A 71,236-nucleotide genomic window follows, 5' to 3' on the forward strand; every position below is an offset into this window, starting at 1 on the left:
CGCATTATCAATTTTATTTTGGGAGACCGGAAGGGGAAGGACGTTCTGGCCTTCATGGACGATACATCCGTCGGGACGGCAACCGAGGACGAGCACCTCGCATCGCTCGTCTCAATCTTGGACATACTACTAGCCGCTGGAGTGAGGTTAAAGCTGTCCAAATGTGCATTCGGTGTAAGGAGTACGGAGATAGTTGGCCACGTGGTGGACGCGAATGGGTTACGACCATCGGACAGGCATGTGGAAGCCATCAGAGCATTGACAGAACCGGCATCAGGGGACGAGTTGATGCGATTTTTGGGTCTGGTGAATTATTTTGCGGCGTTTGTGGACCACTTCGCGGAATCGGCGGCGCCATTGTATGACGCACTGAAAGGGACGGGGTTCTCCAAAAAACGCAAACACGGTCAGAGGCTTGTGATTCATGACTGGGAGCAGCGTTGGGGTAAGGATCAGCACGACGCTTGGCTGGAGCTGAAAACCGCGCTGAGCAACCCGGACATATTAGCCGCACCGGTTCGAGGGGCGGCGAAGAAGGTGATGACTGATGCTAGTGCTTACGGGCTGGGTGGCGTGTTACTACAGCAAGAAAAGGATGGCAACTGGAGACCGGTGTCATTCACCAGCCGGTTGTTGCGCAAGTCGGAACGCAACTACGCCCCTACAGAGCGCGAATGTCTGGCTATTGTACACGCATTGACAAAGTGGCGGCACTATCTACACGGAGAGCAGTTCGTAACCGTCACTGATCACCTCTCTCTCAAGTGGCTGCTAAGCCTAAAAGACCCAAGGGAAAAATTGGCAAGGTGGGTGGTGGCTATTCAAGATTTCGACTTCGTGATTGAACATCGAGCTGGACCGGAGCTAGTCGTGCCCGATACGCTGAGTCGAGACGCAGTGCCAAAACCGCTTTGTCAACGATGTTACGTGCCAATTGACAGCGGCCGTCTACAAGCGATCAGTGATGCCGCAGAGGAAGAGCGAGTGGCGGCCATTGTGGAAGGCGTGGACATAAGGACGATGAACGAGGGACCTTGTATTGCAGAAGTAAGGACAGCGCAGCGAGCTGAGTTTGGGGATTTACCCCAGTATGCCGACGGCCGAAAAAAATGATGGTAGATGATGAAGGGCTGCTACGGTCGACGCGACGAGATGAGCTCCCGGTGGTGGTACCGAAGGTGTTGGTGGATCAGGTGCTGAGGTTTGTCCACGGATCGCGGGTGAATGGCCATTATAAGATGACCAGAACAATGGCGAAGCTTGTGAGAAGGTATTGGTGGCAGACTATGGCGCGGGATACAGTAGCCTTTATAATAAATTGTCTACAGTGTACGGTATCGGAGGATAGCAAGCAGCGTTACAGATAGTGCACCCCAAGAGACGGTTTGCGCAGGTGGCTTTTGATATACAAACTATCACGCCCAGGACCCTACAAGGTAACATCAAGGTAGTGGCCATCATCGATGTTTTTACACGATTTGTTAGAGCAAGGCCGATCCCAGACGAGCGAGCCGAAACCATCGCCAGGGTGCTTATTGAGGACTGGATTGCAGTATTTGGCCCGATGGAGTGGTTGCTGTCAGATGGGGGAACGAACCTAGTGGGCGGCGTGATCAAGGAGTTAACCGCCATGTTGGGAATAGGGAGGTTGCAGACGTACCCGTTTCATCCACAGGCCAACGGTACAGTAGAGAGGTGGAACCGCACGCTCGCCCGGGATCTTGCTAGTTTTATGTCTACGGGAACGGATGACTGGGACGAACATGTGGCCTTGGCTTGTTTCCGCTACAACACAGGCATTTGTGGAGCAATGGGCATGACACCCTACAAAGCGATGTTTGGGGTGGAGGCGTTCACAGCTTGGGGGGAGGTAGACTGTGGGTGTTTCGAGGAGGAGCCCGATAGTTTGGCAGACCGACTGGCTTTGTTACACAAACAGTTGCTAAGCAAAGCAGGAGTCTCGCGCGCGCGCGCGAAAAAGCAATATGACAAGAGAGTGAATCCGGAGGTCTACAGTATCGGAGACCGGGTGCTGCTGTGGTCAGTGAAGATTGGTAAGGATGAAGGCAAGAAAATCGTCAAGCCTTGGATCGGACCGTACCGGGTGACTGGCAAGTTTGGGCACGTAGGGTACGAGCTTACCGCTGAGGTGGGGGACAAGGTCGTTCGCGTACACGCCAACAGGTTGAGGCGTATCTCGGATCGCGTAATGGAGACGGGGGACCCGCAGGATGGCATGTTCCCGGATAGCTTGAGGACGTTGGGCCGGATCGCTGGGACTATGATGAGAAAGAATGTGCGAACACAAGAGGTCGAACGACATTTCCGCGTACGCATCAGTGGAAGTCGTGCTACAAGTTCGACGCCGGAATCCGATCTTCCGCAGGCTGTGGTGAAGTTGTACGACTCAGGCGACACCGCGAGAAGGAACGCAAAAGGACCGACAGCATCGGACACTACCGACGGCACAGATACGATCGCAGACGAAGGTGTATCGGCGGTAAGGGAGGATGACGTTGGCCTACAGTTGGTGGTTTGGACAGGCAAGCAGGAATCGCCACTAGTCCCTGCGGAGTAAGTAAGGATGCGGCGGATGGGGCGGCGTGGTGGAAGTATGCGGTGGTCACTAGGTCGAGAGAGAGTAGGAGCGCGGCACGATGTTGTTACTGTATTTAACAAGGCGATGTTAGGGGAAAGGGGTTCTGGTGCGCGGTGTTAAGATACGCAACGTTAAGGTGTGCGATAAGATCGGTGCGCATGCTGGCCGGATTAACAAGTTGCGTGAGAATCATGTGCAAGTATGGACGCAGACCGAGAAGAGGATGGCCGAGGAACGACATGGCCAAGGACGAGTGTCAGTCTGGCGGCGGTTGACGCGGAATGGGAAGCGGCATGGCAAGTTGAGGATGGTCACCGTGTGGGCGAAGGATTTGCTACAAGGCATGAATGTTGCAAGGGAACGGCCGGCAAGAGAAAATGCAAGTTGACAGGCCGACAGCGTGCATTAAGTAATCGATGAATTGTGTGTGAATTGTTGTGTTGTGATTGGAGTTAGTTAACAGGTGTGCATTAGTGCATTTAGCACTATTATATAGGTGGCTGAAGGGGCGTAGGGAGTGTCTATTTAAGGCATGCCAGCTCTGAGGTATCGTAATTTACGAAGCTACCCAATTAGTACTTGCAACTGTGAGAGCTATCAACCAGTAAAGTTTTATCTGTGAAAGCCTGTGAGTGCCTAATTGTGTCCAGTGTGACGCTGTCTCGTCGCATTGTCGACTGTCTGGCCGACAGTTGAGTGTTTACTTCAACAGACACTAACATGTGAGATCGGCACGTTACAGTACCCTCGTTGCTCGAGCTTTTCTACATTTACAAATTTTTACTTTATCTGGACGAACGATTTGTGCTGCTATGTCGTCGATCCCAGAAACGGCCAAATTCGAGTCTTGGCTTCAGCAGCGAGTGACACTCGACCTGCGATCTCCGCTCTACTTTGGCCGTGTTCCCGGCGATGCCGAGCTATTCGAGCTATTGGAAGCGAAAGAAGTTGAAAAGTTCAAGAGAAAAAAAGGAAACTTGGAGGAAGCAAGACAAAAGGAGGATCAAGTTATGAGAAGTGAAGATCACGGTGGAGAAGAATTGGACGATACAAGTGGCAGTCAGAGAGAGGCTGGTCCGGTTAGCGGATTGGGCACGTTTAGCATCAGCGAATTCGCTCGCCTATGCGTCATCATGCGGGATGATGAAGACGCAAAATGCGCCCTGGATGGGACAGGGCAGGAGCTAACAAGGAGTCAGTTGGATGCGGGTTTTACGAGAGACTCATACTGGGGTGTTATAGAAGAGCGCTTTAACAATCCTAATTTGCGCCTTCATCTCGACATGGTTGGGAATATCGACGAGGTAGACTCTAAGGTGGCACCGCGTTGTCATCGGTCGGCTACATTTTTGAAAAAAAATTTCTGGATGCACGGAGGTCCTTCACGACGTGTGTGGAAAATTGGTCAAGGTCTGGACAAAACAAGACGGGGAATTTTAAAAGTTACGCAGGGACTCGGGTGGGAGAGTTGACCGCGGAAGGGAAGCGGAATGTAGCCCTTTTTATCTGCACACGGAAAGGAACGGAAAATGAGGACACCCGGTTTGCGAATTTGTGCACGAGGGTGATCCCATTCGATAGGGGATGTGACGAGGGTGGCAGTCAGGGAACCAGCGGGATGTCGGGACGCGGAAATCGCAGGAGTATTAATCGGGGAGAGAATTTGTTTGAGCACTCGTGGAGGACCTATTCCGAAGCAGCAGTTGCGGAAAAGCGACCGAAGGCCGCTGAACGAAAAGAGAAGGCGTTTAAAAAAAGGAAGACCGAGATAGAAAATTCGAGAATGCAGCAATTACAGAAGCGCCAATGGTGTGTTGTGTCCATGGGAAACCTTTACAAGACTTTAAAAGCCCAGGGATTGGACCCAGATGAGTCTTTTGAGGAGTGCGCAAAACTCCAAATGGAGGAGTTAAAAAAGGCGTTTTTAATGCCGCAGTCCCGACCCATGGGCATTCTTTGCAATGGGCGGCGGTCTGACGGGCGCGTGGTTCAGAACCCACCTGTTGTCAGCAGCAATTTGCAACAGGAAGAAGAGATTCCCCTGACTGACTGTGAAGCGGCGATAGAAGAGGATGAGATATGCTTCAATAGATCATGATAGGAGGATGAGGGGTTCCTTAAAGCCAGTAAAGACAGTGGCAAAAACCAGCCCCATCGAAGGGGACGACGATAACCTGCCGGAGCTATACTTTTCATATTTTGTATCCCTGTACACTTCTTTGACGTTTTCCCAGGCCATTTCCTCACCTGCGGCAGGTGCGGTAGCAGCTGCTGCACTTGCGACCCCTCGTAGAGCTGTCATTAACAACAAATATTGCCAGCACAACCCCTACAACCCCAAGGCACACCAACGTAATCGTACATCCAATATTACCTCCTCTTTCCTCCGAGTCCTGGACACTCGCTGTCTGCAAGTCCGAAAGCTGTGGGCTCATCAGCATTCCGGTCCAAAGAATGTCTCTAATCCTTGGTCTTGAAGGGTGTATTAAATTCTTTGAGACATCACGTAGTCCACGTAGGACCCTGCTGCCAAATCCACAGACGCCGGTTTCATGTACGCCACGCCACCACTGCAAATATCACAGATCCTCGATATAGCTCCGCTGCCTCCGCTGTTGCCGATGGCGATGGGCTGCCCGTTTCATTCACGTTTCCAAACTCGTCGGGCTGAACAATCGTCACCAGCGAAAACTGTCCACTGCAAACAGCTAGTCCATCCTCAACTCGGGTGACGTACCATTGCCTCGCTTTCGATTGCCTCGCTTTCGATTGCGTATTCGCGGCACTGAAATTGATAAACTTCTGCAACACCCTCCCCGTCAGCCCACAAGTATTCGTAGTGTTCGGGCTGGCCATCTGAATTTGCATCGACACCCTTTGATAATTGTTTGTGTGGTTGAGCTCTTGCATGTCATGGACCAGGCCGTAATCCGCACAGGGAAACAAGGGAACAAACTCTTCGCTCGACACCGGCAACCAGACTGCCACTCCCTCCGACGTTCCTAGTATCTACGCTTCCGGGGATGATCCTGGGTCTTCTTCGTCAGTCGGTATCACAGGATTGGGAACGTCGACTTCAGATGACGGAGCAACGAGAGTCGGTGGGTCGGAAGATAAATCAGGCGAGTCGTCAACATCTGCAGGTCGGCTCGGAGAAACTCGTGAAGCCGAGATGGAAACCTGCGCTGCATCTGGTGATACACTCGGTCCGATTGGGTTGAAACTCGATGATGCAATAGATGTCCTCGTGAGTAGCATTGTGACCATAATTGACGTAGGTGTTGCTGTTATCGTGAGTAGTATGCTGTTGATACTCGAGGAAGGTCTCAATGTCTCTGTCGGTACGATTTCGGTTCCGCCTGGTAAAGGCGTAAGATTCCCGCTTCCATTCATGCATCGCTTCACCACCTAAAGGAAGGACGCGTAGCCTTGCCAAACACACAGCGATTGACATGCGATCAACACACACATTCACGTCGGGTACGTCGCATGACGGCATTTTCGGCTGTACGCAAAGCTGAATGCCAGCAATGCTGGTGAGACCAACGGTAGTAGATCAAATAGAGACTGGGTTTGCCACTTGTCGCGAAATCAAATCCACATCCCTTCCGTCACTACTCGCCTGATTGGCCAGACAGTTGCACTTGATAAATTGTTCAAATGCGTTCATGATCTACGCTGTAATGGTGCAGCGGTACTTCAGGCCGTTCTCTGCCTTTATCCTTAACAATTTGAACCAACCTGTCTCGTTTTCTGGAACTAGAACCATTCCTGACATGCAGAAGTGTTCTGTCGTGACTGCAGCAATCTCTCTCGTATCCGCCCTGAAACTCACGAGCCAATTGTCTTGATTCCTGGTACCACTGATGGATGTCAGCTTCTAAAACTTGTATCTCGTAGTTTTTTAGCTGATGGGTCAACACAGAGCGCTCTATGTCGTTTTCGAGCACAAAGTGGTGCAGCTTCATTAGCAAACAAATAAGGTTAGTGCTTTTGTTTACAGAAAACTCCAACCCACCACGTAATATCCTCCAACGGGCAACTAGCATGCCAAATGCCTGCTCTACGTGCATGCGCAAAGAGGATAGAAAAACTTAAAGTTGTCTTGGTCAGTGTCAGCACCCGATTTCGAAAATGGCGTGATTATGTGCTCTGTGCAGGAGTACGCCTCGTCTCCTACAATGTAGTAACAAGTGCCGAGGATGCCCTTGTCTATTTCCCGTTTCAGTCCTGAAACAGAAAAAGCGAGAGAATCGTGTGTTGAACCTGTACAAATTGCAGAACAAAAACGAAAAATATAGTCAGAGTCAACAAGAACTTGAACCGGGATCGCATAAAAACCTTTCCGACAATAGAACATAGCAGGGGTTTCTTGAGGTTCGGGCTTCTTAATTTTAACACAGATTCCGTCTACCACACCAACACAACCCGAAAGGGGATTCACAGATTTCCTTGAAGTTTGAAAGTGCTTTGAAACGGATCGCAAGCCTGCGCTCCTAGTAGGAAACCCTTTAAAACGAAGCCGCGTCATTAGTGCCTCACACATAGAATTGAGTACTTCCTGCAAAGTACTTTCTGCCACTTGATAGGCAAGGACAAGGTCGAGGTAGCTTGCTCCGGCTAATATTCTTAAGGTGATTCCCAGCCTAACTGCCAGAGGAACTGTACTCCTTCGATATTCTGTGGCCGCCTTGAATGGTTTGTCAATGAGATCTTGCACCTCGTTTAGCAACAGCGCAAATGCTGCTTCTGACATGCGGTATGACTTTCGAAACAGATCGGGGCCTAGTGCTCTCGTAATGTCCTCAAAGGACACTGTATGTCGAGATGGAAGGAGACGCTGAACATATGATTTGCGTCGGCGCTTTCCTGTGAACTTGGTCCTCATCCAGTGGTACGCAGCCCCAGCCACGACGACAAACAAATCGGACTCCGAAGGTGTTACTGAAGACGAAAATCCTGGGGATCGTGTCGTCATGAGGTGCTATGGTGAATATGTGAGGGATGGATGAAGGATCCTGTGAGACGGTACGGTATGATGCACCCCTTGAGCCAATTTACGGATCACGGCGCGCTGGCACAATACATTAAATTATTGGACATGTTATATTTTGAAAATCGCGAACATATACATCCAAACATTGCTGTTCATGCTGTCTTAAAGGAGGCCCTCAGTAAGCAAGCCTCTTCAGGTGGAGGATGTTTTTCCCGTGCTTATATGAGGACAGAACAGGATAACAAGAAAAGAAGAGATAATACTGCATTTAGGGGGGCGATCAGGTGCATTTTTGCAGTGATCAGGAGGTGAAATGGCAAAAGTTGCAGTGAACAAGGCTTCCGCTTCAGGTGTCGAATTTTGCCAAATGTTTTTGCAACCTGGTATCAAGGACAGGATGGCTCTAAGTAACATGAAAACGACCATGGCCCATCGGAACGGGCAGAGGGGGTTTTGCTCTGTGTGTGCCTCACAGGGTTAGATTCTTCGATGCTATCACCTTAAGTATTTCATCTCCATGTCCTTCGAAAGTATGGGGTGAAAGGCTTGAACAATTTTGCACAGGGAGTGGGCACTTAAGAATTTTGACGACAAAGGCGGCATATGTGCAACATGCAAAAACGGAACGTCATAAGAACTATGCACGAGGTACCCATCCGGTAGAGAGGTTTTTGTAGCGATGACTATGGCGAAAATATCGACCTGACCAATGGATTCCGTGCGCGTCAGGCCTCGGTGCGCTGGCGCGCGACGCAAACCTCGACAAGCTTGCCATGCAGTGGAGCAAGCATATGTACCTCGCGCGTCGCATGTACCACTCGCAGTACAACCTCGCCGAGAACGTCGCTGCCACGTAAGTCACCCCTGCTCTCTGCCTTAACTTTGCCTACCATCTGGCTTACTATCATACGTACGCACCACTCTCTACCCACCGCCACAGGTTCGGCTCGTACACAAAGGACTCCGTGTCGCAAGGCTTCTACTCGCAGTGGGAGAACAGCGCGGGGCATCGGGCAAACATGCTCCGCGCGAGCAGCACCTCAGGCGGCGTCGGCATCTACGGTGACGGCCGCACTTTCTACGGCACGCAGGTGTTCGCAGCCTCGTGCGCGGGCGCGGGAGCGCCACAACGCTGCGGTCCGTGAGCGCGCCGAGGACGCCCGCGCCCGTTGGGCGAATGACGCCGGCGCCCGTGCCCGCGCCAATGGCGCCCGCGCCAATAGCGCCAACGCCCGTGTACTCGCAAATGACACCAGAGCCCTTACCGGGGCCGTCCCCCATGGAGCCGGAGGACAGCGCGGAGGCTAGCCCTGAAGCAGTGCCCATGTCGCGCGAGGAGAGGCGGCTGAAGCGGGCGGAGAGGCGGCTGCTGCGGCTAAAGCGGTGATGTGCCTGGCGCAGAGACTTTTCGGGGAGCGCGAGAGGTGCGACAAGATCAGGGAAAGGATCGAGGCGCCTACAACTAAAGTTGGGTCACCGCGGAGGAGGGGGGCCGTCGCCGTGGCATGAAACGGTGGGGGAGGCGCGGGCGGAGCTGCTCAGCCGCTCGGAGGTGGTAGGGAGATGAAGGCAGCGTAGTATTAGTGCAAGTAGTACCGCCCTAGGGCTTTAACATTGCGCCGTGATTCATTTCCGACCGAATCACCTTAAATCCAATCTTAACACAACATGTGATCCAGCTGTTCCACCCTGTTTCGTACAGTACCTCCTACCTGCCCAGTCTCCCTGTTTCCCGCCGCCTTCACGCCTCAACCCCAACCATCCCCAAAGATCTGCGTGAAGCATGCGGGAGCCCGCTTCGCCGCAGTGGCTACCGCAGACGCGGTGCCATTGAACGAAGTGAACATGTTTTCTATCTCGAGGAGGCCTGCGCAGGCTCGCAGTGGAGGGAGGGGTCGCTAACCGAGGCGAAGGCGAATTCGAAATCTCACAAACGGACGCTGCCCTTTACTCTTAACTATCTTCCATTAGGCATTAACCCGCGGCATGGTCTCCACATCCTTCCTTGGATCCCACCAAATAGCGGCGCGTCCGTGCGCGCGTCTCCTCCGCGGCTTATTCGGGGCGGCGGCAAGTGCAACGGAAGCCGAGGCGATTCCCGCGCTTACAGCGGACGATGTTACAGGACACCCAGTTGGCCATGACGCGGCGGCAGAGCTTGGCGGCGCCGCCGCGACCGGCGCACGGGCCGCGGAGCACCTCCTGGCGCACGCGCTCGGAATCGTCCAGCTCGGGCATCGTCTCCGCGAACGCGACGCACAGGAGCAAGGCGGCAACGAGGATGAAGACAGACTTGACCATGGTGAGGGCTGAGATGAGGCGAAGATGCTACTGAGGTTGGATACGGTTGGAGACTGCTGGAGACTGCTGGAGACTGCTGGAGATAGGCTATGGATGGAGGTGGGGGTTGAAGCGAGGTTCGCGGGTGTCGCTATCGCTATTTATCCCACTCGTCCGGTCGCCGTTCTTCGCGTCGCAGGCCGGCTGAAAGCAAGCCTATGCACGTTTGAGCGGCTTGTGGTGTGCGCCGGTTTTCTGCAACCGTGGTGCAGGGGCATCCGAAAGACGGACGCACTTGCGATGTTGAATTTTTGCGAGCGTGTTTGAGCGAAACCTGCGTGGAGTGTTCCCGAACAACGTCCTTACCGGCTGGGGCAATATCCATCCACAGGCAAGTATCGAGACGCACCTTGACGATTCACCGCCTCACAGCTCTGGAAGGGATGTAGTCAGAATAGGGAGAAACCTGGGATGTTGGCATTTCGTGTTGCTTTCTCTCCTTCTCCTGGTGGTATCGGTGCGCCTATGATCATTAATGACATTAGGTTACCATCAATGCACTACTAGAACAGAAGACCGACCCTTTAAGACACATCTAAAGGCGACTTGCCTGCACTTGCAACAAAGATGTGGTGTTGCTAGGCCGTCATACAGGCTTGGGCACGACCAAAAGAAGATTTGTCTGTGCCAAAGCTGGATTGGGGATCTTTATGTGACGCGTACAATTCTTAAATCGAGCGCCAGGTCTTGCCTTACTTCATGTCGTATGGAACAACACGAGAAGGAAGTCTCTCTTCCACCGAGATTGTCAGGAGGCACCGATGGTCATCGTGTGAGGGGTCTTGCCGTCAGCTCACCACACAATTCAATCTCTTTCTTGACTTCATGCTCCAAGACACAGACGCACCGATACTTCGCCGATGGATGGTGGTGCTACATTTTTTTTGGTCCCGCGCCCCGGCCGAACCAGAAGAATTCATTATTATCTTACCTTTCCGTAACTACAATATGCGAGTGCGGAGTTGTACTGCGCCACTGTCAACCGCGTAAATAGTCGGCTCTCTATCTGGAACGTCGGCATCTCGACAGAGAAAGCAGAATGAATTGCTAAGCTTAGGCTTTAAAGCTGTAGAGTAGACGGAATTTCACGTGTAGTATTTAGAAATTTTAGTATTTGACGTGGAATACTGTAAGGCATGGTACGGTAGATTGGGGACTGATTTCTACGTCTGGTAATGAAAAGGACGCGTCTTTGCGTGTAGACTCTCTCGATGTCATAATCGTATCTACCCCTGGGTAGGGGTAGCCAAACACAAACGCAGCCAACCCCCCCGCCGCAACTTCTTTTCGTCGTCTGTCTACAAATCTCCAATATCACCGTGTTTCTCGGTGCCTTACAGCTGCAGCAAAATTGCGCCTACATTAGCAAAGTCAGTTAAGCGATGGGTGAGAGCCACTCACAGTTTCCAAACATGTTGCGAGCCCCGAATTCGGGTGCAGGACTAGGGCATTGCGACCCTTCGGCCAGGTCGAGATAGAAAGCAGTCGCCTACTTGGTGGGACGAATAATATTGGGGTCTGCACAGCCAATAGAATACGTACGCACCGGATGTTAACCTAGTTTAGGCAGATTCTAACCCTGCTTGATCCGGGTGCCATACTAGGTTTGACACGCACGCATCTTCTAGAAGCAATTGCACACAGCACCAATCAAACGCGCGCTGACCATCCGCTTTTGCAACAAGGCTGCCTGCTTCAATCTTAACGCAGAGGGTTAACCTTACCTGCTCGGATGGACTTTGCTGGCGTGAGGCAAAGGTGATGTCTTGCGCTGCCAATTGGTCCGTTATACAGGCCCACCTCTTGTCAGATGTGGGGGAAGGGGGAGCAGTAGACGGAGGCAGCACAGGGGGGCTGTTCGTATGAGGGCGAACAGTTTTCTCGACGCAGACACAGTTTGTTTTACATGTTGGGACAGGCGGCGCGGCCTGCAGCAATGCAAACAGGAGGGAATCAAGGAGAAAGTGGCGAAGAGAATGCCTCGCAGTAGTCACCAACGTACGGTCTACACGCTCTGAAACATTCATTACCTTGCCCACCGCTTTACAGACGACGGCGGCTCGTTCGCCCCCACTCGTCGGTGCCGGGATATTTTTTTTTCCGTGGTTGTACACGGCATCGGTAGCTGTCTTTTTCTACGCCGGGAGCGAAAAGCACCGTGCCTTGCCCCTTCAACCTCTGAGGTTGATAGGAAGAGGGTACCGGCTCTCATTTCATACGCTCTGTGACGTGCAGCTGCGACTGTCGTTTACCAGCAAAGACTTTAACAGGAAAAAGGGGGCTCACTATTGACCGAAGTGCCCATCTAGATCTGGACTCTCTTATGCGGCTGCGTGTTCCGTCCCAGAAATAAAACTTTTATTTGGCCTACACGTGACGACGATAAACGAGATAGCGATCGCTCTACTCTGCCTTCCTCGCACGTAAAGCGGCATGAAGAAAGAGTTACACCACGACCACACTAACAAAGCGGAAGACAGGACAGGCTAGAGTAGCCTTTATCCCGCACGGACGGGGCAGGCAGCGCCCAACAACTCTCGAGTTGCGCCTACCACCGAGGCCGGACATCCGACCTCGAACTGCACACGCCAGCCAGCAACCGAGCTGCAGATTCGCCTAGCGGGCGCGACATAAGGAATCTCCGCGCGAGATTGCAAGCATATGCAGGGCAGCAGCCGCGCCGCAGCCCGTAACGAGATGCCGCCTGTGATTCAGAGACGGCGCGGGCAGCGATTGGCACACGCCGCCCGGGCGCAAGGCGCGCGCGGCGGCCGGGGAAACAACCTGAATTCAACGAGGGGGGGGGGGGGGGGGGGGGGAGTGGGTTTACAGCCACGTCGTACGGCGGCGCCGTTTCGAATTTTCCTGCCCGCGTGGAAAGGCTTTGTCTGGGCCGGTCCACTCGTTGGGGATTAGTCGGGTGGGCGCGGGGTAAACTGGGTTGCGCGCTCGGGCGGCGTAGGGTGGCCAGTGGTCGCGGTGCGGTGGCGGGTGAATGGCTGGAAGGGCGGGTGGGGTCGCGCTGTATGGGCCCCGGAGCCGACTTGGGCGGGACCGACAGCCTCTGCCGCTGCAGCGAAGCGGCTGGTGAGGGGGTGTGCGAGGTGTCCCGCCGCGGTGTAGAAGGCGGACTAGGTGCAAAATTGTTGGACGCACTTTCGCACGTATTTTCGAGCGGTGGCAAGTGTAGCAAACGATGTCGATGTGGTAACTGTACCCTTGGTACTGTAGTACCAAGTTTTTGCAACCGTACAACCGTAGTACGGTACCAACTTGGTACCAACTTGGTACCGTAGTACGGTTGCAAAAACGCGCAGGAAAATGTTTATTCTGTAAACAGTTTCCCTACTTGTGGCTGCAGGCTGCACTACCAATCGTTTAGTTTTGGCCAAGTCGGTTCAGGACAGAGGCTTCCTCTGTCCTGGAAGGAAGGAAGTAAAGGTGTATCTTTAAAGGTGTTGTTCTTTCTTCAGTCTTGTAGGCGCATTCTCACTGCATCTCTCACACTTTCGGTAGAGCGATTAGTCCTTGCTTGTCCCCTATGTGGGGCCCCTGCTGAAGCAACAGTTGCATAGTAGAGCCACTCACACTATTTCAGTCTCGGATCTCCATCTTTGGATGCTTTCTTGCTCAAATAGATCAAGATGTACAACTCGAAGGATACAGTAGGAGACTCCCGGCTGCGGACAGTGAAAGTGACAAGGTCGGAGGGTTCATTTTCGAAGATAGCCCACCATTATTACATGCGACCTCGCAACGCCAGCAAGGGCAACGCTGTCCTTGCTGCCCAGATTTCTTCGCAAAAAGGGTGGGACTGCACGATTCATTGTTGCGTTCGATGCCCACAAATTTTTGTAGTACCCTTCGAAGGGGAAACTAAACATAATCAGGGTCGGTTGTTGTAAACACGTACTTCTGCACTTCGTAAAGGTTACTGCACTTCGTAAAGGTTATTTGCCTATATTTGAAGCATCTCTCTATCGCGTTGTTTTCCACGCACTAATTGCTTTTACATGGAGTCGGTGGAGAAAAATGTGGTGATGGTTGACGGAAGCAAGGACAGGGAGAAAAGGTGAAGACAAAGAGATACCTTCCTCCCTCTGCCCTCGCGTCACTGAATCAGGTCTTCCTAAATGCTTTACCTCGCATGCCTTTTATTCTCACGACCTCGCACTTACAGAGACGTCCGCGGCCGCTCCGTAAAGAATCCTTACCTGTAAATACCTTTGACCAAATTAGAAATCAGATATTATTGCGCTTAAAAACCCTTACAGGAATAAAATTAATCGGCAACGCTAACGGGGGCACTTGAGGGCCATAGAATAGTTTTTAATTTCTATAGAGATTCCATAAAAAACTACGTCATTCTGCACGGGCCCATCTAAAACAATTCAAATATGCTACAGAATTGTTGTCAGAGGGTACCAAGGGTAGGGGGTAGAGAGGAAGTTGGGAATAGTCAAGCGGGGTTTGTGTATCGTCCCTACCTTCCCGTTTTCGTGCGCCTAATGGTCTTCGCATTTCATTTGATTTTGTGTGAACGCCTGCGGACTTTTAGAAAAGATAGCAGCCAACTATTAATTAAAAATTCATAAAAGTCAACAGTTACACCGCATACAGGGGGGGGGGGGGGGGGGGACGCGCAATAGTGCCGCTTTCATTATTGCCACCCTCGAATTAGTGCCGCCAAAACCGGCAGACACAGGTTCTGCCACGTGTCAGGCACGATGTCGTCATCGGCCACTCCTCATGTGCCTCAGCTTAATTGGTGACGTGGTGGCACCTCACTCAATGACCCTAACATGAATCCTGAAAAGATCGCCAAAGCGAAGCGTACGCGCCTTACGATTGCACAGAAAATCGAGGTTGGGCATCTGCTGCAGGTCGGAAAGTTGGTCGAAATGAAACACAAATTGATAAATCTATGGTGGATGGTATAGTAGGGTTTCTCTCCCGACTGAGCCTGGTGCCAGAAGACGGCCTTGCAGAAACTGCAGAATTCTGCAGGAAAGATGTGGAGGAATGGATTGAGATGGAGACTAATGAGCTTGTGGCAGAAGCTTCTATTAGTGATGCTTGCGATTCAATACATTATGGTGGAGAGCTACAGAATCAGTCTGCCAGTGATGCTATGATGGATGATTGTGTGGCTGAAGACGAATGTGAAATTACGGAGAGGCGGGCCGTACCGAGTGCTGTAGTGCTAGCAAGGTTGTTTGGGTCTTTGGAGAGTCTGGGTGTGGAGTGCGATGTGAGCAATGCCTTATCGCACTTGAGGTCCGCAAAACGAGCTTTTCTAGAAGCTAGGCATGAGAGACAGGGTCAAAGGCAACAACAGCAGACTCTTATAACAGAGTTCTGACCGGGTAGTGATTCTGCTTTCTGATTGTGCCGCTCCGAATTAGTGCCGTATTATTTGTCTTTACACAGGGCGGCACTAATGCGTAGGGTCGACCGTATCTCATTTCGCCAAAAAAATCCCTTTACAAAAACCTATCGTGTGCACAATGAAGATTGCTGCTACACAGAGGCCTTGCTTAACAGAAGGTAAAACGGATTAGGTTCTATGGAGGAGGTAAGAAGGGGGTGTACCGCACTGTACACCTACCGCGCACGATTCATCGTGAAGCATGCAGGGCGGGCATTTGACCAACCCTCCCTCACGGATAAGTTTTCTCCCCGTCTTGACCCACAACACGCTTGCATTCAGGGTAGGGTATTTGCACGCTCCGAGATCGTCTGGCGACGGATGAACACACGCGAAGAAAGACGCAACTGACACACGCAGCTGGGGAGTAAAACGTCACACCCATGGCCGATAACCTTGAGAGTCGGCGCGTGCTGGTAGGAGAACAAAAAGGCAGTTGGGCTGCCTTAGTTCTGTAACGCAGATTCAGAGCCAGTCCTGCAGTAACAGCAGCACAAATCTGTGCACAACGAGTGTAATGTTTTGAAGAATTGGTTCCCGTGCGCTAACCTGTCGTGACGCCTGAATATTGAGCAGCGAGCAGTATACTATGTACGAGTACGACGGTCTTGCGACTGCGAGCTGAAGAGCAACCTGTATTCTCTATCGCTCTTCAAAGTCATGCCTGTTCCACGTTCCAACAGGAGTATTGCGATTGGATAACGCTCTCATGATCTCTCCAAACTTTCTGCTCTGATATTGATAGGCGCTTGGTGCATCGCTGCCAAGTGATGCGAATCGTTAATAAGGCGCATGATATCGTGTGATGTAGGCAATCGGTGTGGTTGAAATGGAGAGAGGATGGGTGTCATGAATGATATTGTCCCCATTCCGCTCCATTGGTGTCATTTCCGTGTCGCAAGATGATACCATTCTTGCACACTTGCATCACTGCATGCACTGCATGCACTGCAAAATTCTTTCCGTGGTCGAGAATACACAGTCCGTGGGACAAGACTGTGATACACTGGTGGCTTATCGTTACATCTTCAGTCCTTTGCCGCTAACCATTTATCATGGGTTATGCGTTTCGAATGGAAGAAGCTCAGGTCTCGTGGCTGAACTAATCTCAATGTTGCCCACAATGCTACTTCAATTATAGCTTCAGGAGTGTATCGACAAGAAACGAAAGCAGGGATGCAACGTAGCTATGAAATAGAACACAATACTTGTATCGAAGGCGCTTGTAGAGGTACAGATCTCCGCATGCAGGATTTTAAAGTAGTTTTGTCGTTAGATGAGCGTGATGCGGGCTATTCTTGCTGACACCAATGAGAATTGGATGCGGCTCCTGCCTGATATTTTTCAGCTTGTCTTATGTCGAAATTGATGTTCCCTGTTTGCAAAACCCATAGAATTCGAGGGCCAAGTGTTCATCGTTTTCAACATGGCACTAATGTGTCGTGCATATTGTGAAATGGAGTCGCAACTGATGCCGTGGATGAGTACATGTGCATGTTTGAAAGAGCTGCATCATAAGCTTTGAGAGGATTAACCCGAGACTTTTTGTTTGTGCTCGGAGGAAGGGTATCTCCGTACCCCATACTCCAAAACATGCAACGATTATTACGGTGTGACCCAGCATGTGGCTCCCCTCTAGTGTCTATCGGACCGTTAGTCCTCATATGCGGACAAGAGTTACATTATTTTTTCTAGACAACGCAAACCGCGATTTAAGTTCTGTTTCTTGCAACTAGAAGTCAATCACTATGGGTAAAGCACCAGAGCTCGTCAATTCCAGCGAACACCAAATCGTTGACGCACATAAAGCTGTTCAAAAGAAAGATTGGCTTACAGCAAGCATTTTTCTCTACGCTAATTTATACCAGTAGCATAGAAGCATTCCGTGGAGAGCTTGATATTCTCAATACGGGAAATTGGAGACCCACAATTGTGGGGGGTAGAGAGGTATGATAGGGGAACAATTTTTGATATTCTGTCCTAACTTTGGAAAATTATAAAATGGGTCAACCTTCCAAAGAAAAATAGAAACCGTGGACATGAAAGTTGAAAAGAAATAAAATTCGATGATTTGCATGTTATGATAATGCTTGGTCGGATAGACACAAGTGTCTATTGGACCTTTATCTTCATATGAGGACATTATTAGACCTATTTTATTTTTGACTTGCGCTTCCTCGACAAGAAAGAAAAAGATACCCCCATCACCTTACTTGACTTCTGACTTGAGGACAGAAAGAATTTTGTGAGAATTACATGTTCTGCGTGGTCGTTTTTAGATATATTTGGAAAAGAAGCTTTTTTAAACCACCTTAAAACCGCATGTAAAATAACTTCGAAGCCAAAAGGGCCAGTTTAAAAAAAGGATTATGTACTGAATCTGGATTACTTTCTGCGTATTCAAAGCTGCTATCCCGGTGTTCTGCATGATGTTATTTCCGACAACAAGTGCGTCAAGGAAAAGACAGATGTTTAAGTGTTCAATTTAATTTATATATTATTGCAAAAAAAGAGTTGTCTTCATTCATATGAGAACAAGCCCCAGTCGGATAGACACTAGAAGAGCGGTTGGTACAGACCGCCACCACCAAGTACGGAAGTTGTGCCCGACAGAGTCGGCCTGGGTAGCGAAAATACCTATTTATTGTCGTGGAGGGAATGTATGTCTGTCGCTCAATTGCGCAAAGAAAGCCCTTCGCGGGTAGAAACGGAGAGCAAACTCTCCCGAGGGATCGACGGCGAAGGTAAGTAGGCAATAAAAGAACTGTGCGAGGAGCGAAAAGACGGAGCACAACGACCGGCGACGCAACGCGCGTCCGTCTCGGGAGCGTTCATTTATAATCTGTGTGCCTCTGGCTGGATCGGCGTGGTTTGCATCACAAACCCTTTGTTTCATCCTGCAATGGATTTCGGCAGCACCATGGAAGCTTTACACGTGCCAATGAAACACACGTGTACAGTATGATAGTTTTTCTGGCAATGATGCACCGTAGGCCGCTTCGTCTCTCCTACAAGTACAGTACCAAGGGTACGTACTGTAGAAGAAACCATCCAAGAACCGACCATCCAAGAACCGACCATCCAATCGCATAGACGGTTCTCCCTCACCAGCAATGCGCACACTGACCTCAGAGCTCCTTCATCCCTGCCAGCCTCGGGTCCGAGCAGATGTGAAGGCAACCAAGGTAATTGGGCAAGGACTCGCAAGGTCAACGCCACTATATCCCTTCTGACCAAAACTCTCCTGCCCCAAACTTCCATATCACAATACCCGCCGTTGTCGTCCCCCTGTCGATAGCCCCTGCTTCGGACAGGTCCTGCAGGGTTCGCCCTGATCGCAAAGCACTCGGTGCACATTCTCAGCTGCTACCCATGCGCACACCCATTCAAATCCGAAATCCGGTATATATAAGCCTCCCCACCATGTTTTTGCTTCCGCATCTGCCTTTCCCAGATATGTGCTTCCCGCCACCACCTACGTTCCGCACGCCTCCAGAGTCCTCCGACGGCAACCGGCGTCATGGCCCCAAGCCGAGTCCGAAGGCGAAGAAACCCAAGCCGCTCGCGCCCAAGCACGATCAAGTGCGTAAACGCAAGAAAAGGAACAAAGCGGCTTGCTGAGTTAGGTTGCTTGTGATGCCTTCTTCTTGCTGCCAGTTACTTGCGACGCGCTTGGTATGGCAGGTAAATTGAAGTTGGCATAGCTTCATTGCCCCGCGAAGAAGGCTATCGTACCTATGTGTACGTGTCGTCGATACACGGGCGTGTTCGCAGTGCAGGCCCATAGTACAAGCTAGACCGCACGCGCCGTAGGTTGCAAAGTACCTTTGCAACCTCGAAGGGTACAATAGACTCTATAAATTTATGCCTGTAGATACAGTATTACCATGCTTAGTGTTTGCATTCTGGTCATCTGTCGCAGCGAGCAAAATAAACACAGTCTCCCTTACTTTCTCTACCACTCCGAGTGCGCAAGGACAGGGGGCACCATCGGGTTCATCCATGCTGCCCATTGCCTCCACCACAGAAGACGCTGCGGGGCCTCTGTCCCACAGGCCGATGCCAACCAGCCCCGATTTTTATTCAAGAAAGCGCAAATTTGCCCTAACCGAACAAAAGGTCCTGCAGAAGGCCAACCCGCTCACGCTGGGCCGCTGCATAAACCAAAGTATCTACCCTTCTCGTCGAATATTTTGCCGTGACATGTAAGTGATCACAGTTGGGCCTGAAGCCTGGGTCGACACGTGGCCATGCCGAGATGCACATATCCCTCCTCCCCTGCAAATGTCAAGCGCTTCCTTCATAGCCCCCCTCTACATTCTCTACAGCAAGTACCATAACCTTGCCCTTGTCCTCGCCTTCGCAGCGGCCTTTTGTGAATCGCATCATATTTAATCCGAGCGCATGTCGCTGTGCCCAGGATACCCATCAAGCAAACCTGGCCTCGGAGATATCGTGGTTCATGGTATCGTGGTGTCATGGAGACGTCCGCAACTTGCCACAATGCGGATTCACTGGGCAAAGCTTTCCGCGAAATGCCCCACCCGCTCCAGCCCTGTCTATATCTAGGTTGCATGTAGTGCGAAACCGGGCCAATTTTGGAAGCATCTGGTAGCGTGTGTGGTCATTCCGCTGTGGTGGCAACAGCAAAAGCTCGTGTACATTTCAGTCTTGAGGCGAGTATAAGAGGGGGAGCCCGCACGCTTCTGACTACGAAAGCCAACGACACTCAAAGATTGCCTCATCAATTTAACTTTACTATAACAACCATCAACCATCGCCCCTATCACTATCCTATCATGACTTCTCAGACTCTTCTGGCCATCTTCTCGCTATGTGCCCTAGCTTTGGCCGTGCAATCCACCCCCACCCATCGTTCTTTACGTCAAGAAGTTCCGCTGACGATTCCCGTGGAAGAAACGCAAGAAGTACCTTCAATCGACCCGCCTGCAATCTCGGAGTTAGGTCCAGCGGAACCTGTTGCCGAAGATGATGGCGTGGTTCCCCAAGTCATGGCTGACGACGAGGGCCCATTCGTCATCATGCCTGACTTTCCGGAAGAAACAACCGTCCCGCTTCCCACTGCCCCTATCGCCGAACTGCCTAGCAGCACCGAGGAGCCCTCCCCGGACTCTGAGATGCCCGACTTTCAAGTCTACAACTTCGGGTACAACATCGGAGGCAATACTACGCGCGGTTTCGAGGCCGATCCTATCGATTGGATCGTCGGAGAGACGTCCATTTTCGAAGTGAAGGACGCAGAAATTGTCGGAGACGAAAAATATGGCGAGGTTTACAAATCGCATCGGTACGGTCTTCTCGGTTCAACTTGGGGTTATGATTTTAAGGTGCCTCAAGCCGGACTATATGCCTGCACCCTGTTTTACGCGGAGACTTACTCTGAGAATTTTAGCAAGGAGCCCAAACGTACCTTCATTGTTGAGATTTACGGAGATGGGTCTGAAGACGTGCAATCGCAGTCTTTTGACGTAATGGAGGAGCTCGAGGGGGCTGAGTTTACTGCCTACACACGGAAATTCAGTAACATTGCCGTGGCGACCACGCTGAGTTTGCGTGAGGCTCCAGCCGTGGGCGATGCGTTCCTCGCCGGTATCCGATGCTCTGCAAGGGGCCCGCTCATGATGGCGTAGACAAAATCTTGAACAGTAGGTATCGGTTGTGTCGCATCGTTCTGGCAGTCATAAATCATATGCCGCTGTAGTACAAAGCCGTACATGGACGGAGTGCCGGGTGGCATTGTATGTCACCCGTGCACAGTAGGGCCGAACCGTGTACGGATGACGGCTGGAAACCTGTAAATCATGTCATAGCCGAGCAAGAGAGCGAAAGCTCGTGAAAAAAGGCCGTCAAGGCGGCGGGCGCGTTGCTTCGTGCGCGGCTGTCGGGTATGAGGTACGGGCGAGGACACAGAGCGTGTCTCTCTCTCTCTCTCTCTCTTGCTTGCGCAGACTCAAGTAAAGACGGTCCAGGCGTTTGCATGAATCAGGGGAAGCAGTCTTGTTGACGATGTTGTGCACAAGTTGCTGACATCAGCAACTTGTGCACATAGACTCCATGCAGACCAGAGTAAATTTGTGTACACTTGTATTGCATCTCATTTCACCCCTGAATCCTCTCCGGCCCGAATTCAAACGCGGGTCAGCTCATCGCGTCACCTGCATGCAAGCAAGCTACGGTATTGAAATAGACTAACTACATTCGACGCCTTCGTCCTAACCGTCCTTCAATCTGCACAAGCGTACGCTAATACTCTTGTGCTATGTCTAGAATCAGGACGTAGACTTCGCCCCTTGACAAATTGCGTTCTCTCAGCCGCTTCCTCGGTATGCCGAAGGCGTACTACTACAGGCTGATCAACTACAGCGCATCGTATGCTGGTTCTTCTTCCCGCCGTTCTCGCCTACCTTTTCTCTCCCTTGGTCGTCTCCTTCTCCGGCTCGTTTCTCTGGTTCGGCTTCAACGGGAGCAGGACTAGAACAGTGTGTTGGTATTACTGGTGACAGAGGAACGTTCTGAGGCATTCATGAGGGTTTATTCGTAGTACAGAGGAGTCGGGAGTGTGGGCAGGGGACGGGACGGGAGGCGGAGAAGATTTTGAAAGAGATGGAAATATTTGTGCAGTTGGGGATTGGGTCCATCTAGACCGCGATGGCGTAGGCCTTTGCGACCTAGATGGACTCGGGGACGCGCGGTTCGCATCCGGGGCGGTGGGTGTGAGTTGGTAGTATGTACTGTAGTGTAGGTCATCGTCCTGCTTGGAGGGGCAGAAGAGAGGTGTTGGTGAAGGATGTCGGTGAAGGATGTCGGTGAAGGATGTCGGTGAAGGATGTCGGTGAAGGATGAGAGAAAAGACACTCCGAGATTGCATTGCTGGATATCGATACTTGGCTGACAGGATTGGTTGTTTTTAATTTTCCGTTGATCATAAGTGGCCAATCAACGCGCTCGCTGCTCAATACAGGCTGGTCGGAGCTGTAATGACCATCAGGCCCCCGCTGTAATGCTACAGTACTGGCAGAGGCCGACCGTAGCTACTAATGACAGCCTGTCCTATGCGTTCAGACTCTGAACGCAGTGGACAGGCTGTCATTAGGGAGACCAGAGCCGACGACAAGTGAACAAAGTAAATGTAAAGGAGAAGAGCTCATCGCACCCTGTGACTAGACTACACACCCACCGTAGCTGCGTTGCGCTCAACCGGGTGCTTTCGTGTAAGCCCATGTACGGTATGTAACTGTAGACTTGACGAGCATCTCAGGCAGTGACCGGCAAGGAAAATGAGCCAAATGACGCAAATGACAACTCGTACGTGATGCCAACCGCCGAAGGTATCGGCCGTTGGAAAGGTAGACCTACCGATCCTTTCAGCTCCGCTCCGCCTGCCGTTCGAGCCAGCACCCCTGGAGCTGCTCTATCCGTGGGCGTGGTGCTGTCCAACCAGCCGGACATCCGCGCTTACCATACGGAAGTAGGAGAAAGAACAATGTTCGCGTGAGGTCTTTGCGTACGTCGGCAAGTCTTGCGCAACCCTCTATAGTGTACACTGTAGGTGGCTGGAATGCCCAGCATGACATGCGTAGTTGACGCAAGGGATGGGTGCGGACCATGTGTTGCCGCTGCGGCAACGAATGCAGAGTCATTGCCCATGCTGTAGGGTGGCCTGTCTGTTGCAAATCCGCAAATCGCACCGATCAAAGCTGCCAGCGCCGAGCACGCGGGGCTTCAGGTAGAGGAGAGTCCTCGTTGACGGAAGAATTCAAGCTGCATCACTGGCAGAGAAAACGCTTTACAGGTATGCTACATGGCAACGTCTACAAATTTAATTGTACTACTTAGATCTCGAACCTTAACCTCCATTTCTGAAAGAAAACTGCTTTCAATCGATCCATCCACCGTGGCTATTGCCACGCTGAGTGCTTCCAATTCGCTCTCGGACAAGTCCTCAACGCATGCCATAATGGCTTTTAACTGTGACGGGATATCCAAAGACTCGTTGCTGTCGCATGCCTGCATCTCAATGCACAGAGAAAGGAAGGACAACCAGTCTTCCACCATATTGTCTACACTCGGAAAGCGCTCGTAGCCATCGTCCTCTGGTCTGATACGGAAAGCTCTCCTATTCTCAATAACGTAATCCTTCTGCCTTTCGAACTCCTGCGCTCGTTCCGCAATGTAGATCGTGTTCACTTCTTCGCGAATTTCCTTTAGATGCGTAGAGCGGCTGTCGGGATTGTGTTTGAATAGTAGATGATGGAGTGGTTTGATCTCTCGGATGAGAAACGCCTTAATGATGTGAACCGTACGATCAACAATGGAGGCCAGAGTGGCTAGTTCTTCGTCGGTTGAGTTGAGCTCCAGCTCACCAATAATCGACATCAACGGTACCCAGCGCTCCAGACTCTCTTCATTACAGTCTCTCGGGGTAAACGTGAGAGCACTGGTGCCGTCTGCAAATCTCATCCAATGCGACTCAAGAACCGCTACAACTTGAGATAGCGAATCAAGCGCAACCCGATTTGGCAAAGATGGATACAACTGAAACAGAGCGCGCAATCGACAACCGATGTGGTCCAGGTCAACCCCTTCAAGGTTACACAAGTAATGTGTGCAAGCGTCAGCAACAACGTCCCAGCCATGACTCCGAATATAACAGAACAAAACGCCTTCGAAGTCTTCTGTCTCTGGGATGCGTGACGCAAACATAATGGCACGTGACGCCTCTTCATGGCACTCCTCCTGATGACAAAAGTCCAACACTTCGCACACTTCCGGCCACGCCCTGTCATCTGTCGGCCCTCGTCTCTCCAGGCAACCGAGCATGCGGCTCGCGCGCTCCGCCGGCTTGCACTCCGTGCAGTTGTCGAGAAAGATCCTGACGCTGTATCTGTCGCTCTTGAACAACGACTCCGCATCTCGATCCTCCGCCCAGAGTACGATGGCGTCCGTCGTGTGTGGCTTTTCCTTGTCATTACTATCAACTCCGTTCCCAGCATCAGCATGATGTACGTACGACAAATCGACAACCGAATCCCAGTCGACCCAGTTCATGTTAAAAGGGCACGGGGCCCCCAGTTTCCACACCGCCTCCTTTACCTTCATAGTTGGCAAGTCCTGATCCGAGCCGTCGGTCAACGCAGTCTCATGCCCTTCCACCCACTGCAGCTTACAAATGACAAAGTCAAGGCCCGGAATGCCGATGCTCCTAGCCGCGGTCGAAAAGGCGCTGACATTCCTCCAGTCTTCCGCGTAGAGGGTGAAAATCCCGTGCGTCAACAAATCCTCCGAGTCGTACTCATACGCGAGCTCAAAGGCCAGATGCCAGTTGCCCGCCGGATAGTAGTCGACGTAGCCTTGCAACGCGTTTGCAAACTCGGCAATGGCGTCAACGCTCGGCATCGGCTTGGGCACGGGTGGCAGCCAGACGATTTTGTACTGCAACGTGAGGCGGAAGCCGCTTTCGATGGGCTTGAGCTCCCGCTGCACGTGGGCGTACGAGACTGAGTAGAAGGACTTGAAGCGGGACAGGCCATTGTCGGCGTCGTGCCGATACCCCTCCGTCTTTCCGTCGTGAGAGAAGACGAGTTCGCCGCCCTTGTACTCTGAGGGCAGTTGGATGAGGATGGTCGCAAACAAATCCGGGTCTTCGTCCGCTGGGGCAAAGGGGGCAAAGCAGTCACCCGCACGGTTGAGAAAGAGGGCGTCGAGAACGCATTGGGCGTCTGCGCTGTGCAGGCCGAGCTTTCCGACGGCAATCTTGCAAAGATAGTCGAGCTCGATGTCCCAGTCTGGGCGACAGAAATGGACCTTGTCCGACGGGATGCGGAGCGAACTGTTAGAAGTGTTGCCCGCGAGGGGGTCTTGATCGAGGGCCTCGAGTTGCGCAGCCTGGTGTTCGGTGAGGGGGAGGGCGAGATGATCGGGAAGGCCGGAGATTGAGAGGCCCGGGAGCGGGAGGGAGCAGGAGTCGGAGTACCAGAGATGGCCGGGGTGGAGCACGGAGGAGAGGGTGGTGGAGAGAGAGGAGGGGAGGCCGTCTGGGCCCCGGAACGGGGCGGGGGGTGTCGAGGGTGTTGACGTTGAGGGGGACACGGGCTGAGAGGAGGCTGACGTCTGGGACATCGTTAATGGCGGCGGAGGGATTGGGGGATGGCGCCCGCATGCGCATGGGGAATGTGAAAGGGAGGAGCGAGCTTGAGGGGCACGATCAAAGAAGAGGTGATTATGCTCCAAGGATAAATCGTGGCATCATGTCCACGAATCACACGTGTTAATCGATCATTGTAATACGTGTAATACTGTAGCACCTTTGCTTTACATCAAAGCGAACTGTAATGTTTGGGAAATGCAGGAAGTCTATTGCCCGCGACTTTTCAAGGACTCTGATTAATTCGTGTCTAGTGACAACTCTCTTTGACAGAGTGTTTACAACGAATGGCATCCCTCTCACTACCAAGCCGTGATTGCATTGTAGTCGAGTACTTAGTACACGAAAAGCGCTTCACTCCAGACTCAATAAACGCCTAGAACACCATATAGCGATTCCTAACCGCACGGAAGTAACATCTTTTCACGTAATGTTGCAAGTGCAACAATCTAGATAATAATAGAGTTATCTAAACGTTTATGTTTAGTTTCTACGTCGGACTACTCAAGATCTTTCCAGCGTTTGAAGTCGAACGTTAATGTTTCTATTTCTATCTAGAATTTTCTTGAAGGGTCTAGTAGGAATCTTCATTATTATTATTATCTTCATTATTATTGCTGCTTAGAGGGGTACGAAAATCTATAAAAGGGGACTTACAGTAAGTTGGCCGAGTTGGGAAACTCGCCACCTCAACACAACCCACAACTTTCTATAACACTACTGCTGTTATCAACAAAGTTGAAGCCACTTCGTCTGCAGTAGTACATGCCGTACTACATTGTATGCACAGCTCCTCAGTAGCCACCTTGGTCGTGTGGATCGTCGCAGCAAGGATAAATTATAATGTCCTGTTCTGTCGTCCATCAGAATTGCAAATCAAGATAGATAGAAGAAATTTTGTGTGACACCTGATTATAGACAAGTACGTTCTCAACTTAATTTTCCGTCCTTAAACTCATGAAATTCTTTCCTGCTCCAAATGTATTTAGTTCCCAAAGAGATGAACTTTTTTCTACTTAGCTATCCAGCTAGCAAAGTAGAAAAAAGAAACCCTTCTACGGTCGGTCGAGAAATCCATTCCTTCCTTCAACCAACTTTCCAACGAAATGGCCATCGACAAATGGCGTTGGACTTTTGCATGGGACAGCAGCATATTTGTTGAAGTTGTGTGTTTTATTCCTTAGAGTTGCTGCACGAGACCAAATTTATACTACTTTGTATCTGTAGATACCATCTCAGTGCGTTCCAGATTATGTAAGGTAGTCGGCCTCAATTCTGCTGAATTGAGGAAATCAACACTGTAACTTTTTAGATAGGGCCATTGACTACGGGTCCGATTATACCGAATCTACTCTATCTTCGCTGTCAACACAGTACAGTGATAACGTGTTACGTCTTCCCTTCGTAGAACCAGGGAGGAAGAGTTGAGGAGTACAGGTGTATACTTAACAATATTATCTGGTGTAAGGAGATACCGCTCAATGAATCATATGCACACCGGTACTTAACTTCTAGTACCCAGTAATGGAAGAGAATCACCACAATACCTCGCGAACTGAGGGATCGTAGGTAACCCGAAAAGTGGATAGGCCCGTCATATCAAGCGCGATGAATGTTTGTAAGAATCTGGAATAACAAATAGAGCAGGAACACGTTCCCCCTTCTGTGTCAAGTACATGCAGACAGAAATGAATACGTCGATTCCTTTACGTGGAAACATCTATGGGAATGGTGAAGTGTCTACAATAGAAGGGATGTGACTTCTTGACTACGAGGCTTTCTCCCATCTTCAATATTCTCAGTCCGGTTCTTTCGAATCTTTTGGTTTCTGCTCCTTGAGAAATTGAGTTCGATGAGAAGACGCACTCCTGGCTGCCTACTTGCGGCACGCACATGTATATCCACGGCGAGTCGTAGTGGGCTTCCCCGGCTTGCCCCCCTTTTTCGGGGCGGGTTTGGGGAGGTTGCATGGAACAACCTTGCAACGCTTCCCTTTCGGTGCACGGCGGCACTTGCTAATCGCGGCACCTCTAGACCCGCAGGAGGCGCGCCCCTTGTGAATGGTAGTCTCAAGATCTTGGTGCGTGGGTGCCTCCATGTCCATTGCGGAGGCGATACAGAAGAGAAGGACGGCAAGGAAGAGCGTGAAGGTGATCTTGATCATCTTGTGTTCAAAGGTGTCGTGAGCGTAGAGAAATACGATGTGAGACTGAAGAGTAAGACTTGTAGAGTGGGGTGAGTAACAGAAAGTAGCGGGGAAGGGAGATGGCAAGTATTATTTATAGTGTTTCAGGATTCAAGCGATGCCACGAATAGGTGAATCCGTCTTGCGTAGCAAGAAGCATTTTCCATCCAATACCTCAACTGCAAGCCGTAAACAAGATTCGAAGAGGAGCTGTTGTTGTAAACGATTGTTTTTGTTGAACTAGACGGCAAAATGATACCAACATGTCTCCATTCGTACAGAATAAACAGAAAGCTGTCATCTTGCTGTCCAAGGCTGGGGGAAACGTTTGGCATGCCGCCAGATAATGCAATGTCAAAAGGGGTTCTAGCACGGGACAGATCGTGTTCCTGATAAACCTGCTATAGGGGACAGCGTTTCTAGGATGGTACTGGATATTTTAGTCGGCGAGCACATCCCTTGAAATAACGCAGAAAGTAGCGTTGATGGATACCAAAAAGTCCATCAGAAAAATGCACAGAACCTCAACGGTATTGAACTAAGAAACATTGGTCGGTTTCAGGTCGGTCGGTGGGAGGCAGTGCGAGAGGTGATGTGGTAGGCGGCTGCAATTCTGCGGATTCGAAGCTGCATCGCTGTCCTTGATGCGCTTTTACATTTCACTGGCTAATTGATCATTCACAAGTCTCCTTTACCTTTATCATACTGCATATGGTTTCAAGTATCCGGGCGAATTCATGGACCTTTTGTCCATCTGTGACTGTAACTTGGAACACATTGTCTCGAATGGCGTACCTGGAGGGGAGAACACAGTTTCCAGGCCAAGAGCCGCGCGTCTAGAATCCTCGTGTGCGCAAAATTGCCAGTGTTTTGGATCATCCCTTGCGCCGTTAGTTATAAAGCAGTAGTTGAAGGTGTATTGCGGAAAAATAAGGATCAATATTTTTGATGAATTATCGAAGAAAGGTTTGTATCGCAGTACTTGTGCTTGTAGAGCCCCCTGACGAACCGTGGCGTCATTCTATACCCGTTGAATCGTACAGGGACCTATGTCATTTGGTTTCGTGGTGCAACCGCTACAGCAGAAGGAATGTTAATGGTCGGCAATCGTCCTATGCCGGTGGAGGTGGACTACGGACCCGATAAAAGGACCAGATCCCGTTTGAAATCCGGGGAAGTGTAAAGTTCATCCATAACTGCGGCGGATATCTATAGTAGTAACACGAGTGAGTTACGCGAGACGACAAGGAGAGTCCTTTTGTTACTCTCTCATACGCAAAGGGGCTACAGGATGGTTTATTATAAAAGGTGTGAGGAGTGGCTTGCAAATGTACCTTATCACACAAAATAGTCGACCGCCCGGAACATGTGGAACACGGCACGTTTCTACACCCTTGCACAGTTGACGAATTCGCCTTACAGAGCATTCGTCATTTAATAAAAAGCATTATTGGAAATGTTTTCCTCCCATTGAACTAATCCATTCATGCCAAATATCAGGGTTCTAGGGTGCTGGCTCCGCAAACGTTTTGTTCGGAACGACCTTGACCGCTGAAAGTTTGACATGTACGGTAGAGAAACAAGTGGGGCTGCAAATTGCATATTTTTGTACTTTAATGGGGAGTCTTCGCCAGTATAGATAAGTAGTATTAATACAAATATGCAGAGAGAATAGAAGAGGAATTTCACTTCAATTTTAGACAGAAAGAGTTTCAAATACATATTTATTTCAAGTTACTACACTATTCAAATCCTTATTCGACGGAAACCAAAAATCAGGTGAGGTCATAGATCTTTACTGGTCCTTTTAATCTACTGGTCCCTTTTATTTTTATGCTGTTGGCGACAATGAGTTCTAAGAACTTCCCTGGTGGCAAAACTCCTATCACAATAATCGCAATAATATCGCTCTCTATGGTTGTGATAGTCATTCGCATGCTCATCGTATTTTGCTCTTGTGATGAAAACTGCATTGCACTCCCTGCACCGAAAAGGATGAGAGGATGATCCCGGTACAGGAGGCATGTCTGAATGAGACTTTTGTTTATATCTGTGGGAAACACCTTCATCTGACGCAGGGGATTCAGGCCGGCGTTCTCTATGTGGTTGAAGTGAGTCAGCTACGGGAGGAGAAGGGGAGCGCGTTCGAGGGGGAGTAGGGTTTTGCAGTAGATTGGTGAACCTGCGGGGCCTCTTCAAATTCTTTTCGGATGAGCCAGATTCGTCACTTCGGTTGTTGCGCGATCGCTTGCTAGTCATTTTTGTCCTATGCACTGCAGATGAGTTGTGACTTTTCGAAAGGTTTGAATTAGTAGTTGCTTGCTAAAGTGCCGAGATCGTTGCAGCTCCTCACGTTGGGGTATTTACATATAGTTAGAAGGTGATAAACAGCTCAGTGGCTGCAACATAGTTTTCGTTAGTGGTCGTGGAGCAATGGTGAGATGCTATGGGAACAATAGTTTTTATTAAGGTATAAACCCAAAATGTTTTCAAAAACATGTCAATAACATGGTTACGTCCGCAGATACATGTACATGACGCCCACATCGAGTTTTATTGTAGGTAGTACTGGATGTGTCCGTTCAAATATTTTTTTATATCAGGGGGAGGAGGTGCAAATATGAGATACTTCGCATTTTATTGGCGCTATTCGTACATCGAGCTATCGATTTAATTTCTTCATCACCTGATTGATAACGAGTTCTTGGTGCGGTTTGCGCATCTGTAATCAAAAGCATCAATTCTGCCCGTTGTGGAGAAAGTCGCTTCATGGGCTATCAACCACAACCAAAACTGTGTAGTGACATGAGAAATATGTAGAAATGGATGCGATGCCGAAACAGCCCCGAGGACATATTTGTTAGAACTGTTGGTGTTTTAGTATTTTCAAAATTTTATGTCTATGTTATGAATCAAATATATTACTGCCGAAGGCCCATACAATGAAGATGGTATCCATTAAACCTTTTAAACAAAAGAATCGCCTTATTTATTTTTGCCACAATAAAATTCTGCCCTCATAAAACATAAAATGTCCTCTAGCCTAGACAATAAGTGCACGCCATTAGTCCTCTTCGGCATTCTGTGTTTTTGTACAGAAACTATTCTCCGGGATTCTTCCGATTCTGGACACGAAAAGACTTTTCATCCTCCTTCCAATAATCAACGTGGTGAAATACTATCTCCATTCCTGAGTTGCTAACTCACAGATTCATACTTTTGTGCATTTAGGAGAGCAAACTGATCTCCATCCACACAACTACGGTATACTAAAAAGCCCTCACGCGCCACGAAATGATTCGTCGTTCTGCTTTGCGCGAACCATCTCTCGTCGAGTGTGTTTTGTGTCTCTTCTGTATGTCAGCTGTTAGAAGCAGATGAGACGTTTCCAGGAGACGACATGCACATAATCGGTCGCTGAAGTTCAGTAGGTATGCGTTTGCACGCATGAAATGCGCAAAACCTATCGACTCCAATGAAGGCGTGCAGCATTGCTGTCCTTTCCTGAGGTCTCGTTCGAACTTTGTCGCATTTGCCATGTTCGCAACAGAAGCCTGGATCCCTCTCTCACTCGACCGGTAATCACAAGCCAACCTTGAGAGCTGATGCCCTGTGTGGTAAGCCATCTATGAGAGTGATTCGGACACTGCTGTATAACTAACGGCGCAAGGGATGATCCAAAACACTGGCAATTTTGCGCACACGAGGATTCTAGACGCGCGGCTCTTGGCCTGGAAACTGTGTTCTCCCCTCCAGGTACGCCATTCGAGACAATGTGTTCCAAGTTACAGTCACAGATGGACAAAAGGTCCATGAATTCGCCCGGATACTTGAAACCATATGCAGTATGATAAAGGTAAAGGAGACTTGTGAATGATCAATTAGCCAGTGAAATGTAAAAGCGCATCAAGGACAGCGATGCAGCTTCGAATCCGCAGAATTGCAGCCGCCTACCACATCACCTCTCGCACTGCTTCCCACCGACCGACCTGAAACCGACCAATGTTTCTTAGTTCAATACCGTTGAGGTTCTGTGCATTTTTCTGATGGACTTTTTGGTATCCATCAACGCTACTTTCTGCGTAATTTCAAGGGTTGTGCTCGCCGACTAAAATATCCAGTACCATCCTAGAAACGCTGTCCCTTATAGCAGGTTTATCAGGAACAGGAACACGATCTGTCCCGTGCTAGAACCCCTTTTGACCTTGCATTATCTGGCGGCATGCCAAACGTTTCCCCCAGCCTTGGACAGCAAGATGACAGCTTTCTGTTTATTCTGTACGAATGGAGACATGTTGGTATCATTTTGCCGTCTAGTTCAACAAAAACAATCGTTTACAACAACAGCTCCTCTTCGAATCTTGTTTACGGCTTGCAGTTGAGGTATTGGATGGAAAATGCTTCTTGCTACGCAAGACGGATTCACCTATTCGTGGCATCGCTTGAATCCTGAAACACTATAAATAATACTTGCCATCTCCCTTCCCCGCTACTTTCTGTTACTCACCCCACTCTACAAGTCTTACTCTTCAGTCTCACATCGTATTTCTCTACGCTCACGACACCTTTGAACACAAGATGATCAAGATCACCTTCACGCTCTTCCTTGCCGTCCTTCTCTTCTGTATCGCCTCCGCAATGGACATGGAGGCACCCACGCACCAAGATCTTGAGACTACCATTCACAAGGGGCGCGCCTCCTGCGGGTCTAGAGGTGCCGCGATTAGCAAGTGCCGCCGTGCACCGAAAGGGAAGCGTTGCAAGGTTGTTCCATGCAACCTCCCCAAACCCGCCCCGAAAAAGGGGGGCAAGCCGGGGAAGCCCACTACGACTCGCCGTGGATATACATGTGCGTGCCGCAAGTAGGCAGCCAGGAGTGCGTCTTCTCATCGAACTCAATTTCTCAAGGAGCAGAAACCAAAAGATTCGAAAGAACCGGACTGAGAATATTGAAGATGGGAGAAAGCCTCGTAGTCAAGAAGTCACATCCCTTCTATTGTAGACACTTCACCATTCCCATAGATGTTTCCACGTAAAGGAATCGACGTATTCATTTCTGTCTGCATGTACTTGACACAGAAGGGGGAACGTGTTCCTGCTCTATTTGTTATTCCAGATTCTTACAAACATTCATCGCGCTTGATATGACGGGCCTATCCACTTTTCGGATTACCTACGATCCCTCAGTTCGCGAGGTATCGTGGTGATTCTCTTTCATTGTTGGGTGCTAGAAGTCAACCGCCTGTGCGCGTACTCATGCTCTACAAGAAGGAACGCGCTCGTGGTTCAAAACTAACATTTACGATGCTGTAACTTGGCAAGTTCATCCTACCTCCATGTATAAAACGGCGTTTGCCAACGTGCCACTCTCTCCCTCCACAGCGACCACTTCAACATCCACTAATCCACTCCCAGCCGGAACCATACATTTAATCTCCGTCTTCGAGCTCATCGCTATGGCACAGGAGTTTCCGCCCACCATCACGCTGGGATCCATGCCAAAGTTTTGCCCTGCCACCGTGATCATCGTGCCTCCATTCTTCCCGTGTCGCACTGGCGCGACGCCTGTCACGAACAGCTCCGCACGCATTGACACATCTGGTCGCAAAACAAACACATTCTTCTTGCTCAGGCGGGGAAACACGAGATCACCGCGTGCGTTTTGCACAAATGTTAAGCCACCGTGGTCTGAAAGCTTTTCGCCCTCACGCGTTACTTTTGAACCGTCTACGCCCAATCGATAGGTCTTTCCGTCCTTGTATGTCGACAATATAAGGTTACCACGGAGCTTGCTGCAAAAGTGGCTTGCCTGATACTCCGCAATCCCCGTTACGGGACTCTTGAACAACTCAAGTGGCTTCTTGTATTTGAACAATGACGGCTTCTTCTTCTTGTCAGCCGGTAGCCCCGTGTACGGGTCAACCCAATAACATTCATGCTCGCTTTCATCGATTTGCAAACCGCGCTGCACGTTGGGATGGCCGTAGTACGCACCCTCTGAAAGATGCAGAACCTTGTCTGGGCGACCAACAGCGTAGGGGCAGTTGTTCCACCCATGCTTGACCAGGCCTTGCCAGTTTATTTCAGCAGACGGGTCCCAATTCTTCGCTCGTTGCTCATCATAGTCGGCGTCACAGTCCGTTGCGGTGTCACCAAAGGCGCAGTTGGGGCCTTGGTCGGCTAGGTACATGTTTCCATTGCGTGTCAGCGTCATCGCGAAGCCGTTTCGGATACCGGTTGCGAATATTTCGACATCGCCCTTCTTGAGCATTGCGTGACGCACTAAATCCGTCGTGTATTCCAAGTTGCCGTTGAATACATCGCCTAGGCTTGTGCGCGCGATTAGCACTGCAGCCGACAAGTGCGTCTCCCAGTAGCCTCCGAGCTTGTAGCCGGGAAGCCCCATATTGGTAAAGCCGCCAACAGAGATGAGTAGATCGCCCTTTTGGTCAAACATCAAAGCGTTCACGGAATGGTCATGGTTCGATACAGGAAGATTGCTGATAATCCTCTTGTCCATGACGAGGCATACCTTCGGATCCGACATCTCCGTCCCCGGTTTTAATCGATCCACTGCGCCGTTCCGCCAATTGATGGGAGAGTTGTCTAGACGTTTCTTGTCCAGCCAATACAATGTGCTTGTGCTCACATACGGTCGGATTTCCACGTCCCGCGGGTCGATGGTAATGCCTAGAATATCCCGATCTGCCGGTTCGTTATTTTTTGTGAACTTGCTGTCTTTGATTTTCTTTGAATAGCAGTGGGAGTTGACAATCAAAGTATCTGAATGATACCCGAGAACTTGCACTGTGCCTCCTAGCGTCCCCATGTAAATCTTGCCGTCATGACCAAGGATTGCACAAGTTGGCAACTTCAAGAAGTCGATGTCCTTAATCTCACTGTCGCTGGTTCGATGTCTCATCGAAGCTTCCTTGAACTTGACAGAGTCACAAGAACTACCATATGAAAAGAATACGGAATTGCTCGATGCCCCTCCCGGGGTCTTTACGACGACTGGCACCGCGTCTGGAGTGCTCGCCTGGGGAGATACAACAAAGAATTGAGTTGGAGACTCGCCGCCTGAAGACACGCTGACCTGCTTACCCCCAAACATAACAGTCAGGGGTTGGAACAAGCCGTATCCCTTGACTTTGATTTGCGTACCACCAGATATCTGCCCTTCATGCGGAGATAAAGCACTGAGAATCGGGAGCACCGTCTGCCTGTCGTGACTGACTCGAGAATTGGCGGGTGTCATGCCATCAACCTTGAACTCCAGCTTTGCAGGCACTGTAACATCTGCCGTGCGCAGGTAAATCACCTCAAAGGCAACCAAACCAACTGCGAGACTTGTGATAGTTTCTTTCGAAGATATCGAATCGATGATGAGATCTTGGCCTTTGTACACCTTGACAATACCAGACCCTCCTGTCTCGATAGAGATTTTGCTCGCAGAAGAATCTACATCGCTGTGAAGAAAGAAGAGACAACGGACTCCAAACATAGTTTGATCAAAGTCAAACGAGGGAAAATTAAGGGATAGGGAATCCGAAATAGCCGCAAACGAGGGGGAAACATTGGAGTCCAGTAGCGTCCCGCCTACGAGCGGCTCTTCAAGACCTTGGTAGTAGTAACAGTATTGCCCTGGCTGGATAGCACCCGTCACAGTGACCGTCGTCTCGGCTTCATCCCGGGTACAGGAGTTGTCGAGCACGGCAAGCTTCAGACGAGTACTTCCCAACGGGAAGTCGTAAGAAAACGCCTGCTTCGTAGAAATGATCTGCCCAGTGTCGACCAAAGTCCACTTGTACTCAGTTATTTCGCCAATGATTCCGTTCAAGGAATCGAAAAAATGTGTGTGACTTCCTTTGCCGTCAATTCTAACAGTAACAAATCCATCTCCTCTAGAATCGACGTAGGATGTAGCCGCATTTGCAGAAAGCTGAGGCGGATAAGACCCAGGAACTGCATGCGCAGCATGGTCCGAGTCTTTCAATTCACCGTTGGAGGAAGCTGGAGTGCATTGATTGACTGCTGTTTTGATACGAATGTATGCGATCTGGGCGTTGTCAGCCGTTGACATAAAATGAATCGTCAAAGGCTTTGTTACAACGGACCCCACAGTCTGTGACAGAAAAGTCTTCTCGTGTGCATTAAAACACCCATGTTGTGCGAAAATGTCATACGCTTCGAGTTGAATGTTGCCATTCACATACACCTTGAACACGCGCTTCCCCGGATCCATGCAATGTGGCACATACGTCTCCGCAAACCCAAGAGTAATATCGTATGCACCAGGGGCGAGGTCAAACGAATACATAAAATCCTTACCATACCTGGCTGTCATGTAGTACATGTCCGGTGCATACCCAGGCCCAGTCTTCACGGTAGTAGGAAAATCATACTTCTGCGTAATACCTATCGGTAGCACCGTCTCCGCTTCGGCCCCGACATTAATCTTCAAATCAATAGCCGGCGGACTTGAACTCGGCGGACTTGGACTCGGTGCTGCGTTGGAATCATGCACAAAGACTTCAAAGTTTGCCAAAAACGGGGCATACCCGTTAATCTTAACCATCTTCAACCTGAGTTTGCCGTCCGCACCAACGATGACATTCTTCACTATGACGTCCAGCGGCTTGCGGCAGCCTGCCTGTGCGAATGCATCAATTGTTCCTGCCGGTACGTCGTTGACATACGCAGTGAACTCGCGTTTCCCCAACACACATCCGCTACTGATATACTCCAAAAAGCCAAGTTTCACGTCGTATGCCCCCTCCTTCAAAGTGTGTGTATACGTAAACCCGGCGCGATTCTTAATATGGCTCCTGTACGCAATGGGGATCGTCTGGTCACCTGACGTTCCGAACTCAGAACCAGGCTCTACACCGATACCATCGTATTTCGTCCAACCATCAGGAACGTTGAACTTGGGAAAAGCAATCCTCGCCACGGGTTGGTCCGAGGGCGGCTGGGTCGGAATTGGCACGACAGACGGACTCGCAGACTCACTCGGGCTTGTGACAGAGGCGGAGACTGACGTTTGTGGTGACGCGGCGGGCGACGGGGCGGCGGTCACACTAGGGGTCGGATTGGACAAAGCGGAAGTGGACGGGGCGGCGGTCACACTAGCGGTCGGAGTGGACAAAGCGGAAGTGGACGGGTCCGCGGAGGGATCAGTCGGCGGCCTTGCGGCGAAGACTTCAAAGTTGGACAGGATGGTCTTGTAGCCGGCGATCTTGTGCGACTTGATGACCATCTCGGCGTTGGGGCCCACGAGGACGCCGTCGAGGACCTCGATCAGGGGCTTTTTGCACCCGGCGAGGTTGTAAATGTCGATATCCCTAGTTCTGACATTGTTGGCTTGGATGTAGAAGACGCGCTTCCCGACCTCGCATGCCGAGCGCTCGTAAAAGCCGAGGTGAACCGAGTACAGGCCGGGCGGTAACGGGAGGGTGTAGACGAAAGAGGGGCTCTGCTTGACGAAGAAGTGGAACTCCGGCGGGGCGGCGGGGCCGCCGTTGCCGAACTCGGCGCCCGGGGCGAGGGCGTCCTTCGAGAAGTGGGTCCAGCCGTCCGGGACGCGGTTCCATTTAGGAAAGACGATGCGCGCGACAGGCTGCGACAGCGACGCTGGCAGGAGGACAAGCAGCAGGAGGGAGAGCATGGGGAGGGACATTAGGGCGGAAGGCGCCGGTGCGGATGGGGCGGCGGGGCGGCATGGTGCGGGGGAGGGTTAGGATATATGCGACGGAGGAATTTCATGGCAAAGGGAGGGGTGACGGGCGAGGGCGGGGCTGGTGGAGAGAGGGGCGCGTGAGGGAGAGAGGAGGGAGAGAGGTTTAGGGGATTTGAGAGGAGAGAGGAGAGAGGAGAGAGATGACGGTGAAGGGCCAAAGGCTCGGTGACAGAGGAGGGAATCTTTTCTGCTCCTCGGGTCAATGACGAAAGGAAAATCAGAGAGCACGTTGATTACAGTTATAATCTTGGATCGGGAGCAGTGATTGGGTATCAGTGCTTGACTTACAGTGCGGATTACAATGCCCTGTTGAAGTCAACAGTCAACTGTTGATGTTGAGAAAAGGTGAGCTGCTCTGCCATCGCGAGCGACAATCGCCATTCCAGATATCGCGCTTTCTCTCGTGTCTATCCGACTGGGTCTTGCCCTTATATGAGGTTGTGTCTATCCGACCGGGGCTTGTCCTCATGTGAAGACAGCCCTGTTTTTGCAAGCATATATAAATTAAATTGCATTATTTCTTCGTCATACTTGTTTTCGGCAATAGCATCTTGCAGGACGCTGGGATAGCTGATTTGAATACGCAGAAAACTAAGAATGTCATGCAAATTGAGACCCTAGTTGCCTTTTTAAACTAAAACTAGTCTTTGGGTTTCGACCCTTTTCACCTGTGTTTTAAGGTGGTTTAAAAAACTTCTTTTCCAGGCATTCCTAAAAACGGCCAGGAAGAAAATTAAGTTCTCACAAGTCTCTTTCCTTTTACACATCAAAGTCAAGTGCAGTGGTGCGGACATCTTTCTCCTTCTTGTCGAGAAAATGCAAACCAAGAAATAAATACATCGAAAAGTGACCTCACATGAGATACGTGCAACAAATCTTGATAACATCGACTCGAAAGCGACCTGCGGTGGAGCCGACTGCACAGTCGGTCGTCATGTTCTCCGAGACGTCGTGGCACGAAACTGTACTACACAAGTAAACGCAGAGTAGCCAACTTCCTTTTTCGCCGCACGTATCAGAATGCCCCCGAAAGCGCCGGCATGCGCGACGCAGCACGGAATCGCTCGCAGGGAATGCCTGAACGTGGCCCGGCCCAGCGCGTAGGTGCAGCTGACGGGCCCGCTGCTGGGCGAGGGCAAGCGATAGGGCCAGACGGCGATCCGTGCTCGGGACGCCGTGACGCTCAAGCCGTCGTAGACGGAGCTGAACCTGCTGCCGGTGCTGGTGCTGGACGCGGAGGCAGCGGCCGGTGGAATGCACGTCGTCGACGCGGCACGGGTGCGGGATTCTCGGCTGTCGTCTCGGCCATCGAGAGGCCGCGGCGTCACGCTGCTCGGGGCCGCGCGCAACACAGAGACGCGCTTCCACGGCACCGCGGGCTGGCCAGCCCTGCGCGACGTCACGTCGGTGTTGGGGAGGGCGGGGGAGGGTCGGGCGGCGTGAGACGCATTGCGAGCGGTATGGCGCGTTGTTGGGACGGTCGCTGGCAGAGATGCGCGTTTACTGCGTAGTGTGTGTACCGCTGGCCAAAGTGGGGGTGGGAGGACGGAGTATTCGCGCGGAAGAGCGTTTTTGAGGGCGGAGGAGGTCGCCGCGGCGATTACGGTAGAGAGCTGGGGGTGGGCGAAGGTGGAAGGCGTGTACGAGGCGTGGCCGTGGGAGCGGAAGATGGTGGGGGGGCAAGCAGAGGAGGTGGACGCACGGAGGAAGTGTATTGCGGCGGTCAGGAAGGTGAAGGTGACGTCGCGGGCGTTTCCGAAAATGCCCGTGGTGGCGAAGAAGACGCCCTTGTGTGACCTCGGAGGTGGGAGAGGGGAGAGGTGAGTTGAGCTCGTGCTCAGAGCACGGCTCTGGGGCCCCCGTGTTCTCATTGGACAGCTGCCGTGCACCGTGAGGGCTGAGAGTACAGTATATACTGTACAGTTGTGATAGTGGCAAACGTGTAAGAGCGAAGAGGCGCAGAGCATAGCGCAAAGCAGAATTGATGTCAGCACAGATGCTAGGCCGATGCGCAATATGCATTCAGCAACCCGGCAATAATATGCGGGAATACATGTAGTGGGTGCGCAGCGAAAGGTCAGAGAGCAGTACGCATTGGAAATGCACACGTCATAGATACCGTTAGACTATTGCGCAGAGAGGCGATAGGTCGTGAGAGAACGGTATAAGACCAGAACATTAAACTGTGAGATAGAGGTAGAGAGCTCACTGGTAAACGAGTACCGAAACACTTGCCAACGCCAACGTCGTTTATTATCCAGCTGTGCACCTTCGCCAGAAGGATGCAAACATCTAATATGCAGGCAGAATTAGTGCCTCTGAAAGTTATGGGCCCAGATGCATCTTCATCTGCGATCAGCAACAGTTGGAATAGACCGCCTCCATACTCGACAAATCAGATGTCGAAAACAAAGTATCGAGAAACTCTGAGACGATGGGTACGTATGATTCGGAAGTTCGGTGAATCCGGCAACAAGTACAAGGCTATGCTTCACGGAATAGGCCATATAATATATATGGCATGCGATGATAATGCTCAAAAACTCCTCGCACGAGCCGAGAAGTCAGGTTCCGTCAATTTGGAAGGTCGAGACGGAGATGACACGAGACAAGGAATGGTCGAGGAGATCATCAACGTCATTGCGAAAGACAGTCCAAGCGAAAAAGTGAAACGAGAAGTAGATCTACTGTCAAACATCCAGGCATGCGTTAGATGTGGTATCACAGGCCAGATTTGTAATTTGTACGGCACCCGCCGCCGCGGGTGCCTTACAGGCGGACGGACTACACGTGTGCATTACACGCGCACGCGCACGCTCACACGGGCAATACAGGCGGACGCCTACACGTGTGCCTTACAGGCGGACGGACTACACGTGTGCATTACACGCGCACGCTCACACGGGCATTACAGGCGGACGGACTACACGTGGGCATTACAGGCCGATGGACTACACGGGTGCCTTACAGCCGGAAGATCTACTGTATACGTTACAGCCCGGAGGTTGTATATGATAAGGTACAGTAGTAATGGCACAGTACAGTGCATTACAGAATAGAGTACAGTAGTACAGTAGGACGGACAATGTCCAAGACACCGCGACCTCGCTTATTTAAGCGACGGCGCCGGGCAATGACAGTAAACAGTCAAGGATCTTTTGGGAACGGATTTCCTTCGACGGTGCGACACCGCGGGTCAAGACAAGCCTCTGACTTAGGCGACATTGTCGGCATCTGTCTTGCGACGTTTCCCTGGCTTCTATTGCCTTTACTTTACCTTTTCCATTCCTCCGTCTTTGCGACTACGCGGGTTAAGACTAGCCTCTAACCTCGGCGTGTTACTGTCGCTCGACGTTCCAATTGTTTTCCTTTTTACTCTGTCGTTGCGACCACGCGGGCTAAGACTGGCCTCTAGCCTGGGCGTATTACTGTCGCACGACCTATTTCTCTCTCCCTGCATTGTGACGATTGTCAAGTCGCGGGCTACGACAAGCCTCTGGCCTTGGCGGCACTATTGACATCTGTCCCGCTCGTTCCCTCTAGGAGTTTCCGCTACTCGGCGCTCCGCCCGTGTCTGACACTAGTCTTTAGGCTCGGGTTCACCCCTGTTTTGTGTGTTCTTACACCACCCCTTCCAGTTCTGGTCCCATTCCGGGTCCGCACTTCGACCAGTACGTCGTGCTTTTACAGTCGGCCGACGTACTTCCCCTTTGCTCTACCACAGTCCCGATCTACCGCGGGACACCCCCTATTGGTTGTTACCTCTTCCTCGAGCTAGCTCATAGCTGGCGACCGCCACTATACTACATTAGAAACCAATCTGAGACACCCGAGCAGTTCGCGAATACATACAATGCAGCTGTCGTTAGATTCTCAAATCAGACGGGTACGCTCTCCAGAAAAGAGAGCAATCATTTTGCAGTACTCCTGATAAGGAATGCGGAGCTCACATCTGACTCATTGAACGCTCTCACTTTTCAGCTCACAGCACAAACTAAGGACCTTACACAGGATGATACAGAAGTGTACATTCCTGTCAATCGAATGCGTAAGATTGTTGAAGCCATGAGGTACGCGATAGACCACAGAGACGACCAACTCACAAGTCACATGAACCTCATCAAGCACGAAGCTGAGAGTATTCAAGTTATGATAGAGAATGCCAATTCAGATGACAACTGACTGTTTACTCTAAACCAAGCAGTCGTTGCACTGTCCCAAGCGAAGGTCGACACCTGAGTTGCGACACAAAACACAATGTTGGGTAAAAGGAAGTTCGAAGTTGACAACAAGGCGTCGGCAAAACGCGATAGTAGTTGTCTGTTCTGCGGAGAAATTTGTCATTTGGTATCGAGACCGCAAAACATGTCTTGACGGGATCAGAGCGAAACGCGATAAGAAAAGGGACGCACACTTTGGAAGGAAAGACTACAGACAGCACAAGCGTGTATCTTTCGCCAGTAAGAAGCCTGATTCAGAGTCAGAATCGCATTCGGACGCCGAGATAGATGAAAACAGTAGAAGAGATAAGAACCCGAGGAAGAACTAGTTTTTTCGGCGTTAGGGCCAGCCACGCTCCGTACTGACCTCAACCCCATTTTAGACGAAGGAGCTCCATCCTCTTCAGGAGGAACAGTCAACGCTGCTGTGCGAATACATAGGCATTCCTTTTTCAGTTCGAGCACCACGTGGAGAGTACTATCACGGATGGGGAACACAGTGTTCAGATCCTAAACCGATTATTTGTACATGGCATCTTCACGCCATTGATGTGCATGGGAGAAACACGACACTGACTTTCGATCTTGTAGATGGAGAATCACCCCTGCTCATAGGGCTAGATGTGAAGAGGCACTCAGACACAATCAACAACGACAGGTCACCGAGAATTATTATCCACAAGCCACACGGCGAGACGCCAAGAGTCTTCAACACATACATCGAGAAAGACGCAGGCGGGGACGAACGAGTACGCATGGATATCATGCCACATACGAAATCAACGTACAGTACTCTGATGGCAAGTTCTGTCAAGAGATATGAACTAAACGTGGCAAAGAAGCTCCACAGGTTTACGCATGCGTCAAAAGAGGAAATGAGACGTATCCTTACAGACGCGAGGAAGCTTACACCGGAACTGGAGGAAGCCTGCGTAAACGTGCATGATGCCTGTGGAATATGCACCTCCACAGGAAGACCAGCCAACCGGAGACAGATATCCATCACTCACATCAATGCATCATTCAACGTCGAGATGCACGTCGAGATGCAAGCGGATTTCACGACCGTGTTTATCAAAGGAGACAAGTTTGAAGTGTTGAACATGGTCGACGCCGGAACCAAATACGGTGAAAGAACAATTGCTCCATCCAGGACGGGCAAGGAGATGATGAAACTCTTCGAGAAAGAGTGGATCTACAGTCATGGTGCACCACGAATGTTCAGTGCGGACCCTGAGTTCTGCCAGCCATTTTTTGCGAAGTTCCTCAGTAGTCATGGGATCCAACTGAACGGGCGACCAGCGAGATCATCTCATAAGAACGGGAGAGTAGAAAAGAACAATGGAGTCTTTAAATCCATACTAGAAAGGCTCGCCAAGGAGGATACAGATGCAACAGCCGCGGTAATGGTCAGAAGAGCCTCATTTATGTCGAACATGTTCCATGGTTCGTCGATAATGAGTTCTTTCCAGTTAGCGAAAGGCTACTTACCGTCAATAGTGGGCCTACCTGCAGAGAAAGTATCACCAGAAATTCTGGAAGCTCACGTGGAGCGCACAGCGTCAAGAGCAATCCAGAAAGTGCTCCGAAGCCGTATCTCGACGACAGAGAAGCGGCAGACCCTGCCTACAGGTACGAATGTGTGGGTTTTCTATAAGTCTTCAAAACAGAAGGAACCGGTGGAATGGGTCAAGGCGAAGGTAGTAAATGCAGGAGAACATGTCGTCTCATGCCGTCGCAGCGATAGAGGCCCGCCCATGAAGATAGCGTACGAGCACATAAGGAAGGCACCAGAAGGGCAACTAGCCAACGAACTAATGTCACGTACTTTGGAAGAGGAGATTAGAGCACTAACGACACCCAGTGACGAAGATAGTATCACATTGGCAGCGAAGGACGACGTACGCGGCGCCAGCGAGGCTGAAGATAGCATAGAATTGCCAACTGTAAACCTGGGGCGCGTTGATGTTTCAATGGGAATGATGCCCCCTTTACTCCGAGTCGTCTTTGTCAGCTTAAGTAACGGTTCTATGTAGCTTTCTATCCAAATGCACTCTCCTGTATTGCAGAGTGTATCTATAAAATGCAAAGCGCAAATATCTTCGTCAGGGGGTTGACAGCTTTCTTGTGTATTCGATCCCGAATCTGACCTCTGCACTAGCCATAGAGCCCTATATGGGTTATAGGCGTCAACACAACTCCAATTGGAGTCTATGTCAAGTCTAGTCTATGTCTTGGCGCATTAATGCGCCAAGACATAGAAACTGTAATGAATGACCCTAACACGGAAGCACCAACGGATTGTTTTGTGAGAGGAAGAAAAGACACGGATTCAACATGGCAAGATGTTTTCGGCGAAGAGAGCTCAGGCGATGAGAACACGAACGATTGCGTAGACACACATAATGCGCTGCTCAGCACCAAGATCGGACGTCCCGAAAAGGACATAGGCGACAAAAACATACCAACAGAGGAGGTTATAACAGACCTCAAATTAGACAAGCAAATAGTGCTGCAGAAAGCGTACGAAGTAGTTGGACCAGCACAAGTTACGCGAAAAAATTGGAATGCGCTCCAGCGTGGATATTGGACACAGCACTACTGTTGACAACAATTGGAAGGATGCGTACATCCCGGTTTTCGATAAAGACCTGCACAAAAACGCCAACGTAATAAGTTCACATGTCGTTTACAAGATTAAAACGGACGAAGCAGGGAAAATGAAGATGTAAGCACGCTTGTGCCCCCACGGTCATGGCGACTCAAGGAAGGACTCAGTGAGAAAAGATTCTGCTACAGCTCAGTTCGATGTCATCCGGTTAGTGCTAAGTATAGCGACTCTATTACCCTTCCGAATAGGGTTAATAGACGTCAAGGGCGCGTATTTACAAAGCGGTCCAATCGAGCGAGATATCTACGTCCGGCCTTCGATATAATTAGGCGAACAACGAGGGGTCCTATGGAAACTGGTGAAACTCCCATATGGTATTACGGAAGCGGGCAGACAGTGGGCAACTGTCATAGAGGAGTGGCTTCTCAACACAGCCAAGATGGAACGTGTTAACGTAGTGTCCCAACTTTTCTTGAAAAGAAACAGCAGAGGCGATATCATACTGATGATTGCGAAGGTTACCGATGATTTACTGATGGCAGGAAGTGTGGAACGCATGAGATGGATCGAAGATCTGATTGGTAAAAGGTTCCCTATAAGCAAATGCATCATCGACTGCGCAGTACAGTTTAACGGATTCCGCATAAGTCAGGGCAAACATGGTGATATAGACATATCAATGAATGCATACATGTCAGCTATACCCTTTCTATTTATGGACCAGGACAGACGCAAAGAACCGGACGAGAAAGCGACGCAGAAGGAGTTTACATGCTTCCGATCGCTTGCAGGAGCGTTAGTTTGGCTTGGAAGCGGAACCCTTCCACAAGCATCGCACTTCGGCTCCCTGTTGCAATAACAGCTACCCAGACTCACCGTTAGGCATCTTTGCGAAGCGAACCGCATCCTGAAAGAAATCAAGGATCCCTGTCGACATGAGGCCAACAATTCGATTCAACAAGCCTCCACATGCGATAGTGCAGGCACAGGTACTGTCCTTCTCGGACGCAGCGTTCAATGTCACATCCTCAAGAGATTACGGCCAAACAGAGTTTATCTGTGAGATAGAGTACAGAACAAAGAATGGTCCGGCAATATACCATATGATAACGTGGAACAGCTCGAATCAAAAGCGCGTATGCCACTCATCGTACGGGGCGGAAATATTCGCATGCACAGAGGCAGATGACAGGGGGTTCTACATTCGCACTACCATGGAGTCCATCATGGAACGGAAGGTCGAACATACGCTATGTGTAGACTCTAACGGGCCATATGACACAATTACGACCCTGCATGAAGGACATGACTACAGGATGCCCCAGACTGTACAGCGTATCAGAGATTCCTTTCAGTCAAAGGAACTCTCATGGCTTCGATGGATAGCAGTAAAAGCAAACGTAGCCGACGCACTCTCGAAAAGAAACTCAGTAATGCATCGCCTACTCAACCGTATTGCCGTTGATGGGGTGATTGAGTTACCCCCGCATGACTCCAAGGAGGTCTCGAGCGAAACTTGGGTCTGAGTCGCAACGAAACTAGTTCATTGCGACTGGGGGGTGTGTGATAGGTGGCAAACGTATAAGAGCGAAGAGGCGCAGAGCATAGCGCAAAGCAGAATTGATGTCAGCACAGATGCTAGGCCGATGCGCAATATGCATTCAGCAACCCGGCAATAATATGCGGGAATACATGTAGTGGGTGCGCAGCGAAAGGTCAGAGAGCAGTACGCATTGGAAATGCACACGTCATAGATACCGTTAGACTATTGCGCAGAGAGGCGATAGGTCGTGAGAGAACGGTATAAGACCAGAACATTAAACTGTGAGATAGAGGTAGAGAGCTCACCGGTAAACGAGTACCGAAACACTTGCCAACGCCAACGTCGTTTATTATCCAGCTGTGCACCTTCGCCAGAAGGATGCAAACATCTAATATGCAGGCAAAATTAGTGCCTCTGAAAACAGTACATCTACCTGAAATTTGTAACTTGGCAGTTGATCATTGGCCGCTTCTCTTCAGCAACCATTGCACAGTATGTTGACATACTGGCTGACATCAGCCATGTCGGCCTGGACGACCTTCGGCACCTTCGGTAACATTTTATGTAACGAGCAAGCAGGGATATCGGGGGAATTGTCTGCCCTCGCTCGAGTGTCGTCGGGTCTACAGTGACCCGGGCACCCACCCCACTTTATGTTAGCCAGGGCAAACTCTGGTGCGCCCCGCTCCGCTGCGCCGTCATCGGTAGAATAGTGATTAATCATTAATTCTACAATGGTACGTACCTTAAATCATCATCTGCCAACAATCGAGCGATGGCGGCGGCCATGGAGCCTTTTCATTGGACTGTTGGCTTTCGCCAAATTACAGTCGAGAGCATGCGCTCGACAGCATGTACAGTACCTGGTTGCTGGGAAATTAAACACGTGTCAGTCTGTGCCGGCTCGAACGCGGGGCGATAGTTGCTGCGAAGAGAAAGAAGGCTTGTCGGCTGTTGATGCATGGGCCGGCACGGCGAATTGCGCACCGGAAATTGCGCATGGGGGACGAAAGGAAAGTGTCGGGGGACCACGAAAGGAAAAGGAGCGGGGAGTAGGCGAAGGGAAGGGCCAGTAGGCGAAAGGAAAGGCGGGGAACCGGATGTGGGTGCAAGACCCCAGGGCTTGCGGGACGCGGTGACGAGGAAAGGTAGGTAGAATAAAAGGGAGCCCGGCGGGGAGGAACAGAGAAAAGTGGGGCAGCAGGAGGTGACCTGGACGTCGAGTGGACTCTCGACGAGCGGTGAGCATCGGGTGGATTCTCGTGTAGCTGAGTGGATTCTCAGCGAGCGCTCCAGATTAAATAAACGTTTTGGTTTGACAGTGCCCAGGAGACCGGGCACAACCTTACAAATTTGTAAGTGGAGTCAGCCGAGCAAAGAGAAACAAACTTGCGTCGGTGGTGGAAACTGGACAAAAGGGCCGACACAACATCGGACGAGAAGCTCGACATGGAAGGCGAAGATACTCGCTTTGGCCAAGAGAAAGGTGCATCCGTGGGGAATCTTACAAGCCCTGTGACGCCTGTGGGCCCCGCTCAAGCCACAGAAAGACGAAGCGTTCAGGAATCAGGCGAGGATCCAAATGCAAAACTGTGCGATGCGCTTGTTTCAGTAAAAGAAGTGATGGGCCGAATCCCGGAACACTTGAACAGGAACACGGCAGCCGTGGTACAGGTTGGAGAGTCTGTCTCGAATCTGGGTGTCGCTGTGGAAGCGTGCATAAGACTCTACCATAGCACAAGTGGCAAAAACGCTGTTGATGAGGAACAAATTGGTGCGAGGGAGAGCCACCCACCCTCCGTCCGCATGCGAGCATCTCAATACCAAGACGCGGCGCCATGCCTTTTGGAACCACATGCAGCCTTCAAGATTTATTCCAAAGGGATGGACTCTGTTCGGGTATGGAAACCCGGGGATGCCAATATTTTCGCTGCACGAAAGGCGTGGGTTCGCCTTTGCCACGATTTTCCTGTAGCAGCGGGAACGCACCGCCGTCTCCTCTCTTGCGCGTTTTCGGAATGCCCTTTGGCCATCTACGAGTCGGTCGCCGCTGAGAACTTACAATCAACGGCAGACGAGCTATGGGAGGAGGTAAGCCATAGGCTTTACAATGCCAGCCATCGGAGGGCCCTGCGTCTGACGTTTGACACTATCTCGTGGCATGAGAGCAAGGAACTCGTGAGCGAATTTGCTGGACGGGTGCGGGCTGTCGCATTGATGCCACCCGACGCTGTCCCCGACGAAATTATGGTAGATCGCTTCGTGCAGTCGCTCCCCACAATATGCGGAATTTGGCTTTGTCGATCCCCGGGACCTTCGACGAGGTTACGGCGCGGATATCGATAATGACCCTGACGCGGACTTCCGAAGGCAGTCGCACGCGATTCCGCAACGAACGCGTCCTGCAGGCCTCGGAAGGACCACTGGACGGGGGACACGGGGCAGCCGCCCCAATTAGCGCTCGAACAGAAGGAGGAAAAGGCGCGGATTGGACGGAGACCGCAAAGTGCTACCGCTGCGAGCTGAAGGGACACATTGCATCGAGCTGCCCCGAAAAGCCCTCCAGGATGCGTGGCAAAGAACCGTCACCAACGGGGAAAGGAAGTGGGAGCGCTTTCGGTAGCGAGGCGCAGATTCCCCACCGGAACTAGTGACTAAGGCCCTAGCGGCAGTAGCAGGAGAGAAGGAAGCTATATGCCGCTGCGTTGGGGATGGTCCAGGTGGACGGGAGGATGTCGCCGTCCAAGTGAAGGTTGGTGGGGAAACGGGCTGGGTGCCTTTGGATACAGGGGCACGCTCTGTGTGGGTCGATCAGGGTTGGTTCGAGGGGCACAGCGGTGTGTGGGTCGCAGACAGTTTTCGTGCAGTCACTGCTGATGGAAAGGACATGGCCGTGTGCCGGAAAGGGAAACTGCATTTTGAGCTCTGGGGACAGCCTTTTATGGAAACAGTGCGGGTGGCTTCTTGTCTGCCGTCAAAGCTTTTGCTCGGGAGCCAATTTTGGAAACGGCATGGCCTTGTCCTGAATCTGGGGACAATGAGGGGAAGAATCAGCGTGGAGGAGAGAAGGCTCGAGGGGAGAGTGTCACGGCGCCGGGACGTGCGACTGGATATGGAAACTGCCGGGGCAATCAACGACGCAGGCGTGGATGTCGCAATCCGGGAAAAGGATTTGTCCCATTCACGGAGAAGCCGCGATGCGGGAGAGGCTTCGGCATATTTTGTGGACACGGCGAGGGGTTTTCAAGAGACTAGGCCACATCAAGGGGGTGGAACACACCATCACATTGGTCGCAGATGCAAAGCCCGTGTGCTCTCCGGTGCGACGCGGGTCCCCAAAGGAGGAAGAGCTCGAGAGAACAGCGATGCAGAAGCTCTTGAGAATGGAAGTCGTGGAGCACGCGTCTTCCCCTTGGGCGGCGTGCAATGTGTTCGTCCGGAAAAAGGACGGGTCTGCGAGGGTCACATCAGACTTCCGAGGTTTGAATGCCGTCACAGTGGGGGACTCATACCCAATGGAGGATGTGCGCTCCACTCTGGACTGGATGGGTAGCAAACGCATCTTTTCTACCTTTGACTTAAAGGACGGTTTTTTCAAGTGAGCCTGGCTGAGGGCTCTCGCGACTACACTGCGATTCGCACGGTCATTGGTTTGCTAAGGTATGTGCGGCTGCCCCAAGGGCTGAAGAACTCCCCTGCAGTATTTCAGAGAGTGGTCAATGCCGTTCTAGGGAGTAGGAGGGGACGCGATGTGTGGGCATTTATGGATGACATTAGTATGGGGACTTAAACGGCTGAGTCCCACTTGCTGTGCGTAAAATCGGTCCTTGACACGTTTATAGCCGCAGGGGCTCGTCTGAAGCTTTCTAAGTGCGCCTTTGGGGTGCGGGAGGTCGAGGTACTGGGGCATCGAATTGGAGCACAGGGAATAAAACCCTCTGATTTGCATGTGCAGGCCATCCGTGACCTTCGCCAACCTCAAAATGGTGAGGATTTGATGAGGTCTCTGGGATTGGCGAACTACTTTTCTGAGTTCGTAGACCACTTCGCCGATGCCGCAAGACCTCTCTACGCCGTGCTGCGCGGCACGGGATTCAACAAACGCAAGCGGCCGGGCAAGAGATTAGTGATACCAGATTGGAGCTCGAGGTGGGGAAATGCCCAGACGAAAGCTTGGAGACACATCAAGGGAGTACTGAGACACCCAGATTTTTTGGTGTCCCCGCGGAGGGGTGCGGCTAAGAGAATGCTAACCGATGCCAGCGGATACGGGTTGGGAGGTGTGCTTCTGCAGGAGTCTAGCCCAGCTGTATGGCGACCTGTGGCGTTCACGAGCCGCAAGATGACGGACGCGGAGATGAAATACACCGTGACTGAGCGTGAGTGCCTGGCGATTGTGCACGCGCTGAAGAAGTGGAGGTGCTACCTCCATGGCGAGCCGGACCTAATCGTGGAGACAGATCACCTCTCTTTGAGGTGGTTGATGAGCTTAAAAGAGCTAAGGGGCAGGCTCGCGAGGTGGATGGTCGAAGTACAAGACTTCGAGTTTGTGGTCAAGTACACTCCCGGGTCGACAATGGTGGTCCCGGACTCCCTCAGCAGGGATGCAGTTAGAAAGCCGCTCTGTCAGCGCTGCTTCGGCGAAATCGAGTCAGCGGGGGACACCCACGAGACAGCGGGGTAAATTGAGGAGCCGGCAAAACCCTGATCCCCCTTGGGGGTACCTTCCCCCGAAGAGATTCGGAGCGCGCAAGAGAAGGAGTGTGCAGAGGAGCTCAGGTTTGCTCGAAACGGCGGGGGGGAGAGACGCATCATAGACCGCCAGGGCCTTTACGCACCAAGGTTCGCGGACGATATCGGGTCGTAGTCACTCGCTCTTTGGTGGCCTCTGTGCTGGGATTTGCTCACGGGTCGAAACTGTGCGGTCACTACGGCCTCCGTCGCACAAAAGAGAGGATTGCGGGGAGTTTTTGGTGGCCCAGCTGACAGGAGGATGTTCAGTCGATGGTGAGGGAATGCGTGCCATGTGCCGGGGTAAAGGCTTCGAAGCCTGCACGAAACGCGCCCATGCAGGTTTACCATCCCTTACGCAGATTCTCGCAGGTCGCTGCTGACGTTCAGACAGTTACGCCAAGGACGACGAGAGGCAACATCAAGATCCTTGTCCTGGTTGACACGGTTACCCGCTTCGCTCGGGCTGTCCCCATTCCGGACGAAAAAGCCGAGACGATTGCGAGTACCATAATTGACGAATGGATCAGCATCTTCGTTGCGATAGAATGCCTTCTGTCGGACCGAGGGCCCAATTTTATCGGAAGAGTCGTGTCTGAGATGGCCGAGGCCCTGGGCGTGAGGCGAGTGACGACCTCGGCCTTCCATCCTCAGACAAACGCATGCGTGGAGAGGTTCAATCGTACGCTTGCCCAAGACCTCGCGTGCTTCGTCAGCACAGGCCAAGACGATTGGGACAACCACGTGTCTCTTGCATGCTTTAGGTATAACTCAGGTAAGAGCAGGGCAACCGGGATAAGCCCGTACGAGGCTATGTTTGGAATCGAGCCTTTTATGTCATGGGGACCTAGAGAGCTCGAACGCATATCAAGGGAACCGTACGACCTCCCATCCCACCTCCAGATGCTATATGCGTCTCTTCTGAGACGAGGAAGGACGGAGAGAGGACGCGCTGCTGCGCAGTACAATGCCGCAATGCGCGGCACCTGTTTCGCTGTGGGGGACAGAGTCTTTGTCTGGTCTCCGGCTCTGGTCGCGCTCGAGGGCAGCAAGATTGCCCGGCCATAGATAGGCCCGTATGTCGTGCGCAAGAAGTTGTCTCCTACGAGCTACCTTCTGCTTTCAGAACAAGGCATGCGATCAGCGCGCGTACACGCGAACCGCTTGCAAGAATCAGTGGCTCCGCGAAGGAAACTGGCGAACCGAGAGACGGGGTTTTCCCTGATAGCTTGCGTCTGATTCGCAAGATACAGGGCGTCAAGGATTCAGCACCGGATGGCGCCGCGGTCATGCGTCTTTTCAAAGTGCAGCTGGGAGGGAGGGCGCTGCTCGCCGCGATGGACAAAAGAACACGACCTACCGGAAGCGGTTGTCGCTGCTTGGGACAAGACGGCGAATGCGTCTCTCAACAAATCGGGAACGACCCCGAAGCGATGCACACACAGCTCCAACACGCCACTTTGATGCAGCGACCTAAATCCCAGCGAACCTCAACACCTGCTTGATCCGTAATGGGTGAGCGCGGACCGTGGAAAGCTGGCAAAGGGTCGAATGCTGGGAAATTAAACACGTGTCAGTCTGTGCCGGCTCGAACGCGGGGCGATAGTTGCTGCGAAGAGAAAGAAGGCTTGTCGGCTGTTGATGCATGGGCCGGCACGGCGAATTGCGCATCGGGAATTGCGCGTGAGGGACGAAAGGAAAGTGTCGGGGGACCACGAAAGGAAAAGGAGCGGGGAGTAGGCGAAGGGAAGGGCCAGTAGGCGAAAGGAAAGGCGGGGAACCAGATGTGGGTGCAAGACCCCAGGGCTTGCGGGACGCGGTGACGAGGAAAGGTAGGTAGAATAAAAGGGAACCCGGCGGGGAGGAACAGAGAAAAGTGGGGCAGCAGGAGGTGACCTGGACGTCGAGTGGACTCTCGACGAGCGGTGAGCATCGGGTGGATTCTCGTGTAGCTGAGTGGATTCTCAGCGAGCGCTCCAGATTAAATAAACGTTTTGGTTTGACAGTGCCCAGGAGACCGGGCACAACATGGTAGTACTTGGTTGTATCAGGTACTGAAGATATTCGTAGTTTTACGATGGTTGATGGTCAGTGGGACATCTGCTAAACAGGATCCAACAAGGTACAGTAGCGCTACAGTAGAAGAGGACGAGTCAAACATTAAAAAGGAAGAAAGATTCAAAAGGAAAACAATGAAAGAAAAATACATGATGAAAAAGGAGACACGACACGAGGGCGGCTGTGCCGGGGACGGGTGGGAGAGAAATAGACATAGGGAGGAGAGGTGGCGGGATAGGACAGCTCGCTTCTACTACTTATGGGTCGGCGGCGAGGCGGGTTCAGCGACACGCCCGGCTGTCAGTAAGTGCTTACAGACGCGTGTTATTTCCCGTGGAGTTTCACCCCTATACACACAGTGTACATTGACGCGAAGGGGGCAAATAGAAAAGCCATAGCTTGATGCACGGAGATGCGCTAGACGGGCAGTGTCCGCATATGCGCAAAGAACCACTCCGAAGCGGCGGTGACAGAAATGCGACTGTCAAAGTAGACGTTGAACATGTTCTGCGAGGCCCAATCGAGCCGGTTCATGATCCATTCCCGCGTGAACTGCAGCACCAGGAGCTCATTAAAACCTCCAATGCGCGCGCTATGCGAGGCATAGTAGCATCCTGACGGTGCCTTGACATTCAACAGAGCGAGCGCATGTTCCAAGGCCATCCCCAGGTCGGCGGTTCCGAGCTTCTGAGAGTCGCGAAGGTTGAAAAATCCGAGGTTCGCCAGCCGAACGGAGACCAACTTGCGAAGTAGTACATTGGGAGAGTCGGCTTGTGTCCAAGTGGGGTTGGTCTGCAACTGCAGGCGCAGTCGCCGCAGTGGCCGAGAGCGCGATTTGCTCTTGCGGTGAGTCAGGACGGCCGTCACGAGTATCGGAGAGACCGTGATGTCGCTGTCCTTGAGATGCGCAACTGATACGGAGCGACACTGAAAGGCGAAAGCGAAGAGCAGACAAGCACAGTACCCGACCTCGTCGACGTCGGAGGTCTGCAGGCCATAGACGACCAATTGCCTCACCAGGCCGGCGGAGAGACCGATACGTGCACTCTGGACGACCCCTTTGAGGTCGTGCTTGTTTGCGTAGGCCCTTACCAGGGCGAAGACGAGGGGCGTGTGAGTGGGCGATGGTGCATGAAGGAGCTCATGGTAACGCGAGACCGCTGTTACGTATTGGGCGATCGATGTCGGACCTATGCGCCCCTCGAGATGCAGGTACCCGATGTAAGCGAGGACATCGCCCTTGGACGCACCTAGCTTAGGCCTACCATCCTCTTCGCAGAATCCAAACCACTTCTTGATCTGGCTCGATCGGTTGAGCCAGGTCCCAGCCGTCCAACCGAAGCCAGCGAGGAGGTCTGCGGCCGCTTGGGCCGCACCGGTAGCGCCATCATCCCCGCACCTCGACATCACAGCATCTCTTATCCCCTCCTGCCATGCGAGCCTTACGCCATCGTTGCGAGTACGACGGACCAGGCGTCGTTGCCCTTCTTCGTACTTCGCAGTAGAGAGAAGGCGACGTCGTCCGGTTGTAGGATCTTGTAGCTGGTGGCGTGAGCCACCAACTGCGCATGCCAAGCTTGCGCTGGCCATTGGGGTGCCACCAGGACACCCTTCCCACCATCCGCCACGAGCTTGTGAACGACCAACGGGAGGAGATCGAACGGGGGTTCCATAGCCGCGCCCTCCCGTCGCCCCAGTCCTCCGTCATCTGCGTCGCGAGGTACTTGCGGCGTGCCACCGCCGTCTCGCCCAGCGGCCGGGATGCAAACACCAATGAGTCGAGCCGGTGCTCGTCCTGTATGGATGCCAGGAGCTGCGTCGTCGCCTGCACGTCGCCCGGGTCCCAAGTCCTGGACAGGGCGTCGGCGAATCGGTTGACGGCGGAAGGCAGCCAGCGGGCTTCGATCGACACCCCAAGCGTTCGCATCATGACGTGCAGCCGCCGGAGTTCCGCCATCATCGGCTTGGACGAGGACACCATCGCGTTCAGGATGAAGCAGACGGCTTAGTTGTCCTCGTGCAGCAGAAGCTTGCGCACGTCCGGCCGGCTGACGTACGCGGCGAAGTGCCGCTGCAGCAACATGCCAACTGCCCTCAACTCCCTCAAAGTGATCGACTGCACGCGGTCGGCCGCCGTCCAGAAACCTTGACCCTCCCACAAACCCTGCGATCCCGCCAGCACATCCGAGCCGAGCGTTCCTCCGTAGCCCACGTCGGCAGCGTTGGAGTGCATCGCCAGGTCCGGAGCGACGCGGACGAGATCGCGACCCTCCTCGCCCGTCAGCGCGCGCCAGTACCGCAGGTCGCGAAGCGACTGCCGGCACAGGCGGACCTTCTGCATCTCTTTGCGCACAGCTCGGATCGGAGCGAACCTCTGGTCTCTCTGAGCGGGTACGTCCCAGAACTCGCTCGCAACAAGGCCCCCCTTCGTACTTGGCCCTCGCTCCTCGCGCTCCGCTGCTCGCAGCCCGGCGAGGGTCATGTCGAAGTAGAGGCTGCGAGTGTAGAAGCGGGAAAGCGGGAGCGCGAGGGTCATGGACGCGGTGACGCCGCAGAAATGGAGGAGCTTGCGGAGCGACACCAGTCGCCGGTTGAGTTGGGCGCCCAGCAACAACTCCTTCGCCAGCCACCGCAGCCTTAGAACCTTCTTCTCGAACGCGAACACGCGCATCTTCTCGGTGTCGATAACGCAGCCCAGATGCTCCAGGACCGGCGTCCCCTCCCAACATCCCTTGTTCTCGTGCCGCACCAGCCCCAGCCGCCCGAAGAACCCGGCCAACCTTCGCCCCGCTCTTGCACAGTCCCTTCTCGTTGACGGGCGCCCCAGCGGAGAGGGCGCGCAAGCGAAGTCGTCGATGTAGGGCAGCACGCGGTACCCCAGGCGCTCGCACAGGTGCTGCACCAGCGGCCGCAGAAGCTTGGTGAACCACAGCACGGACCGGCCCCACCCGAACGGCAGGGCAATGCAACGGTAGAAGAAACCGTCGTAGCGGAAGAGGAAGAACTCGTGCATGCGCGAGTGGATATAGAAGTGGCGGTACCCACTCTTAATGTCCCACGACATTAGTGTATCCCCACCTTGCAGCTGTGTGGCGAATGACTGCAGTGTCTCCATCTTGATGGACCCCTTCTCCCAGTGCCTGCTTTGGCGTTTGAAATTAATTACAAATCGCCCGCGCCTGTCGACGCCCTTCCCCTGCCACACAGTGAAAGCTGAGGACACCATTCGTCCACGTTGCGCCGCATCCATCGCTTCTTCGTACCCCACGAACTCGTATAGCCCCTCTTTGCACCCCCTCTCCAGATCATCCCATCCAAACGTCCTGTCCTCCTCTGACTGGGGGAGCTCCCCTAGTACCAACCCTTCCTCAAAGGGCACCGAAGGCAGATCCAATATCCCGTAACGGATCTGCCTCGTCAGGTACTCACTGGCCCTCACCTCCGAACGCCAAGCGTCCGCCCTGAGGGCCGTTCCGCGCCACAATGGTGCTCCTCCCCGTCTCATTGCGGCGACACCGGCTCCGTCTTTCGGCATCACTGATCACTGGACTCCGCCTGCGGGGGTCCATTGTTTCTGTTCCCCGTAGCCCTCTCCAACCGCGCCTTGGCCAGCATCCTCGCAGCCTCGACCTCCAGGTTTCTCGTCAACGCCTCCCTGCCGGAGCGGTAGGATTCAGAGAACACAGCGTCGTGTCCTTGCTCCACCAGGAAGGACATCTGCCGGGCAGCCTCAACTCCCTGCTCAGTGATCTCCCTAAAGTACTGCGCCCTCATAGACAACAACTCGAGCGCGGCCTTCATCGCCTTCTCCGCTAGAGCTAACTTGCGCGCTAGGCTTGGCACGTACTCCGTCTGGTCCCTGGCCACCCCTAAAGCCGACACACCCAGCTCAGTCCAAACTCCGGCAGCGTTGATGTATTCCCATTCTTTAGCCGACCGCCGGTCCCTCGATCTCAACTCAGAGAAGAAGGCGTCCGCGGGGGGTTTGAAGTACCCCATGTGCGTGACGGGCACATGGGGCCCCCGCTCGAAAACGCTTCCTTCTCCTACTATCTTGAGAGAGCTTAGCTCTGATCCCACATCCCCGTAGTCCCGACGCGATGGAACCGCGCTTTCCCAGGCGGCCCTCACGGCCAGCGCGGGCTGCACGACCGCGGGGGGCGGCGGGACTTCGGACGGGTCAGTTGCTTGTTCAGTCATCTCTCTGAGTGCTCCGGCCGCACTCCGTAGAATGTGTCACGGCCTCGCTTGCTGAGGGGAATTTCTCGCAAAGAGAAATAAACATGGGGAGGAGAGGTAGCGGGATAGGACAGCTCGCTTCTACTACTTATGGGTCGGCGGCGAGGCGGGTACAGCGAGACGCCCAGCTGTCAGTAAGTGCTTACAGACGCGTGCTATTTCCCGTGGAGTTTCACCCCTATACACACAGTATACATTGACGCGTACATACTGTTGCAAGCCAAACAGCCGTACCAGGCTGGTACGGCTGTATGGCTTTCGGAAATGAGCTCACGGCTGTGGGAAAAGTCGTACTCGTACGCTGCTCTCACGCGACTCCATCTGAAAGGCGGCACAGCCCAAGTGTCCACCGCCCCATACACATCCTCGTACTGTAGGTTCATTCGATGTCTTCCACTTTTACGATGGGACCATGTTAGTACTGCTTGCGAGGAGCAATGCACTGAACCATGCCACCGGCCTGCCAGTGGCCATGTTATGGTGCAATATTACACCGTAGCTAACCGCAGTTGGTGATATGCGAACAGAGGGTACGTCATTCCCTTCAAACACGTCAAAACTCTACTGCAGTCCAGTATCGCGCTTGCTGTAGGACAGAAGCGAAACTTTAAACATAGTGATTCCCACGAAAACACAAACTCATGATTGCTAAATTTGAGTCGAGGAGCAACCGTCTAAGTCTCTAAAAACGTCTGATCAAACGGGCCGATCTTCCTCAAACGGTCAACGAGGAGATGTGAGGCACACCCGATTTTTAGACAAGTGAATTCAAATTTTCTCACACAGCATCTTCAAGTTTCAATCAATGCATAGCAATGCATCTAAAAAGGCGGATTTCTACATCTCCCTACTCACTTAGGGGAGCCACACATCGATCACCGCTGCAAACGGGGCAGAAAGACGGGCGAAGCCCAGTGAAGGGTTGCATGCCACACGAGATGCGCCCGCACTTACCGTCGTACTCACGCGTGAAATTAGCCGACGTCCGAGCCAGCGTGCAAGGGCCTCCACTTTTGCAGTTTGCAACGCACACTGACAGCGCCCTTCTACATGTCACGGAACAGTCCCGGAGTATCTTCCTCAAGCTATCCGGAACGCACTTACAGAACTGCCCGTGCCGAATCGACTTCCTCGCCGCAAGCCATCTGCACTTGACGGCACACATTCTGAAATGTTTCATACATAAAGACTCGCAGTTGGTGTTGTTTGGTTGCTCTTCTATCTCCGACCTCCACTGCCCTTGCACTGTATACCTGACGGAACATGTCGCAGGTGGCCTGAAGCAGCAGTCAGGGTGAGTAGGCGTAGGAGTGCCCCCGCACCTCTTGGCGACTATGGCGCGGTACCTGCATCGCCCTATCTCTCGCAGTGCGTGAGTAGAGAAGAAGAACAAAGAGGCAATAGCAGCCACAAAGATGGAGATGGTTGAGTGCATCCTGCGAAGGCTGGTAATTACTCTTCTCTGAGTTCAACAGGAACGGCGATGGCGCTTCTTCAGCTGCAGAAGATGGCCAGGAACGGGAGGTGGTGATTTCTGTTACATGCGCTGCTTTATATAGAGATTGCACTGCACTATCGCTATGGAGAAAAATGTTGGATGGGAGGTTCAAACCCTGCAAAGTCCTCCAATTAAGATTGAGCCTATCACAGATAAGAAAGGACACCAAATGGGGACGAAAACCACTTCTGTACTGCGGAGTCGCAACTGTATAACACATAGAAGGCGTGTCCTCCTGCGACCCTGTTGTGCAAAACCACGCTTCGGGAGATTTGAAGACGGCCGACAGTCGAGGCGTCAGTTGCACTGTACTGTAGTGCCAGATAAACTTTAGCTGTGGCGCATCTGGACCATAAACACCCTGCAGGAACGCTTGCGATTATCTCGCAGTCTTCTCCCCACATTTGAAAGTGACATCAGTGGATATGTAGTGATGTGCCATCTACTACAGTACACTGTATTATAGTTGGCAGAGCTGCCCACCGGCCACGATTCGACGCTCAGATGCACAGAATCATTCATGCTTGTCCTCGTCACCTCATGTGATTTAGTTCCACTTCTCAAACTACTGTCTGAAAAAACACAATCCTTTGTCAGGACCGGCCACCCTGAGGGTGGTTTTCACACTGTATGTCGTAGGCGCTACCCTTCGAAGGGTAGAGTCTCCATTGCTACATATGTCGACGACACTATTGGAACATTTTTCCTCACCTGCTTGCGAATTTTACGTTCTGTTCTGTAATTGATATTACCAAAACTTCCATTTCCCAGCTCGTCATCGAGCTTCCCTTTGATAGGTGTTCATTGCTTTGCCTTCAAGTGGCTTGCAGGTACGGTACCCTTGGTACCTGATGCTTATTACTGTTCTGTACGTTTTCCCGCGCTACTGTATCCTTGCAAATGCCTTTGTCGGTTTCCTTGATTAGTAGTGCTTTTGAGGTACCCTTCAAGGGTACATGAATTCATTGCATGTATAAAACAGAGAGCGGAGGGGAGCAAGCTAAAGAGATATTTAATTTATAAATTTCTCCACGTACAGTACTGTCATCCATGTCTCGCAGACGTGATTCACCTCGCCACTTCACCATCTCGCGCCCCTGCTTGTCATCTTTGTGGCAGGACAGACTTGAACTAACTTTTCGTAACCTCGTGGTTTACGCTATCTATAGGCCGCGAAATGTTCTCCTCTCTCTTTCCGGGTGGCGAAAAGGTATAATCCCCATTGGCCACTTGCTCTCCTGAATTTATCCTTTTCGTCTGGTGACTCTCCGAACCTGGAAGGGGGTCTTCATACAGTGTAGACGTCTCTGTGGGACCTCTCTTAGTTTCGAAAACGCCCGTGGCCTCAGAGTGTCACCAGCACACTCGCAACGAACCAACATCTTCCAGGCCTCCAATGGCTCAACCGTCTTCCTCGTTCGTGGTTTTTCCGAAGCGCCGTTTATTTTCGTCATGTGTTACCCATTCGCCTCCTCGCTACATACGTGCCCCAGTAGATTTACTATTCCTCTGTCTCTCGCCATAGGAGAGCATAGTCTTGGAGACAAAATCTTCAAGAAACCGACCTCAAACGATGCCCTTGTTTGAACAGGTCGTCGGTAACAACGACAACCCATATCTCGTTGTGGCTTACGACAACGAAAACCATTTTGTCAACGCCACGAATTCCACGGATATGAACCTATTCCTGAGCGATGCATTTACGGTGGGAAAGCTAGTTTCTGGCCCATTTCGAAGGGATTTGACCGAAAACAGAGACAACATCCTCATCACCTTCCTCTCTCTCCTGATTTTACTCATCATCGAGAGCACAGCTTCTGCATTTCTTCTTCGGACAAACAAAGGAAGGGTTGGGGTCTTCGGGTTTTCAGTCAAGCACGTCATCGAACTCATTCAAGACTTCAACGTACACCATCTTTTTCACAAGAACACTAATTCACAAAACCACCTCAAACTCATACGAGGCTTCTGATATTCGCATTTTCCATCCTCTCATTCGTCTTTTGTGTAGAAGTGGCAATCATCTTCCTCACAAACCCTGAGCTGAGGCCCGTTTCAAACGACATGGTTAGCTTTCGAATTGTACAACCTGTCCTGGTCTCGACATCTCATCTTTACTTCCACATCCGCACCTCAGCGAACAGACCTTGCATGTCAGCCAATTTGGTGGGTGTTCGTCAGGGTTCAACAAGAATCAGCGCTTGCGTGATGGTTCTGGTGCGACGTGTGGTGGCATGTGAAGGACGGGGAAAGGTAAGGGAGGACTCAACTCGCGTCCGCTTCTCTCTCCTGGCAAGTCGATGGGCATGGTGATGCCCCCCGCCCTCTGCCAGGGCGGGGCAATTTTTTAATCCCTCCGCCGCGTGCGCCGCCTTTCGTTTCGGTGTCCTCCTGTCCCCTCATGCATGTGTGTCCCAAGGAAAAAAATTACCCGCCAGTATCGGCCTACTGTCTCCTGTGGCGCCTCTAGAAATATGCTACGGGATCTAGACCTAGCTAAACACCTGAACCTGCCTTGCAGGTGCAACAACGATGTACGGTAAGGCCAGGCCGCGAGACAGCATACAGAAGTAGGCAGACGTATTGGGGATTGGCGACGAGAAGGAAGTCATGAAGTATTTGCAGATGGCCGTTCACAGCATGTCAGAAATCGACATAAAGCTGATGCGTATTGAGGCCCGAAACCATAAACTTGGAAGACCGTACGGTGGATTGTCCGGGCTAGCCGCAGACGGAGGGAGCTATACTCGGGCTGTCGCGGCGATGCGTTGGGGGGTCTGCCAGGATGAGAGTGAGAGAGATGAGTTAATTAACAGGTGGAAGAGCATAGGGTTGAGCTGTTAGGAAAGGAGTCTGCGCTGAAGGAGGACGCCAGGCTCGCCAGCGAGAACATAGACGTAAACGAAGCGGCACACGTTCGTCTCGCTCGCGGAGGCCTGGAAGGAGCAGGAGCACCACTGCCGAAAGACAGAGACGAGCTGACGGGCTATTGCGCAGTCGCGGACAGTGAGCGCAGTGGGCAAGTGCACAAACGTCTACCAGTCGAGCACTATAGAGTTGCAAGGCCCCGAGGACGTCGGATGAGACGAAAGTGTCCGGCCCGAGAGCCCGAGCGGAGAGAAACGGGTATGCTGGGGAAGCAACGTACGGACTTCCAAGGCTCCAGCAGATGGGAATGCAACAAGCTATTTGCTTGTGTTAGCCATCTCCACTATACTTCAACGGCACAGTTGGGAAGTCGTAAAGGCTTGTCTTCCTCTTTTACGATGGGACCATATTCGCAATGCTTGCGAGGAGCAATGAACCATGCCTGAGGCCATGGTATGGTGTGATAATACACCGCAGCTAACCGCAGTTAGCGATATGTGAACAGCGGGTTCTTCATTCCCTTCTAACACGTCAAAAATCGACTGCAGTCCAGTATCGCACTTGCTGTAGGACAGAAGCGAAACTTTAAACATAGTGATTCCCACGAAAACACAAACTCATGATTGCTAAATTTGAGTCGAGGAGCAGTCGTCTATGTCTTTAAAAACTTCAGATCAAACGGGCCGAGCTTCCCCAAACGGCCAACAAGGAGAGGTGAGGCACACCCAATTCTCCGACAACAAGTGAATTCAAATTTACTCACACAGCATCTTCAAGTTTCAATCAATGCATATCACTGCATCTAAAAAGGTGGATTTCTACATCTCCCTACTCACTTGGGGCAGCCACACATCGATCGCCGCGGCAAACGGGGCAGAAAGGCGGGCGACGCCCAGTGAAGGACCCAATGCCACACGAGATGCGCCCGCACTTGCCGGCATACGAGCGCTGGAAATTAACCGACGTCCTCGCAAGCGTGCAAGGGCCTCCACTTTTGCAGTTTGTAACGCACACCGACAGCGCCCTTCTACATGTCACGGAACAGTCCCGGAGTATCTTCCTCAAGCTATCCGGAACGCACTTACAGAACCGCCCGTCCCGAATCGACTTCCTCGCCGCAAGGCATCTGCACTTGAGGGCACACATTCTGAAATGTTTCGTACATAAAGACTCGCAGTTGGTGTTGTTTGGTTGCTCTTCTATCTCCGATGTCCACCGCCCTTGCACTGTATACCTGACGGAACATGTCGCAGGTGGCCTGAAGCAGCAGTCAGGGTGAGTAGGCGTAGGAGTGCCGCCGCACCTCTTGTCAACTCGGGCGTTGTACAAGCATCGCCCTTCCTCTTGCAGTGCGTGCGTAGAGAAGAAGAACAAAGAGGCAATAGCAGCCACAAAGATGGAGATGGTTGAGTGCATCCTGCGAAGGTTGGTTCTTACTCTTCTCTGAGTTCAACTGGAACGGTGGTGGCACTTCTTTAGCTGCAGAAGATGAGTAGGAACGGGAAATGGTGATCTTTATTACATGCGCTGCTTTATATAGGGTTTGCACCACGCTATCGCTAAGAAGAAAAATGTTGGGTGGGAGGTTCAAACCCAGGAAAGTCGTCCAATTCTGATTGAGCCTGTCGCACATCAGAAAAGTACCCCAAATGGGAATGAAGCCACTTGTGTGGTACCGGTTCACAACTGCAAAACACATACAAAGCGTCCCACTGCGACCCTCTTGTGCAAAATCACGCTTCGGGATATTTGAAGATCGCCTTATCCAAGGAATCCAGATTAAGAGGACCATGTCACTTGATTGTTTATCTGTGGCAGGAGACCGACAACCAATCCTCATGCAGAGTCTGGAACAGAGTTCTTGCAGAGATCAGCTGAGGGTGTTCTGACTTACCCTTCCAAGGGGAAGTCATGGAGCCTGAACGATGCTTCCCTAAGTAGAGTCCGAGAACAACTTCAAAAGTGGCAAGACAGTCTTGAGCGTCCTCAGAGACGAAGGCAGGAAAATTGCAACGCTGAGCTAATATCACAAATTGATGCACAACTGGAATGGTTCCACTATTGACACAGCCGCACGGCTGACGTTTTACGAGAGTATCCTTCATTCCATACACGGGGTTCATGTGTTAGCCGACTCACTAGACTTCAGCGGCATAGCTAGGAAGTCGTAAAGGCTTTCGCTGGCCAAGAGAGATGAAGCGAAGTGAGTATGCAATCAAAAGGAATATCTCGCGAGAATCCCTAGTACAGTACTGTAACATGGACGGGATCTCAGCATTTCGCCGCTGTGGCGTCCAATACGGCGGACACGCTTACCACATCGCCAATGAAATGGCGACACCTTGCATAGGGTTTTGACCATGGCGGAAGCAGGCAACGTTTCATCTCATACCCCTGTGCCGTCGGGGTGGTTGGGGGTGTCTACTGAAAACGTCGCATGAATTGATTGATAGAGTTGGTGGAGATGAGATCAAGCCATGACAGCAAGACATGGACAGTGGCACAAGCTGGCAAGGCTCCCATGAGGGCAATAACAGCGAGCAGAATACAGTATATTCATGAGAATATACATGTACCATAGCGAGGGCAAGTTATCATTCTGAAGATGCTACCCAAGGGTAAATATTCAATAAGAGCAACGTGCGGATACGTACGTACTGTTTGTTACCGTGTGTCAGTGTGTGCTGTACATGATCGACTCAACTGGACCACTAGCTTGCCTGCGGCAAGTGTCCTTCACTTTTGCAGAGATCGAGACTCCGTGCTTGTTGCACCAAACCTGCACTTCGGTTTTTATGGGCATCTCTCCAATGGTGAGGACCTCATGTTTTCAGGAAGAAGATGTCAGAAGAAAAATCTGAAAGCCGCCGTTCAGAGCGCAATTCTTTCAGAATCTTGCAGAGGAAGAGTTTCAAGGACTAAATATGCCCTTAGGCTCTCACGGAACCAGGGGAAGGATACCCAAACCGTCATTAGTACTCTTGTTGCGATATGTGTAATGTGACAGAAACCATCAATCATGACAAGGCCTTATGGGCGCAGCCATCGTCCTTTGGTTAGCTAAACGAAGCCGTTCCTCAGTTCACGGTGCACATCACAGTTTATTGAACTGATAATTACTATTCTGCTTACGACGGCGTCGCGAAGTAGCGCACATATTCTCACCCTACCTCTCTGAGAGGTAGTTGCCATAAAGTGGGTGACCTGGTCTCAGGATGAGCGTCAGCCCTTCGCAATAATCTCTCAGATTTGGTATTTCTCCGACCCGAGCTATTGGAAAGATGCTCATTCTCATACCAACTCCATACTCCACTATCACTGTCCATGTACGAGTCATACCTGAAGACGGTCCGCTTTGAACTGTTTCGACAACGGACTTCACATTTCAACGATGCACTTTTCATTACGCCAATGTAGTTATAGCTCGCAGAAATCTGTTACTCTTTCTAGAGGGCACGCGATAAGGATGTCTTGCATGAGAGCACACAGTGGCGGGACGTAGACCACTGGCATCTACAAAAACGTATGCAGCATCTCGTGATTATGCGATTCCGTTGTCCACGACGGAACCGGCCTCGAGAGTTTCGAGGACGTATGCACCTCCTTATCTGGCGAGAGCAAAATGATCTGCTTCTCCGACGCCCTCGTTCACGGCTTGATTCTGGAGCTATAGAATGAGACGGGCTCGTAGACGCAACTGCTGGCGTGATTGAGATAGCAACAGTATCAGGGGTAATAGAAGCGGTCGGAGAGTCTTCCGGAGAGCTCGATGGAGAGGCAGAAACGGTCGCAGACGTATTCGGAGAAGAAGAAGGAGAGGGTGTCGAGAAAGCGGGTGACGAGCTGCTCGGACTTGGGGTGACTGTGCCTGCGTCCGTTGGTGCCTGGCTCGGCGCCATCCCCGAGGCTGCACAGAAAATCCGTCCTGCTTCGCCCATGAACATTTGCGAAAACACATTGCCATCAGTGTCATCTGCGCACTGCGCTTCCGAAAGAGTGGCGAGTCCAGAAATGAACTCAGGCGTGGTCTCCTGCAGGAACAATTCAAGATACTGTCTTGAACAGGTGCCGGTGCTGTCAAAATCGAGCCTGCGCGTCCCTGTGGAGCTTTGACAAGAGTCGCAATCTCCTACGGTAGACACGGTTCCGTCGACTTGGCAGGCAAAGCCAGATTCCGTCCTGCTAACAAGCTCTGTGTCGAGCGTTGTCACGCACACCTCTGGGCAGCCGCTGATCGTCAAACCTGTGTTGCATGGCACGCCGATGGCTTCACAGATTCTGTTGATTGTGGGGAGTCTTGTGTTGATAGAATCGATTTGAGAGTGCGCCGGGAGAGCAGATAAGACCCATGCCGTGAGCAGGACGATGAGACGTATCGCGGTTATCCTTACGGCCATTTTTGACTTGACTGTGAGCGGGGAAGAAGACGCAAACCTCAGACAAGACACTCCTCTTTGGATGCACTCCCTGAAGCAAATTGTACTCTTTGCACAACTTATCAAAATGAAAGTAGGGCTCGACAGTCAGCAGTGGACACGTTTCTTTGCGGCACAGTCTGCGGTCAATATATACCAAGTTCTGTGAGCGATGTGAGCATTCGTCTTTCGATTCTCTTCCAGTCACATGCACGGACCCACAGTACCCTATAAGTACCAAGGGTACAAGGGTACTGTATTGCGGACGCGATGGGCATTACTGAACGTGATTGTGGAGGATCTACCCTTGAAGGGTACTTCTCTGCGAACAAGTGGTACATTTTCACGAGGCGAAGGCGCGGAATGAATATGTAAGAAGGCGCTCTGCGCCTGAGCATGTCTCATAAAACATTGTTGCGTGATGCTACTGTACGTAATGGTGGACGTTTCAGGAACTGAATCGTAATATGTACGGTATATCTAGCTCCGCTATCCTTTATAAATAATTTAGATATGACACTGTCTAACATCATGCAGCAATATAATTGAATACAGACGCAAGGCTAATGTGGAACGCTTCGTTCGTACACTATGTACATCTATGTCATTTACGTGGACCCTTACTCAACAAGAAAGGGTTTGTTTCGGGTTGACGAATCGATTATCGACACAATGTACAGTACCCTAGGGTACTGTAGCATTCGGTAAAGTTTAAGTTGGGCGAGTACTTCCGCGGAAGGCAGACTACTTGTCGCGTGTTGTTAAACAGGAGCTTAGGCGTAGGATAACGTCCAGTCCAGCACGTTTTTGCTGCTTATCTAGGCTTCGGTGCGTAGATACAGCACAGCACATGGATAAAGCACAGTATGGTATACTGTACCCTTGGTACTGACTGTAGTGAGCAATGCTTCAGTAGGTATCTCTATTCGCGTCGACAAGGAGCCTCCCGTGTAACATCGGCACAAGTAGCAATATCTACACCATACGGTATGCACGGTATTACAGATGATACCGTAGTGGTGTAGGCCCTACACCACTATCATCTGTAATACCGTCCTAGTAACCACCGCAGCTAGCCTACAGTGTAGGCTAGCTGTGGTGGTTACTAGGGCTTGCTGGGAACATCCTACGTGCATGACGGATCTACTAACGATAAGCACGTGAATACTGTATCCTTGAAACAACACAACGTGCTTATATATATATAGTACAGTACGGCAGTACGCAGGGCATTGCAAGAAGTGCTGTACTGTAGCTCAAATACACATGCTGTAGAATTTCTCCATGCCGCCCTGAATCTCGTTCTCGCGCGCCGGAATCGCAGGCTGCGACAGAGAGAGCGACGCGGGGACTGCACGCTCTTCCGCTGTGCAAGTGGGGTGAACCCCATCACAGGTTTCGTACAGTAGATGGTGCGGTACCGGCCGCACGGGCAGGCCCAAACGGGATGATTCAGTCGCGTGTGCAGTGACACAACCGACCAGCCAAGGCAACACGTTCATGGAGATGCCTGCACACGGAAGGCGAAGACGGTGCAGTCGTGCACAAGGCAGCGACACGACCGCACGCGAGGGTTTTCACGGAGGGAAAGTCGGTCACAAGATGAGGAGAGGCACGTCTCCTAGGGCGAAGGGCGGGGGGTAGGGGCGGGGGAGGTGGGGGCTGGCTTCGATTCAAAAACGGTACCCTTGGGTACTGTACCCTAGTAGACCGCATCAGGCGTAAGGCGCTGGTCGTCGCGAGACGTGGTGTGTTTCTGCGTAGTGGCGCGGAAGATGTAGAATTGCCCTCAATCTTATAAGAGCGTCTTAGGATACGCCCTGCGGGCGTAAAGTTTATCCTAAGATTGAGGGCAACATGCCGTCTTGCTGCTTCCGTCTCACGAAGGCGCGCCGGCAACGAGGGAGGGACATGAGATTCCGATTTCTCTCCAGTAAATTTACAAATGTAAAGCTGTACATGTACACAGTACTGTACCACTCGAAGGGCAACCTTGCAGTGTACCCTGCAAATTCACTACAGTACAGTATTGCTAAACTGTCCTTAGTCATACTGCGTGCTACACGCATGACAAGTGTACCATAGGCCAGATAGAAGCTCTCTGCGGCCACGTGGCCAGCGTGTCAGTGTGCCCTGCACAGTGTGCAGTGCTGTGCACAGGAATGGAGTACCCTTAGGGTACCTTCAAAGGTACCAGGCACGTCGCGATGCTGCTTGAACGCGACACAACAGCCAAACTCGTCTCTTCCTCTCATCCACTGGCTGCTACAAGTACGCCAACAGCTGGTAGACGCAAAGAGAACATGCGAAACAGCCTTGCGTACAGTAGCAGCCGCGGAAGCAACAACCCTCACCATACCCTTGGTACTGTATTGCGCCAAAAACTGATCGCAGAAGCGCAGTTTCTAACCACTCGCCCGACCATGTACAGTAGGCGGAGTACAATAACAATACCGCCGCAGCACAAACGGCAAAAAGTATGGCGGCAACCACACGCCGCAAATGCATTCAAGTCCGCTATCACTACCCTTGAATGGTACAGTACCTGCACGACACACTACAAAAAGGAGAACCCAAACTTCGGCGAATACCAACGACGGACCAATACGCAAACATTTTCACCAAACCACTTTTGTGTTTTTGTACAGTGTGGCCCTGAGGGCCACACTGTACAAAAACACAAAACCAACATGTACATTCGCCTACTACCAACTTGCGCAAACCAGCACTCACGTCCAGGGGGGATTGCGGTTCCATCCAGAACCCAAGAACGACGCTCGGCCAACCTGCACAACCCCAACGCACACAAGCAGTTTTATCCAGAGGCAAGTAAGGCAGGCACCTTGAATAAGGCAACGCCAATAAGGTAAGCCTCTGACCTGTACAATAAAGTCGCCGCTGATCACCTGCTCCTGGGAGGATCGAGGTCATCGGTGCTCATGGAATCTCTCAGACCACGCTCGGATAAACACTGGAAGGTAGTTATAACTGTAGGCACATAGATGGTGCATTCAAAGCCTACCAATAGCTAGACGGGCCAGGGCCCAAAGTCTTTCAGTGAGCTTGTTGTTTTTTCTTACAATCATATGATTTTCACTGTTTGCATGTCAACCTTCTCTGAGAATCTCTTTTCTCATTGCAGTCGCTTGTCATTTGCGGGACACGAAATAAAGTTTCTCATTGCGTGAAAAAAGAGGCAAGCCTGCTGTCTGCTTTTTATTGATAACTGCAGTGTGAAGGTTTCCTGCTTTTACTACTGTTAGAATTGATTAAATTGGGTTTTTTGAACAACACTTATTCTCGGTCAAGATCAAGCGGGACCTCTCCAAAAATCTCCTCAGAAGAGAATGTTGAGCCTCTCACCCTCAGACGGCAGAACGGCACCGTCGCTATCCGCAGCAACCACGTCAGACGGGTTGTTGGACACCACCACAAGGTTGCTTCCGTCATCGAATGTAACGGTGGAGAGCTCGATGAAAGCGAAAGCGACAGTCGGGATGTTGCTCTGACCGGTGGCTGACAAGGTACCGGTGATCCTGATGCGGCTGTCGACGACGCTGTCGAGGATCTCCTCGACGGCGCTGGATTTCGTTTCGAAGTTCTCGATGCTCTCGGCAGCCTCGGCGATCTGCTCGGTACTGATGCTCTCGGCGAAGTTGAGGCCCAAAAGGTTGAAGAGGGGAAGGTCCAGGCCACCTTCGTAGGTGCTGACGAGCTCTTCGAACTGAACGCGCTCCTCGGCGGTGAGAGTCTCGACGAAGGAGGAGCTCATGTTGTTGATGGTCTCAGCATCGATGGCGGTGACGGTAACGTCGAAATCTAGGGTGGCGGTGGCGCCTCGGACAACACTGATGCCGACCCTGGTGACACGGCCGAAGCCGACGGTGGTCTCGGTGACGGCGAATTCACTGGTCTCGGACTGGCGGGTGACGGGGACGAAGTTTTTGACGACGTTGACGATGCGGCGGGGGGCGGCGCCGGCGAGGGCGGCGGAGAAGAAGAGGGCGAGGCACGCGATAAACTTTGCGGAGACCATATTGGGAGATGGGGTTAGTGCGATTAAGTGGGGGGAAGGCGATGTGTTGGTGGTTGAAGTTGTGAGTGATGGTGTGGGGGAGATGCTGGGATGCGGATCGGGTTTTGTCGTTTTATAGGTTTAGGAGGACAGAGGAGTTGTCCTTCGCGCAGGCGTATCGAAAAGAATGCTCTGTGGGTGTTTATTACAAAGCCGTATGAGGCTTTCCTTGTTCAGAAAGATGATACTGAGCAGCTTTGTTGACGTCGCAAGAGAGCTGTGAACGTTTACAACTCACGCAAGATTGGGAAAGCAACAGCAGATTTCTACACTGTACTCTGTACACGCGTGATACTGCCTTCCGAGACATTTTGAAGTCCATAGGTGTAGTTTAGAGATGCGGTCCCCGCACGGAGCGTTGAGATCGTGAAAAGAGAGGCAGTGTATGGGCAGGGGAATCATAACATTGAAATGACAAAGAAAGCAGGGAGGGCATCGTAGCGCGAGAAATTCACAAAAACAACTAGAGTAGTTCCGTAGGCAGAGACGAGAAGATACCGCGGAGGGTTGCAATGAGCATGACGAAGAGAGAATAGTTTTGACGGCACTGTCACAGCCTCCGGGGCAAGTCGTAGCTGATACTATCCGGGCATACCGTGTCAAAGATGATCGTCGCGAGTTTTGTTTTGTTTTGTATTCTGTAAGAAGGCGAGGATTCATAGCAAACAAGTACAAGGCGGATGTGAAGCAGACGATTGGCGATGCATGCTCCACAAGACAAAGAAGATGACGTCGCCTCCTGTACCAGTAGTATGGGATTGGACATGTATGCATTGTCGCACGGGCTGCAACACTTGACCGTAAACTTTACTGCCTGTCCGGCGCTAGAGCTGGGGGACCGCCCTACAAACCCCTACGCTTCCCACTGACATTCTACTATAATCGATAAAACTCAGAGGGGTGGGCAGGGCAGCGCCGCAGATTTTGGCGAGCTCTACCCTAAAGTTTTAGCCGCAGCGTCAGGTCGCCCCGTCCGTGTGAGTCCTGGCGAGTACGACCTCTATCATACCTTTATGATATCTGTACAGTATCATACGCTGTGATAACAGCAATGCGTGTCCGTTGCATAGGGCCACAGGGCCGGAGTGCTTCCCGTGCGACAACACACTTGTCTCTCGGTTGAGCCCCGAGGAAAGTCTACCCAAATAAATCAAAAAAATTCGTACCAAGCCTGCTTTGTTGAAAAACATGAAAAAAAAGTGTTTCGGAAGATTGCGAGAACTGGGCATGATCCTCAATATCACTAGAGTGCAATATCACGACACATGCAGGAGCTTGTGCGTTGCGTTTGGCGATATAAATGCATAACCGTATGCAACATTATTCGTTTTTTTTCCGTTACAGTACATTGTTCCTCAAACTGTTTTTGGCACTGTCGCAATGTGCTGATATCGCAGGTTGTCCCCTGTGTGGCCGAAAGCCGTGGTTCAAGTTGAACAGTGTTGGTTTTATTGATCGTTGCTCCGATCGGAGGGAGCTGGAATGGTCTCGAGTATGAGGTGGTGCTGGCACCACAGCTGGCACCA

General features: G+C 51.7%; 5 protein-coding genes; all 5 read right to left on the reverse strand.

The window, feature by feature from the left end:
• Positions 1 to 22,638: 22,638 nt before the first annotated feature.
• On the reverse strand, positions 22,639 to 22,833 carry CHC_T00007392001 (hypothetical protein). Its single transcript, XM_005710920.1, has one exon. It carries the CDS (start codon positions 22,831 to 22,833, stop codon positions 22,639 to 22,641), a length of 195 nt encoding a protein of 64 aa, XP_005710977.1.
• Positions 22,834 to 22,839: 6 nt separating this feature from the next.
• Positions 22,840 to 23,031, reverse strand: CHC_T00007393001 (hypothetical protein). The gene has a single exon (XM_005710921.1). It carries the CDS (start codon positions 23,029 to 23,031, stop codon positions 22,840 to 22,842), a length of 192 nt encoding a protein of 63 aa, XP_005710978.1.
• A 111-nt stretch (positions 23,032 to 23,142) lies between these two features.
• On the reverse strand, positions 23,143 to 25,503 carry CHC_T00007394001 (hypothetical protein). XM_005710922.1 is given in 2 exon segments: positions 23,143 to 23,181; positions 23,182 to 25,503. The coding sequence occupies 1 exon segment, from the start codon at positions 25,501 to 25,503 to the stop codon at positions 23,182 to 23,184; it is 2,322 nt and encodes a 773-aa protein (XP_005710979.1). The 3' UTR covers positions 23,143 to 23,181.
• Positions 25,504 to 32,994: 7,491 nt separating this feature from the next.
• CHC_T00007395001 (hypothetical protein) lies at positions 32,995 to 34,542 on the reverse strand. XM_005710923.1 is given in 2 exon segments: positions 32,995 to 33,036; positions 33,037 to 34,542. The coding sequence occupies 1 exon segment, from the start codon at positions 34,540 to 34,542 to the stop codon at positions 33,037 to 33,039; it is 1,506 nt and encodes a 501-aa protein (XP_005710980.1). The 3' UTR covers positions 32,995 to 33,036.
• Positions 34,543 to 68,820: 34,278 nt separating this feature from the next.
• On the reverse strand, positions 68,821 to 69,085 carry CHC_T00007396001 (hypothetical protein). XM_005710924.1 is given in 2 exon segments: positions 68,821 to 68,929; positions 68,930 to 69,085. 1 exon segment carries the CDS (start codon positions 69,083 to 69,085, stop codon positions 68,930 to 68,932), a length of 156 nt encoding a protein of 51 aa, XP_005710981.1. The 3' UTR covers positions 68,821 to 68,929.
• Positions 69,086 to 71,236: the final 2,151 nt, after the last annotated feature.

Source organism: Chondrus crispus, genomic scaffold (assembly GCF_000350225.1).
Source record: "Chondrus crispus Stackhouse genomic scaffold, scaffold_72, whole genome shotgun sequence".
In the NCBI taxonomy this organism is placed as follows: domain Eukaryota; phylum Rhodophyta; class Florideophyceae; order Gigartinales; family Gigartinaceae; genus Chondrus; species Chondrus crispus.

What these genes read in the sequence shown, in the direction of transcription:
- CHC_T00007392001 (XM_005710920.1), bottom strand. Translation starts at nt 22,833, where the DNA reads ATGTCCGGCTGGTTGGACAGCACCACGCCCACGGATAGAGCAGCTCCA.
- CHC_T00007393001 (XM_005710921.1), bottom strand. Translation starts at nt 23,031, where the DNA reads ATGGGCAATGACTCTGCATTCGTTGCCGCAGCGGCAACACATGGTCCG.
- CHC_T00007394001 (XM_005710922.1), bottom strand. Translation starts at nt 25,503, where the DNA reads ATGTCCCAGACGTCAGCCTCCTCTCAGCCCGTGTCCCCCTCAACGTCA.
- CHC_T00007395001 (XM_005710923.1), bottom strand. Translation starts at nt 34,542, where the DNA reads ATGGGGACGCTAGGAGGCACAGTGCAAGTTCTCGGGTATCATTCAGAT.
- CHC_T00007396001 (XM_005710924.1), bottom strand. Translation starts at nt 69,085, where the DNA reads ATGACGGAAGCAACCTTGTGGTGGTGTCCAACAACCCGTCTGACGTGG.